The 71,801-nt window shown below is 45.3% G+C and overlaps 2 protein-coding genes across 5 annotated transcripts in view; both read right to left on the bottom strand.

Annotated features, from left to right (window-relative positions):
* The window catches only part of Galnt16 (polypeptide N-acetylgalactosaminyltransferase 16), an 81,053-nt gene extending 71,705 nt beyond the window's left edge, over positions 1-9,348 (bottom strand). Inside the window, exons 1-2 of one of the 2 annotated variants that reach the window (XM_006240288.5) lie at positions 8,960-9,348; positions 8,300-8,589 (exon numbers count right to left, since the gene is read on the bottom strand). In XM_006240288.5, the coding sequence (XP_006240350.1) occupies positions 8,300-8,476 (177 nt within the window). In that variant the 5' untranslated portion in view covers positions 8,477-8,589; positions 8,960-9,348. Of the gene's footprint in view, positions 1-8,299; positions 8,636-8,959 lie in introns of those variants that run through there. The other variant, NM_001100863.1, reaches the window with a different exon arrangement.
* A 19,206-nt stretch (positions 9,349-28,554) lies between these two features.
* On the bottom strand, positions 28,555-62,404 carry Exd2 (exonuclease 3'-5' domain containing 2). Of its 3 annotated transcripts, XM_039112511.2 has the most exons (10): positions 61,962-62,404; positions 55,023-55,132; positions 50,562-51,020; positions 47,047-47,303; positions 42,341-42,467; positions 36,297-36,628; positions 35,173-35,279; positions 34,820-34,955; positions 33,105-33,461; positions 28,555-29,886 (listed from the first exon to the last, which is right to left on the bottom strand). In XM_039112511.2, exons 3-10 carry the CDS (start codon positions 50,973-50,975, stop codon positions 29,670-29,672), a joined length of 1,947 nt encoding a protein of 648 aa, XP_038968439.1. In that variant the 5' UTR covers positions 50,976-51,020; positions 55,023-55,132; positions 61,962-62,404; the 3' UTR covers positions 28,555-29,669. The 3 variants fall into 3 exon arrangements, with proteins under 3 accessions (XP_038968439.1, XP_006240348.1, NP_001102185.1); XM_006240286.4 differs by lacking the exon at positions 55,023-55,132; NM_001108715.1 differs by lacking the exon at positions 55,023-55,132 and having other exon boundaries at positions 28,558-29,886; positions 62,041-62,133.
* Positions 62,405-71,801: the final 9,397 nt, after the last annotated feature.

Raw genomic sequence — 71,801 nt, 5'->3', positions numbered from 1 at the left:
CCTGACTTACCAAGCCTGCATGCTGAATATAATTTATCACTTCTCGGAGACTCAGTAATGTATCTCTGAGCCTGTCTTTACCAGGGCCCTCAGAGCCTAAGGACCTGGCCTCTCCCTCTGGCTGCTTTCCCCACAGGCCGTCCTAACCACAACTGCCCTAGCCAGGGACCCCAGGCATTATAACCTCCAGAGATGAGGCTTACACTTGGCTGTCTGGAACACTCTCTCCCTACATATCTTTCCATTCAGGCCTCTGCTCAAATGACAGCTTTCCAAAGAGACCCTTCTTGGCCCTGTTCGCCCCCTTTCTGCCCTCTTATACTGCTTAATTTCATTTTCACATATTTGCTGCTATCTAAAAAATTATGTTCATGTCTTTATTGTCTGCCCTACCCCAGGACCCAAGCTCCTCCAGAGCAGAGACTCTGCCTGTTTTCTTAATGCCTGTAACAATCTTGGAGCATAATAAGTGCTCAGCGAACAACTGAGGCGGTGAATAGGTGAAGCATCTGGCATTCAGACCAGTGAGTGCATTGAATAGCAGCAACTTTCTGGTTGGCCTCCTGCTGTTATCTGTCACTTTCCAGGATGTCTGCAGCTCCAGGGGATTCCAATGTCGATCCTCCTCTGCTCTGCTGTATTTGTAACCAAGGAGCAGCTCAAGATTGCCAAGACATGACCAACCTGCTGCTGACTGACTTAACTGATTTTTCCAAACAATGTTTCTTCCCGGGCTGTGGCCTCAGGGCAATTGAACGCCTGCCTTCTGCCATCAGTCGTCGGAGTACAGGTCTTTGTTGCTTCTGGTTGTGAGCTGTTCCAAGATCTAAGTCTACCTAGAGACACTTCTACAAGCCCATCCCAGACACACTCAGACACCTTCAACAGGAGTGGCTGTGTAGCCCTGGCAGTCAGTGGGAAGGCTGGACTCCTGTGATGTCAAGGTTGCCAGCATATGGCTTTCTGTAGGCCTTGTGCTCTGGCCTTATTCTCCCTCAGAAAAGCACTGTGAGGCCTGGCCTAGGGCTCCCTTGTTTTTGCAGCCTGAGCTGGGCGGGATGGCCTAGATCCTGACCTAGAGAGTAGACGTGACTCACTGGAGGCTGAGCCTCTGCTGTAGGGCTGGCCCCTGCAGTGGCTCCTGGACATTGACTCATTCCCTTTCTACACCCCCACCCCATACACCACCTTCTCAAAGACCAGGCTCAGTTTCTGTCCTGGACCAGTAGCCCCTGCAAGGCCCTCAAGGAGCCTGGGATGGCAGGTCCCACAACTGTGAGCACACCAAGACTTGTCACCCCTCTCTAAGCTCTCTGTAACAAGGTTTGTTTTTGACTTTTGGGGAGCCACATTGAAACAGCAGGAAGCGTCTTTTCCTGGAGCTGCCTTTCTTCCATGCCAAAGAGCCTTATGTATAGCATTAAACACACACACACACACACACACACACACACACACACACACACACACACATACACACACACACACATACACACACACACAGAGAGAGAGAGAGAGAGAGAGACACCAAGGTTCTTCTGTTCATCCACTTATCCAAAGGACCCCCAATCTCCTAACCATCCCTGGATATTCAGCAAAGTCCTTGGATGTGGCTGAAACCTGGAAGGTAAGGACACAGGCAGGCCTGGGCTGCAGCCCCTTCTATAAGCCAGGGTTCAGAGGGCGTTGCCAGCCCAACATAGCCCTAGAAAGTAAAGGCCAAGACATGCAATTTGCCAGTGGTACCCTGGTTGCATCAGGAAGCAGAAGTGGGTATCGAGAAACTCCGCCAGGCAAAAGCACCAAAGGATGCACTAACGTCTGAGGGCAGGACTTTTGCTGAAGCCCCACCCCCTGGCTATTCAGCATCTCCAGGGACCAGCAGACCTCCCAACCCCCGCCCCCATAACCCCCACCGGGCTGCTCTGAAGGAACAGACAGCAGCTGGAGGTTCCTTCATTCACCCTCCTCCTCCCAACCTCGATTGCTGGGCCAGCCCTGCCTCTCAGGGAGCCAGGTCTCCTGCTGTGCAATAATTGGACCCTATTTCACGAGAGTGAGTCTTTTTTTTCTCTCCCCTACCTGCTGCTATTGGAAGCATTTATCTGCTGACTTGAGCCTGTGGAGAGACACCCTGGCGGGCCTTGAACTATTCTAAAGCAGACTGGTTCTGCAAGGAAACCTTTCCTGCTGCTGCAAAGAAATCTCTCTCTTTCTCTGTAACGGCACCCAGTGGCTTGTTCTAGTCCCTGGACCCCAGTCTCCAAAGGGAGGTGGTTCTAGAACCACCTCTAGGTGGCAAGGAGACAAACTGTGAAGCAGAACTGAGCTTCAAATCCTGCATGTGAGCAAGTGCTCTCTCTCTCTCTCTCTCTCTCTCTCTCTCTCTCTCTCTCACACACACACACACACACACACACACACACACACACACACACACACACGCACCATCCTCCACACCCATGATTTCAATAGCTAGCCTCTATTTCCATCCGGGGGCTGATCTTCTCTCATCAGTCTATCAAAGAGCCCAAATTCAGTGGTGCTCAAATTTCTTATATAAATTAGGAAACTACACTGGGTATGCAATCCCAGCCCTCAGGGAGGCTGAAGCAAGAGGATTTCTGTGAGTTCCAGGTCAGCCTAGGCTACAGAAGAAGAGAATGTCTCAAAAATAAAACAAAATGGCCAAGCTTTTGGATGACTTATATTATGTCTGGTTTCTTTTTTTTTTGGTTCTTTTTTTTTCCGGAGCTGGGGACCGAACCCAGGGCCTTGCGCTTCCTAGGCAAGCGCTCTACCACTGAGCTAAATCCCCAACCTCTTATGTCTGGTTTCTTTTTCATATTTTTATTTTTGATTATATGCATCTGTGTGTGTCTCTGAGTGTGGGTTTGTGCAGTTTGGGTGTAGCGCCCACGGAGGTCAGAGAAGGTCTCTGGAGCTGGAGTCGGGGTCATAAGTAGTTGTGAGATGACCAACACAGGTGCTAGAAAGCGAACTTGGTTCCCCCGGAGGAGCAGTACATACTCCTAACCACTGAGCCACACCATCCCGCCCCCAGTTCGGTGTCCGGATTCTTACACAGGGACTACAAGGTAAATGTGAATAGTGCTTCTAGAGAATCATTTACAAAATACCGGGTGGACGTGGGGTGGTAAGACTGCGCATGCTCAGTACAGATGCAATCCCCACCCCCCACCCCCATCCCCCGGTATTTTGACTCGTGAGAGTGAATGCACAAGTGTGGAACCTGAAGAGAAGGGAGGCGGGAAAGCCAATCAGGATCTCGCTTGGGAAAAAACAGCTCAGCAGATCTAGAGTCTTAAACACCCACCCCATACTGGAGGCACTCACGGGTCGGACCATGGATAAGCCTTGGTTTTCTCCTGTGTTAATTTGCAAATAATGTCGATACACAGCTCCCAGGGCTTGTGTGAGGGAGGAAATGCTGATCTAAAGTTTGGGAAATACTTGTCCAGTGTCAGAAGTATCAAACGAGTGTGACCGCCATCAATGTAACACAGAGCAGGCAGCCACTACAGAGGCTGGACTAAGTGGCCTGAGATAGTTCTCCGGAGAGGCTGAGCACAGTATGAGACTGTCCAGAGCAAGCCCGATGTCTAAGTGAATCAAATTTAATGCCCCGGAGGTCATTAATTGACCCCACCTGAAAGCGGGTTGCCCCTGTTCGTTTCTGAAAGGCTTGAGTCTGTTCTCCTGTGACTTCGCTCTGCTGCTTATTGGGAGGTGTTCTGGGTTCCCTGAAGAAGCAGGCCAGGCACAAATCTCCAATCTTCTAACTATCCTCAGTTAGAGGCTCCTCTCTGACCTCAAGGTGGTTTCTTCCATTATAGCATGACAGCCCCCTGGGCGGCTTAGCCAGTCTTGCCCTGTGCCCCCTCCATGTCCACCTTAAATGGTATTTTTTTCCACCTCAGAGCTTCCTCTGTTTGCTGAACTGAAGACAACCACCACAGAAGGAAGCCAAGTCCCTCAGACCTCCCAGCATGGAGCAGGGGATTACTGGCTGGTGGGGGCTGCTGTTACAGCACAGAAATAAAGGGGTTGCTGGGAAAGTGAGCAACCCCTTAAGATGGATCCTGTGCCCCTGGGCCTCCCTGGCATCTCTGTGAGAACTCCCCTCAGCTTGGGTGCCTCTGAGCCCAGGAATAGACCCTCTCCCCCACCCCCAGCCCTGCCTGCGAATACTTTACATCTGAACATGTTGGGAAAGGGAATTGTGGGTATTCCTGTTTTTCTCTCCCTAACCTCTTTCTCACATGCGGCACCTCAACAAATTAAATACAAAATCATTTTCCATCATTTAGGCAAATCATATTCCCGCAGCTCCAAAATGCACACATAAATAAAACACAAATCCATTCAACTGCAATGGAACCTTAGTTCTCAGAGAACAGTCCTAGAAAAGGCGCTGTCAGTGTCCCCATCTATAGTGAAGTTCCCTGAAAGACCTAAAGGGTCACTACAAGACCCTATAGCTCTGGAGGTCAGATGTGCCTACACTGTGTCCTCACAGCACCTAAAGAACTCCCAAAGCTATTTTCTCCCTTCCAGAAATCTACCTGGCCAATTATTTAACCAAAGAGAACAAAGACTAACGAAGGTCTGCAGGAGGTCTCTTGTCCTTGGTTAGTCAGCTTCCTCTTCACTTTAGGATAAGAGCAGGCCAGGTGTGGACATGCTTATCCTAAAAGTCAGGGGGCTGAGGCAGGAAGATCTTGAGTTTAAGGCCAGCCTGGGCTTTTCTGTCTCAAAGAACAAATGAACAAAAAGAAAGGGAGAGATGGAGGGAGGGAGGGGGAGGGAGAGATGGAGGGAAAGGGGGAGGGAGGAAGAGAGAGAGGGAAGGGGGAGAGAGGGAGGAAGAGAGGGAGTAGAGAGAGAGGGAGGGGGAGGGAGAGAGGGAGAAAGGAGGGAGAGAGGGAGAAAGGAGGGAGAGAGGGAGAAAGGAGGGAGAGAGGGAGAGGGGAAGGGAGAGAGGGAGAAAGGGAGAGGTGGGAGAGAGGAGGGAGGGAAAGAGGGAGGAGGGAAGGAAAGAGGGAGGAGGGAGCAGTTCCAGTTCAGAAAATTCATGCCTAAACCTTTCATGTGTTTAGACAGGAAATGGTTATCTTAATTGAGTATGTCCCTACTGAAAACACCCAAAATAGTTTTGTTTTTTTTCAAATAATGTAAAGTGAAATTCCATGTAAGACTCTGGCCTCTTACTCATGCCTGGTAAGAGAATTAGCATATAGAAAACTTGAAACCAGAACCAACCAACCCCATACTCCAGCCCTGGTTACTGTGCACCCTGCATCAGCTGGCATCCTCTGCTAGAGCGATCAGTGTGGATTCAAGGGGGATATTTCCAAATACGCTGCCTTGCCCAGCAGTGCAGCAGCGAGGCAGTGAACGGAGTCAGCTTCTCCCTTGAATCCAGATTCCAAGACCAAATCTTCACATCAGAATCTGTGACACACAGGCTGAGAGTAGGGCAGACTCAGGGCCTCTCTGAGAAATTTGGCCATAGGGTTGCCATGCCGACACCCCACAATGCCAAACAAGCTCCCGGAGGTCCAGAAGCAACTTGGCTGGCTTTGAACAGGCCAGACAACAGGGCGAGGGCAGAGTGCCTCCAGGACCAGATGCTCACACGGACCCCTCCCTTTCTGGTTTGAGCTCTCTGGTTCCCTGGGGGAGTAACAATGATGCCTGTCTGAATTTGCTCAGCCTCTGACAGCAGGGCTGGCCACCTCATTCTCTAAGAATCTGAAATTATGGCCCAACTCAATGGAGATGTTTGGAAATGGCCGACAGTGAGGAGTTATCAAAACTTTTAGAGAGAAATCAACAGTGGTACCTGCCTCCTTTTATGCTGAACCAAGCATCCACCTCCTGAGGATGACCATGTTGCCTTACCTTTCTACTGAGGACAGGTTAGAGCTGTGGGTAAGTGATAAGGGGAACTGGAGCTGGAACTGTGCACTGCTCCTAGCGAGCAAAATCCCGCTGCACTCCTCTATCTAAGAGGTACCAATTGACTCTTGCCGCGTGCATCAATGTGGGAATGCAGAGAGCATCCAGCATGGACCCTGCATGCACAGCTTCTACACATCGGAGAGCAACGTGGAAGCAAATTACTCAGCACAGGAACTCGAGGCAAAGCAACATCAAGGGCAGCCTGCAGACAGGCCAGATACTGGCAGCAGAGCCATCCCAGGCTAAAGCCTAAGAACACAGGGTGATCTGGCTGTGTACCCAAGTGGTAAGGGAAGGTTCTGCCAGTCAGCTCCATCCAGCGAGACTCATCCTCGCTTTTCTTCCTGGCTCCCAGTTATCTCCCTAATCCCCCTGCACACCCTACACTGAGTTTCCAGTCTTGGCAGCTCTCCAGCAACCAGTCAACACCTGCAGGAATGGGGGTGGGGGGCAGGGAAGTGTTCATCAGGGCCACACGCCCATAACTTCTAAATCTCCTCCCTCAAAACTTGTGCTGTGTCCCACCAACAGTCCCCAGTACAACACACGCCCCATCCCGAGGCTCTCATCTGAGAGGCACAGGCGATAGGTGTCCCAACCAAAGTCAGGGTTCAGGCTTCCGGATCAGAGGCTATGGAAACCTGTCTGTGGTCTCTGCCATCTTCTCCCACCTACCCACCCACAGCACCCTCCTCTCCTAGATGAAGGGCACCCAGCAGGTCATCAGGATGGGGAGCCCGATCAGCTGGCCTCACCTCTATCATGCTGGCCTTAGGCTGTGGTCCCTGACACTGGGGCTGGACTGACCCGGGACTAAGAATAGAGCAGCAGAGACTTACAGCGTGGGAACTCACTGGAGTCTAGAACCACGAAGGTTTGTGCTGTTCTCCCTCTGACTTGTCAGTCCAAATAGCCCCAGTGCCATAGTGTACAGGGTTTTTTTTTTTTTTTTTTTCCTCCATTCTGTTCAGACATTGACAAGTGCTTTGGAAGCCATGTCCTAAGTACAGGACAACGGCCCTCCTAAGCACGTTTGTAGTGATGCACCACAACTTGGAATCTAGATTAAAACACAAACCTTAGGGCCTAAGGTCTTCTCTCTCCAGGCCCAGAAACTGATTACCATAGGTGAGTTTTTACTTCTTTACAAACAGGTGATGTGAGAGAATCTGGGCAGGATGGAGCTGTGAGAGGGCATCTAGAGAACCATCCTCATGCTCTTGGCTTTCACTACAAATACCCTGTATTCTACTGGATACAGGTGTCAGCACTCCTGACCTTGCACCTATGGGAGGAGGTCCTGTCCCTTCTTCCCTTAGGTTCAGATCTTTCTGGGCCAGAATCACACCATCTCGGAAGAATGCTCCCATCCTAGCGTTCTCTCAAAGGGTCCCCTAGTCTCTTTCCTCAACAGGTGCTGGGCCGGGCCACACGAAGCCCTCATCAGCTGACCAGGCGAAAGTGTAGACAGGACGCCCTCTACAGGCTCAGCTTGCCCCCTCCAGGGTCTACTGTGCATCTTAGTCCGCCCCCCAAGCCCTCGCCCCAGTTCTCCTGGAGCTCCTGGAGTGCTAACACCGCTTTTGTTTCTCCGACTCGCTCAGATGTCAGGAGGGTGATCTCATGAGAGAGAATTGCCCAGCCCAGACGCAGACACAGTCTTTTTCAACTGCAGACCCTAGTGTTGGAGGCGAAGAGCGCTTACGAGGCAAGCTTTTTCCCACCCCTGGGGAGCCAGAAAACACCTCTGGGGAAGGGAGGGATCAAGCCGAAGAAACTGGTCCAAGTTGATGTGATGGCGCTAAGCCAAGGGCAGCGCTCAGCGACCCTTCCCTACCCACGCCGCCGCCCGGCGTCCTTTACTCCAGAGGCTGGAGACCTGGTGCGCACCGCCACCTACGCGCTCTTGCTGAGCTCTGCTCCCACCAACCGCTCGCTGCACTCCAGGGCCAGCCGCCTTCTGGGGATGGCGAGAAGCCCGCAGCCCCCTAGTCCCCAATCCCGGCGGCGCGGGGCCGCGAGAGCCGCCACGTTCCTAGTCGCGCGCGCACGCCGGGCCCACCAAACTTGCAGCACTTTCTCCCTGCCCCCCACATGCTGTCACCCTCCCTGCATCCAAGCACCCTGGCCCCTCCGGGCCAGCACAGGTTGCCATAACAACGAGCAGGAATTCTCCAACATATACAAAGCCTGAACGGCGCTCGGGGCACGTAGCCCCCGGCCGGGCCCCGCGAACCTCCGCTAACAGCGAGGGGCAGGACGCGCGCCGAGGCTCCCCGGCCGGCCGCTCACCGGGTGCGCAGAGCGTACTCACAATGAGCGGAATGGTGCGGTCCTCGCGGAGCTGCTCCGGTCTGCCTCCGGCCCTCTGCGCGCCGCGGCCGCCGGAGGATGCTGCATGGGCTCGGTTGTCCTGCCATAAGTAGTAGAAAGTGCCCAGGATCCAGGCTACGGTCAGGATGGCGATGGCATTGGCGCGGATCTTCCTCATGGTGGGCGGACGGGCGCCCCGCGTGGGGCCCGGGGCCGGCGTGCTCTCAGAGCCGGGGCAGTGGAGCTTGCTGTCCCAGCCGTTTGTTATCGCTTACGCCCGGCTGCTCAGTCCTGCAGAGCAGAAAAAAGAGAGGTGGTGGTGGTGGTTGGGGGGGGGGGGGTGATAGGAAGAGACAGGAGCGCAGAAGATCCACACGGTCCTAATGCCCTTCAGCCCCGAGAGCGCGCGGCCCCGGGCGCTCATTCATTCGCGCGCCTAGCTGGCTCTGTGCTCCAGACGCCGCGGGCAAGCGGGGCCGCCGCGCACCGGCTAAAGAGCGCGCCTGCTGGGAAGTAGCGCGGGCCTTCCACCCGCATCCCGGGTCTCGGTGAGACAGACGCCGGGCGGAATGGCGATGGGCCAGAGCTGGTCTCTGCTCCCAACGCTCAGCTATCTCGCTGCCCCCGCGCGGCCCTGGTCTCTCTCTCCACCCACACCTACCCCACAGCCGAGCGGCCCTGAGTCACCAGCGAAGACGCGCGACCCCTGGCCTTGGCCTGAGTCGCGTAGCTGCAGTTCCGGGCGGAGCTGTGAACTGAGCTCTGGCACGGGGGTTCAAGGTGTGTTCAGAGAGTCCTGCGGAGGGGGCACGGCTGGCGAGCTGGCAGAGTCTTGACTTTAAACAGGAATCCTTCTCGGAGACCCAGGACTCCCATTCTCCCCGGCGGCCCGAGGGGGGTGGGGAGTTGGAAGCTGGTGCACTTGACACTCTGGGGAGCGAGGTGAAGCTGCGTTGCCATACAACCAATGCAAGCAAAGGGATGCGATCGCTGGACACCTTTCATTACCCCGGGGCTCCTAGCTTTCTCGTAGGTCCTATCCGCCCAGGCTTCCCGGTTCCCTGAACTGTCCTGAGGCATCATCACCCTTCCATCAGAATGAAGGGAGCCCACAGAGGCCAGGCCAAAGGGTTCGATTAGTGGGCAGAACCCCGTCTAAAAGCTTTCTGACACTTTTCCGACAAAGTGCAAAATGAGGTGGTGAGAGACAGGATAGACATCATTGAGATTCTGATTCTGCGGAGGCCCTGGAGTCGGAGAGAGGTGAGAAGCAGGTGTGAATAATTCAGGCTCCAGGCAGAAGACAGGGCGGGCTAGGGCCTGTCAGGCAAAGGAAGACACTCTGAGCTGGGAGATACCGAAGTAGGTGCTGCGGAGGAAGAAATCATGTATTGCAAACCGTTCTTCAGTAACGAACTATAGAAACTATTCCTGGAAGTCTAGTCTTGCAAAGTGGTCTTTCGGAAGGCTTCCCAGAGTCGGTGGATAGATCTGGAGAATGGGAGGGAAATCCTAAAAAGGCAGAGAAGAGCGAGGAAAGGACAGGGACAGCCAAGGTCCTGAAGATAACACCTTGTGAGGGCGTCCTGGATATCGGCAAAGACCTGGTGTGAGTTGAGACTGGCCAGACTGGGCAAGTCTGGATTTTGGAAGATCTTGAACTACCAGGACTAGAGAGGACAAGGTGGTGCTTTTTGGATGATGTCGGGTAGATTGGCTCTTCGGAAAATCCAAGACAGGTCAGGCTTGAGAATGAATCCATCTGGGGAATAAGGTAAATAATGAGATCATAGCAGCACGTTCTGCTTCCCACATCAGCATCAGCATCAGCATCAGCATCAGCATCAGCACCAGCACCAGCATCAGCATCAGCACCGGCTTTGGCATCGGCATCAGCATCGGCATCAGCATCAGCATCAGCATCAGCATCAGCATCAGCATCACCCGAAGACACACAAGTGAAATGGGATGGTGTTATTCTGTATTTTCAGAGCCCTAATACGAGCTTGAAATATTTCTACCGAAGTGAGGAAAACTCCCAGTGTTTTGTTTAGGAAAACAGAAAGAGGAAGAGGAAGATGAGGAGGAGGAGGAGGAAGAGGAGAAGCTGGCATTTAGCAGAGTTTCCACTAGTGTCACCACTTACTCCAGGACTCACAGGACAAGGGACAGAGAAGGCTGTCCCCGCACCAGTGCCACCACAGAGAAGCAGTGGTGGATAGCCTTTCTAGCACAGCCTGTCCTCACTTAGGTGGGCGCTTCCCTGGACTTGGAAGTAATGGTTTCACCTGACGGGAAGTTGACATAAATGTTGACTGTGTGTGCTTCACCATGAGCACTCTAGACAGGGAGGGGAGCTGCCACTTCAACTATAGCTTCTAATCTTCCTTCCAGGATCCAATCCAGAATGGCTCCGAAGGGAGCCCAGCCTTCCCTGGGGTTTCCTTGCTGGTGCTTGGAGTAGGTCCTGAGCAGCATGGAGTTAAAGCCACCCTGGGCGACTTGCACATTCCTAATAGTCCCTGAACTCTGAAAACACTGAGAGTGGTCATGATCACGATGGCCACAGGTTATTTGAGGCTTCCGGGTGGTATACTGTGTCAGTCCTCCATATATCCCCGCAGAGCTCCCACACTGAGATGGGATATGGTAATCCTCACCCCGGCAGATGAGGACCCTCAGCCTTCAGAAGGCCTGCACGTGCTAGTTCCCAGCGACCAGTACAGGACTGTTTGTGCAGGGGCCTCATTTCCACCCCCAGCTGTTTTCTCCTGGGTAAAAGGAGGGATGGGTCTACTCCTACAGAGCCATTCCCAGCTTCTAGAACCTTAGACATCTTGCCCCATTTGGCACTCTTCTTGGACATAGTTCACCTCTTCTGCAGAGGCCAAAGCCAGTACTCAGAATGAGCTGAGCAAAATGTCAGCTGAGCAAAATGTCACCGCTGAGGGTTCACAGGGACCTCAGGGTCTCTTCCACTGGGCATCTGGGTGGGGACTGGGATGAGTGGGTAACAGAGTGGGTCCGGATCAGCATAAGCCTTTGTTGCTGGGGCAGGACAGGTAAATTCAGTGCTTACTCTTACCTATGAGGTGGCTTCGGTCGATTCTCAGCCTCAGTTTTCTCATCTGTGCAGGGAGGGTGCCAACTGCTCACAGCATGGCTGGGAAAGCTTGGATGAAATGCCAAGGAGATAGAGAGGCTCACTCAGGGTTCTGCAGATCCATTCCCACAGGTACAGGTTCTTCTCACCTCAGAGGAGTGGGGCCTGAAAGGGGCCTCCCTAAAGTCTGTCCAAAGCACATGCAGAAGGGGCTTACCCCTACTGCCAAGAACAGACCCCAGAATGGCTTCTCCAGCCACATCTAACATTACGATGAGGACAGAGTGCCTTGCCCCACAGTTGAACGGCTGCCTCTTCCAGAGCTTCAGCTAAGCTGGCCTCTCTAGGCCCATTAGCTTTAAGAGGCAGGCCCTCTCAGAAGCCTCTTCTCCAGGCTGCTTTAGTGCGAAGATAGGTGAGAGAACCTGGTTCAAACCCTCCCTTCCCACTGCACCTGTCTACTCTGAGCAGGAAAGGAAGCTGGAAGCAGAGACCATACATGAGCACATAACACACACAGAATCTCATACATGAGCACATAACACACACATACATGAGCACATAACACACAGACTCTCATACATGAGCACATAACACACACAGAATCTCATACATGAGCACATAACACGCACATACATGAGCACATAACACACACATACATGAACACATAACACGCAGACTCTCATACATGAGCACATAACACACACATACATGAGCACATAACACACACAGAATCTCATACATGAGCACATAACACACACAGAATCTCATACATGAGCACATAACACACACAGAATCTCATACATGAGCACATAACACACACAGACTCTCGGAGTCCTTATCCCGTGAGAAGGCTGCATCATTCCCCCTCCACAGTGAGGAGATCGATCCATGGCAAGGTCAGCGGCCACTGTCAGAGAGCCACCCTCAACCGATTGTCTCGAAGGAAAAGGTGAATGCTGAGCTTCTGGAACCCATTGCAGATGGGAAGGCTCTTTGAAAGGATTCCAGTCTCATCCCTTCCTCCTGTTTGTCCTGAAGCAATGGCTTTTATTAGTTTCCACCATTGGAGTGTAACCCTCATGAAAACATGGTCACTCAATCTCATTTTTTCTCTGTGTGTGTCTGTGTGTGTACACGCACACATGCATGTATGCACATGCGTACACACACACACACGCACTCGAGCACACACACACACATACACATACACACACACACACACGCGCGCACACACACACACACACACACACACACACACACAATGCTTGCAACACCATGGTGCATGTGGAGACCAGAGGACAACCTTTCTGAGAGTCACTTCTCTCTGGTTTGAGGCAGGGTCTCTGAGTTTTGCTCCTGAACTGTTACATACTTCAGGCTAGCTGGCCTCCAGCTTCCTGGTGAATCTCCTGTCTCTGTTTCCCATCTCTCTGTAGAAGAACTGGGATTACACATCCTGCTTTTTGACTTGGATTCCAGGTTACTGGACTTGTTCAGCAAATTCTTTGACCAACTGAGTCATCTCCTTGGCCCTTCACTGATTTTTTTGTTTACTCGTTTCTTTTCCACACTTATTAATCTGGCAGAGGGTGGGACCCCGCACACGCCATGGTGCGCATGTGGAAGTCAGAAGGCAACATGCAGGAGTTGGTTCTCTTCCCACATGTGAGTTCTAAGAATGGAACTCCGATCGTCTGCTGTGGTGGCAAGCGTCCATACTCACTGAGCCATCTTGCCTCCTAGATTCTTATGTGTTCACCGTTTGCTCAGTGATTACAACAGAGCATATAGGAATGGCTCACAAAACATGCTTATTAAATGGTTGTCGGTGGAAAAAAGAAAATGGAGCAAAAGAGTGATGGACCTCTACTTCCCTAAGCCAAACACTTGAAGGATGAATATAGAACTAGAGTCCAGAGGGGGACTCATTGCAGAGACAGGGGCAAGCCAAGGTAATGAGTCCCCTAACTGCTTCTCTTGGGGCAGCTGGCTCTGTCCTCTAACCAAGAGTTAGAGGTTAAACTCTGCTGTCCCAGGATGAGGGGGTAAGAAAACGTTTAGGGTCTTGGAAATTGGTACCCGGAGAGTGGGACATTGCTGTGCAGACCTGAGCGTGTTGTTTTGGGGAGGATTGTGAAGAATTTTGGAACTTGGGACTAGAAATCCATTGTCTTTAGGGACTTAGAGGGTGAGTCTGTTGAGGGCAGTGCGGACGATGGAGGCCTGGCTTGTGAGGTTTCCAAGGGAAGCAAAGACCCTATGGGGACAGTTGCATGAAGAATCTATGGCTCTGGCCAACTGGAGCTGAAGAATTGGCTGTAGTGAGCAAGGGACCTGCACAGGGCTAAAGCAAAGCCTTTGCCTTCCTGGGACAATGGATGCTGCTTGGCTAGGGCTGACGAATCAGCTGTGGTTAGCAAGAGACCAGCATCCCTGGGGTGAGGTCTTTCTGAGATTATTACCTCAAGGTCGGCGCACACAGAAGCTGTGTTCCAAAAGTGGCCAAGGTTGTACTTCCTCCTGGCACCCAAACCCGGTAGTGTAAGAGTCTCCTAGGTGGTACTGGTTTTGAAGGCATAAAGGAGTCATGGACAGCAACTGAGGCTTGGCACTGTGAGGCCAGAGAGGCCACTGGTGAAGGTGCAGCCTCAGTGGCAGTGGAAACCCAGGACTGAAGGGGTCATGCAGGAAGGATGAGGTTTGGCACCATGAAGGGAGACCAAGAGGGGTTATTGGTCAAAGTGCAGCCTAGTTGCAGACCCCCAGCATTTTGGAGATGCCAGTGCTGTGCATGGGATGACCACCAAAAAGAGCAAGAGCTGTGTCAGGGAGAGGAGCCTAGAGGGCAAGCTGTATGTGCAGCAGACAGGAGAGTTGGAGAGGTGACCCAAACGCCTTGGAGGAGCCCAGGAGATCACGAGGAAATGACATTGGACATTGAATTATTTACACTGTTGGAGTGTGGTTTTGCTTTGTTCACATTTTGACTGTGCCCTGGTTCTTCCTCTTGAAGTTAGAAAATATTTTTTTTTACTTTAAGGAGCCTACAAAGTTGAGAAACTTTGGATTTTTAAAAGAGATTTTAGGTTTTCAAAAGAGACTTTGGAGTTTTACAGAGACTGAACTTTTAAAGTGTTTGAATTAGTAAAGACTGTAGTACGTTTGTAATATGGTTTCACATTTGTGATATTTACTAATCTGAGATCTTGGGGATGAACCAAGAAGAGGAAAGGTTAGGTCTTAAAAAGCATTGTGTGTCAAGTTGAAAAGGGACAATCGTGCTAATTAATTTGATGTCAACTTGACACAAGCTCGTCATTTGAGAGCAGGGAACCCTAACTGGAAAAAATGTTCTGTAAGATTGGGCTGTAGAGCATTTTATTAATTATGATTGATGGGGAGAGTCCTGCCCACTGTGGGTGATATCATCCCTGGGTCGGTAGTCCTGGGTTCTATAAGACGCAGACTGAGCAAGCCATGAGGAAGAAGCCAGTAAGCAGCATCCATCCATGACCTCTGCATCAGTTCCTGCCTCCAGGTTCCTGCCCTGTTGAGTTCCTGTCCTCACTCCCTTCAGTGATGAACATGGGAGTGTAAGCCAAATAAGCCCCTTCCTCCCCAAGTTGCTTTGGTCATGGCAATAGTAATCCAAATTAAGACAGGTCCTAATCAAAGTTAGAGGAAGAATGACCTCCATTCTGGCACCCAACTCACGGAACAATAAAATAATTGTGAAATGAGCCAGATGTTGCATTGGGATTAATTTGTCTGCAGAGGCTTTGAGCTAATAGAAATGTGTCAAATCTTCTTTAGTAACAGCAAAGAATGCATTAAAAAAAAGCACTCATAAAGCCAGTAGTCAGCAGAACCCAGTCTTTCTCAAAGCCCCCCGACATCCCTAACTGTGCCACCTTCTCCTTTGCCTCTTTTCCACAGCCTGTAGAGAGTTAAGTGGCCAAGATTCTCACAGGAGGCCACATGGCCCATCAGGATGCCTGGACACGAGCTTCCTGTAACACGTTTTGAGTTTCTAGTACAGTGCTGATCCTCTCAACCTATGTGTTAATATCTAGGTTTGGTAATGGAGTGACTTAAAGAATAGGGGTTAGTCACACGCCACCACTCTGTCTCCTAACAATGTCCCATAGCCTTTTGAGATAGTGTATACAGTGTCTACTTGCCTGTTAGGGTGGTATTTCTAGACTCTTCCTTTCTTTCTAGAGTACTTACCATGCCAGTCTGATCTAGTACTAGAGAAATCGAAAGTGAGTAAGATTTGGTTCTGGCCTCTGCGAGGTCCTAGAGTGAACAGTAGGAAAAGGCACACAATCCTAAGATGATACGGATCAGTAAGAGCACAGAGGAGCACCATCATCATCCTTAAGTCATTTGGGAGCTGAGCCTTGGAGGACAGACCCGCTGTGTCTGGGAGCACAGGAAGTGGTAAACATGAGTCTACCTTACCATGGGTAAGGACAGTGGTGGTGATGCAGTGGGCAGAGGGACAATCCTCTGTGCCCCAATAGGAAGTCCGTACTCAGGAAAGACAAACAAAAACAAGCCAGTGTGACATCATCAGCTCTGAGGTGTACGGAGGAGGCTGAAGACTACTGATGGAGGATCACAGCAACACTGTAGCCTTCCCAGCAATGTGTCCAGCCTGGATTACAGCAGTGACTGTGGTAGCACAGGACAGAAAGACGGAGATTCAAAGGATGTGTGGATGGGTCAGGGGTAAGAGAGAGGATTTCAGAATGACATAAATTTCCTGCCTAGTAGAGAGGTCCTCTGGCTTGAGGGGACCGTGAACTGAAATGAGTCCAGGAGGGAGGCCTGAGAAGTATGTCTAATTCAACTTGTGCTCTCTGGGGCTATCTAACCTCTGGAGAATTCATGAATCAGTCGGGTAGAGATAAAAGACTCAGAAGCACAAGAGGAAAATTCAGCACCTAGTGGTTATCATGTACCCAACACACAGGCATGAGCCGAGGTCACACATATCACGAAGTGAGCATCGGGTGCCTATCAGGAACCTAAGCATAGCAGAAGTCATGCACAGCACAAATGATGGCTTCCGGATCCCTGAGTGACCCCGGAGTCTGCCAAATGTCCTGACTCATGGTCCTGCATACAGGTTCTTAGGAAAGCTTATTTTTTATCAGGACCCTTAATCAGCTGGAATACAGGAATGGGCTGCTAGCCTTAGGCCTCACAAGCTGGCTCAGGGTCAAAGGAATCAGGCCCGAGACCAAAGAGAATGCAAGGGGAGAGGCCCACACTCCTGGCCTTTGTTTAGTCCAGTGTCTCACTTGTCTTTGTAAAGCTTAAAAGTGGAAATTAAGGGGATACTCGAGTTGGTATATACTTTGGAGCGCTCACCCAGCCAAGATCACCAAGGTATTCTGAAGTATAGTTCCTCTTCCCTTATAGGAAGATGATGTTAATGTGGGAGGTGTGTAACCCCAGACCCACACTGCCTGGGAATTTACCATTCAGAGAAATTGGGGGTTTCACAAGCCAGTGTTTACAGTTGTACATGTCCTCTTGCTGAAGCCACCTCCAAAGCCATCAAAAGGCTCATCAATCTGGTTTGGACGCTGAAATTGCTCAGTGTCTGGAGCTGATGCCAGAGCAAGAGACTTAAAAGCATCGTGCCATTTTATTAGCGTAGAAATAGTTATAAATCACGGGGCATTTCCTCGGGGTGGGCATGGAGCGCAGCAGCAGCAGCGGCAGCAGGTATTTCTAGTCGCGGCTTCTCACCTCCCTTGGCATCACCGCCTGGTGTCCGTTCTCAAGCTGTCCTCTCAGTCCAGATGGACACTTCTCCCTCATCCCCAACAGGACAATGCCTGCCTCTGCTTCCCACACTCACGCGCTGTAGTCCTTAGTGGAGGTGGAGGTACTGGTGCTCTGCAGTCCAGCAGGAGAAGCAGACAACAGTGGTAGCCGTTGTCTCTGTCCCCTCCACGTGCCTGTGTGTATGGATACGTGTGCAGGAATATATGCGGTCTGTTTTTCAACTAAAATTGGACTTCATACTTTTCCTTAAATAACTGATTTCTTTCCTGTAATTACTAGTTATCAGTGACACGTGATTGTCGACTAGGGGAAAAAATAATTGTGTGTCCAATTGTCTTTCCTTCCATCTTGAATCATTTACCTTTACAAAGACCACTACCTAAAAACGGAGGGAGCTGTGGCAACTGGGAAGTGGGATACCTGCCATCACCAACCCGATGATGACCCTGGAGAAGTAACATACTTGGGCCTCTTGCGTTTAAGATGGGACTTCGATGGTGGGTGTTACTACACACTGGTATCTCAACACCTGAGAAGCTGAGACAGGAGGACTGCTGTGACTCAGAAACTAGTCGTCCCCCACCCCCGACAACCCAAAAAATGGGAGGCTTGGAAAGATGGGTCACTAGTCAGTAGTATTGCTCTTGCAAGGGACCCAAGTTCAAATCCCAGCACCCACAACCATCTGTGGAGCACATTCGTACATAAAATAAGTATTTAAGAGAAGAGTAGTATTTTGTCTCAAGTGCACTTAAAATGGCCTTTCTAGGACTAGCATTTTTAAGATTTCATTTGCCTAATATTTAAGCCATTTCCTGTCCTGGAAAGAATTACTACACTAAATTAGAATGCAATTTTCTTTGTCCTTTGATTTCCCCCAACACACATATATCTGAATGATTTCTAATATTATACTTGATCAAGAATCTGGAACCTGAGGTGGGGGGATGGCTCGGTGGTTAAAGTGCTTGCCATGATGTCAAGAGGACTGGATTTCAGAGCTCCAGATTCTGCAGAAATGCCAGATAGGGCGTGGCACTTTGCCTTAATTCTAGCTTTGGAAAAGGGATATGGGATCCCTGGAGCAAGCCGGGGGGGGGGTCTGGGTTTGAGAGACTCTGCCTGGAAGAACAATGGAGGAATTGAGGAAGATTCCCATATCAACCTTGGACCTCCACATGCATGTGTAGAGATACCCATGTGAAACTGCACATATGTGTGTACATATGTGAACTTGTATATTTGTGTGCGCGCACACACACACACACACACACACACACACACACACACACACATACACAGAGAGAGAGAGAGAGAGAGAGATACTCATGAAAAAGAAAAAAAAAAGAACCTGAAATATTTCAGATTATACCAGACCTAGAAAGGAGATAATGAAAAAAAAAAAAAAACTCAAGAAATTGGAATGTTCAGGGATGGCTCCAAGGAGGGCGCCTGGGAACAGGCACGGGAGCGAGTCCTTCCCTGCATATCTTTTTGTGCCTTGTGCCTTTTGTTTCCCTCTCAGTTCCTGGAGAACAGGAGCCCAGTGATGGGACTGGATCCCTGCTGAACCATCCCCACTCTCCAGCCTGGGGTTGGTCTGGAGATGGATGGATTTGGTGGATGAACACTGCTTCTGGCTACTTGGCTGCAGTCATTTTGCAGGGCTACCATGCTGCACAGGGACTCTACTGAGGCGCTCTAGCAAGAGGCTGCTTCTCCACAGCTCCTGGACAAGCAGAGTCAGCAAAGGAGAGTACACCCAGCCTTAAATTCTCTGCCCCACTATTTCCCCTCGAAGGCATAGTGCCCTTTTTTGCTGTCTTCTGAAGATGTGTCATGAAGACATAAGTATAAAAGAAAAAGCTACAGGAGCTAGAGACGAATGGGGAGAAAGAGAAGGGCTCCTTTCCCTGGCCTCACCCTGCAGTGCAGGCCTCCATTGGCAGAGCCAGGTTGCTGCATCTCAGGCCAACTTCTGTGCCCACTCCCCCCACCCCCTGTGCTGCCTCCCCATCAGTTTTCCTAATTACCTCGTGTCCTTATCCAGTCTCCTCCTCCTGTCTCCTTTCCTGACTATAGCCTTGGATGGCACTGGCCATCCGGCCATCACATTTCTGTCCTTGTCTTCCTTTGTCCTACTCTGATTGCTTTGATGCCTCCTACTACTGCACTGGCATGTGGCCAAGAAACAGGCCATCACCGAGGACCATTTCCCAGTCTGGAGCTGTCACTGGTCCACAGCCGAGACCGTTCAAGGAGGGTAATTCCAGCCAATCACCTGCACTGTAAGTTAAAGATGTCAGCTTCCCTCTGTGAATTAGTTCTTACTAGGAACCTAGAGATCAAAGTTTAGACACCCCAAGTTACTTCTATGTCTTGTGAGTGACCTTATGAACATGCCAGCATCCATAGTCTGGAGTGCCCTGGCAGTCATGGGCTCACTGGTCCCAGTCCCTGCCACTGCAGCGAGTGGACTGTCAACTGCACACAAGCCTGGGAGGGCCGAGGCTGTGCCCCAGGAGGCTGTGGGAAGTGAGGGCAGGAGGACAAAAGCTGTGACAATCAGACAAGCAGCAGCAGACGGAGATGAGCGAGTGCCAGCGCAGACGCGGACCACACTGAGATGGAAAGATAGAGAAGAACAAGGGAAAAACAGCTTCAGGGAAAGACAAAGCAGAGAGCACAAACCCAATAAAAGTGAAACAAACACTAAAGCCAGACAGGCCTGGGGAGAAGCCATCCAGAGAGGCTGTTAGCATCAGTGGAGTCGGGTCAGCGAGGAGGGCGGCAGGCTTTGGAGTGGCGCTGGAGGCAAGAGCACTGGAGCAACATAAATCTCTTGGGAAGGGTCACTCACCTTCCAAGCTGTTGTGCTTATTGGCTACAGCAAGTGGAATCTATTTAAAACAGACCAGGCACTTTGCCTCATTCCGTTTCCCTGCCCAGAAAAGGCTGGAGCCAAAGGCTGAGGGAATCAGTCCAGCAGCCATCACAGGCTGAGTGGGAAGAGCCCACCCTATCTCCAATGACCCCTCCTTTCATCTCACTGCCACCCCTAAGCCACCACGCCACTCAACTGTTAGCATATTGAACACAGCCTCCAAGTCTCCAAAACTTCCTTAAAGCTTGTCAGAAGGCAGACGCTGCTCAAATGTGAGGGTTGTTGTAAGGACACCCTCACAAGAGCTGTCTGACAGTGGACATGTTTTAGAGGACTGGGGGACTGGGGTAGTCACTCAGAGGAGAGGAATTCAGGGAAGTGGGAAGACACCAGCGGTGCCACTGCCTCCCCTGGACTGCGTGTGAGTCTTTGGAAATGTGGGCTTGGAGCTGACCCCTAAGCACCTGCCACAGAGGGAGTGCAAAGGTTTGGAGGCAGAGAAGGCCACAGAAAGCCATAGCTGCTTCCTTTCCTCCTGAGGAAAGTGGGCTAAGAGACCCCCCTTCCATGAGTAGTGGCAATACTGCTCAATAAGGCTCTATGAGAGTTATGTGTGTAAACCTTATTGTATGAATCAGTTTCTTAGCCAGAGAAATTGACTTTTCAAAATAAGTTTGAGGTCAACCTTATGTTCAAAGAGAAGGATGGCTTGAGAAAGTAAAGTTATCCCCACTTGTGTTTATAATTTTTTTCTATGATTCTGGAGACAGGGTTTCTCTGTGTATCCCAGGCTGTTCTGAAACTCACTCTGTAGACCAGTCCGCCTGCCTCTGCCTTACAGGTGCTAGGATTAAAAGTATAGACAATCTAGTGTGTCTGTAAACCTTGAATCAGAATGTCTAGTTTTGAAGGCAAGGAGAGGATCTGTGGAGAGATTCACCCGTACCTTACTTTTAGGTGCGGGGCTAAGCGTCACTTAGCAGGAATACAACTCCTAAATGGATGCTGCAGGGGCTACTACTGAAGAGTTTGGAAAATTCAGTGGAAAATTTCAAACATATACAGAGTAGGAGGAGCTGGAGAGATGGCTCAGTGGTTAAGAGCATTGGCTGCTCTTCCAGAGGACGTGGGTTCCATTCCCAGCACCCGCATGGTGGCTCACAAGCTTCTGTTACTCCAGTTCAAAGGGGCCTGAAGCCCTCGTCTGCCCTCCGCAGGCACCAGGCATACACATGTGCAGGAAAACACCCATATGCATTATAAAAAGAATTCTCGTCTATGTGCACATAGCACATATTTGTAGTTAACTAACTTCTAAAATCAAACTTCACGGAATGTACTGTAGTCCCCAAGTGTGGAGAAATGCTTAAATCCCAACTACTGAATCCTCAGCAATTCTGACTCGGATTTACTGTTTGAGTTTCCTCAGCTTGCTGAATACATGACCTTCGAGTCCCTAAGAAAAGAAAAAGGTACTCCAGCCTTCCTGTCCCCTTTTAAAAGCCACACTAGGGATTGAACCCAGGGCCTCCAGCATGCTAGGCAAGGTCTCTGTCCCTGAGCTATGTTGCCAGTCTTTATTAATTTTTTTAGATTAAGAGAGGGTCTTAGTATGTGGCCATGGCTGGCTTGGAACTTGCTTAGTAGACTGTGGGATGGTCCTGATTTGCGTGGACTGTACTGCCTGATCGTCACAAATGCTGGGATTATAGACGTGCACCAGGTCATGTTTAAATTCTAGCCCAGGACAGTTAGTTATTTAGGCATACATACCTGTCAAAATTCGTCAAGCTATATCCTTCAAATGTATGCATTCTTCAAACATATATGAGGCAACCACACTGCACTTCAATAGGATATGAACAATAAACCCCAGTTCTGTGTACAAATGGGCTGAAACATCACCAGTGTGAGGTGTGCTGGGCAGTTCAGAGAAAGCTGCTGTTTTGAGAGAACAATGCTTTCTGGGCTTTTGCAAGACTTGTTCTTTGGAACCTGCCACCACAGCATGTGCTTTTGGTTAAGCATTCCACAGCTGACATGCAACTCTGTGTTAGATGCCGAGGGGATGAGGCAAAATCTTGGCCAAGGTCAAGCTTGGCTGATGGCTGGAGAGGGGGCGGCAGTTAAGTGCTCTGCATTTGTGTAACGTTTTAAAAAGAAAAGCTAACCCCAAGTCATCATCTGCTCATTTTCTGAGCCAACTTTGGTCCTGCTCACTTTATCTGAGAACTTGGAGGAAGCCATACATGCTACGGTGTGGGCTCACAGACCTCCAGGGCCAAACACTGCTGTCTTGGTTTGAGAGCCAGAGCCAGACCGAGGCTTTCAGTAGGTCTATGGGATACAGCAGAAGGTGCCAGCATTTTAGATGCAATGAGACTCTCTATAAGCAAGGGCAGAATAATGCGCTCAATGCTTTTTGGTAGAAACTCGAGGCTTCAATCTTTTTCTAGGTGATTGTGAAAAAGTTTCAAGTTGAGCATATTGGTACAAGTCTGTGTTTTGCAAATTAAAGCCAGCATACTCTTTGGGACTGGAATGAAGCACGGGATGGATTAGGAAATGCATTTTCTACAAAATTGGAAGGAATGACATTCACAGAGGAGTCTTTACACAGTTAATAATGCAAACATTACCTTTATCCATGTCTGTCCAGCTGGTGCCTAAGTAAGCACAAAGGTGAGCAGGACGAAGTCACTGGCATAGACAGAGACTCTTCCCAGGCTCCCTGTGAGCTATTCACATCTAGGGCTCATGGATGCCTCATGGGTTCTCAACAGTCAAACAACATTTAAAAAAAAATCAGAGACTATTTTACTTATTTGGTTTAATGTCCTCCTTTTAAAGTACTCAATTTGGTGGGTGGTGGCACATGCCTTTAATCCCTGCACTTGGGAGGCAGAGGTAGGTGGATCTGTGAGTTTGAGGCCAGCCTGGTCTAAGTTCTAAGACAGTCAGGGCTATACAAAGGAAATCTCTCTCAAAACAAACAAACAAACAAACAAACCATCTTAGGGTTTTACTGCTGTGAACAGACACCATGACCAACAGACACCATGATCAAGTCAACTCTTACAAGGACAACATTTAAGTGGGGATGGCTTACAGATTCAGAGGTTCAGTCCATTATTATCAAGGTGGGAGCATGGCAGTGTCCAGGCAAGCCTGGTGTAGGAGGAGCTGAGAGTTCTACCTCTTCATCTGAAGGCTGCTAGAAGACTGGCTCTCACATGGTTAGGAGGAGGGTCCCACAGTGACACACTTCCAACAAGGCCAAACCTACTCCAACAAGGCCATACCTCCTAATAGCTCCACTTCCTGGGCCAAGCATATTCAAACCACATAACTAAATAAATAGATAAAGTGAAAAAGTAAATAAATAAGTAAACAAACAAATTAATGTGCCCAATGCCTTTAATTATTTATTTATTATATATAAGTACACTGTGGCTGTCTTCAGACACACCAGAAGAGGGCATCAGATCCCATTACAGATGGTTGTGAGTCACCACGTAGTTGCTGGGAATTAAACTCAGGACCTCTTGGAGAGCAGTCAGTACTCTTAACCACTGAGCCACCTCTCCAGCCCCATCACACCTACCACCTTTAAAATCACATATGGCAAATCTCCAGCTCTCTCAGCCCCTTCATCTTACTGCTAAGTTCAAATCTCTTATTGTTGTGTTTTCTGTTTTTTGTTTTAAACTTTTTTTTTTCTTTTTTTTTTTTTCGGAGCTGGGGACCGAACCCAGGGCCTTGCGCTTGCTAGGCAAGTGCTCTACCACTGAGCTAAATCCCCAACCCTGTTTTAAACTTTTTAAAAAAATGTGTATCGGTGTTTTACCCACATGCATGTCTGTATAGCACTTGTGTGCTTAGTGCCCAGAGGCCAAAAGAGCACACTGGATTTCCTGGAACTGGAGTTCCTGTGTGAACTCCTGTGCAGATGATAGGAATAAAACCCAGGTCCTCTAGAAGAGCAGGCAGTGCTCTTAATTGCCGAGTCACCTCTCTAGACCCCTTCTTTTGTTTTTCTGAGACAGGGTGTCATTCTGGAGTCCAAGCTGACCTCAGACTTGTAGGGATTCTCCTGTCTCAGCCTCCCAAGTTCCAAACTACAGGCATGAACTACCTACTTCTGAATTATCTTATTTTAATTACTAGTATTTTCAATGTGAGGTTCTGGGCTGGGAAGGAACCTGGGCCTTATCCTGAGCTGCATCTCTAGCTCTGGTTTCTGATTCTTATCCAGGACTTAATACCCTGGTGATCCGACAAGTCAGAATCCCAACTGACCCCAACATGTTGCAGTCTGACACCGGAGACCTTAGAGAAGCAAAATATAGGAAATCACTCCAACTCAAAATTATCCTGAGTCATCCATTGTGTTTGTAATAATGCTGACTAGAAACTCAGCAGATTTTTAAAAAGGGAGATAGGGCTTATTTGGCTTATAATTCTAGGACATGGTCCATTATTGTAGGGATGTTAAATCAGGAACTGAAAGCAACTACTTGTATCTAAAGTCCCAGCAGGGAGTATGTGCAGGATGCTATTTTGCACTTGTCTTTCTTTTCTTCAATTTTTAGGAGTCCAGGATCGCAAAACCAGGGTGTGGCGCTGCCCTTAGTGGGCACTGTTCTTCCTACATTGATTGTCATAATCAAAACTATCCCCGCAACCCTGGCCAACCTGATCTAGACAACTCTCACTGAGATGCTTCCCAGGCTGTCTAGTTGACAATGACAACTATCACACTCACCACGTCACTTTTTATTTGAATTCTGACTAACAGGTGTCAAACTGATGTCACACCTACCCTTGGCCCCTTTCCACCTGTCTCTGATTCCCAGCCACGAGGAGAGTAGATCTTACAGAACCCTCTCTGCTTGAATGCTCTGCTTCACTGCAGGCCCAAAGCAAGGGTGATACTGAGGGAGGCAACAAGTTCCATTTTCAGCAAGGGAGAGAAAATTCCAGGATTAATAACAAGGAAATGAAATGTTTTAGGTGAGTCTGAAGGATAAGACTAACTCCTATCTATCAAAATACAGAGAGGCCTTGAAGGCAACATATACATTAGCAAAGCCACAACCTAAGTTGCAAAAACTGGGTTATATAAGCATTCCTTAGTCCCATATAAAGGAAGTCAGATCTTAATTATCTCCAAGACAATGATACATTTGGTCCAATTACCCACAGCATAAGAGGTCACCAATCAGAGACTGTCAAGGTAACAAGGAAATGTGATCAGTGCATTTCCCACTATCTTGAATGACATGTTGGTCTCAGCAGAGTCATTACTGCAGGAGACAGGAAAGGGTGCTGACTCTGCGGGTCACAGGCTGCCTGCCAGCCTAGCATGCACCATCGCTGTGCTCCATGATTGGGATGGGAAGACAGTCCAACAGCGGGGCTTGGTAAAGGTCAGAAGAGTAAGCTAGATCCAAAGTAAAAGCGTATGTGCTTTTATATATCATGTTGTGTTGTCTTAAGAATCACCCTCTATCCTCTGTTTGCTCATTTCTCTCAAGAAAAGTGGATTCTGACCTAAAAATTACTACTGTACATTTTTGAAGAAAAAAAAAAACTGGAGTAGGGGATAATTAATTTCGAATACATAATAATTAGTAATCTTTGGGGAAAAGCTCCCCACTTGCTCACTCCCATTCTTGGGGCGCTTCTCCTTAGTAAACCATGAGAAGGCTCAGTGGGTAAAGGAAGTTTAGCACCATGTCAGCTAGATCCCACAGTCTCAGGGCGGAGGGAGAGGACCTATTCTGAGGTTGTCATTGTCCTCAACAGAGCCACCCTGTTACACATGAACCCATACACACTCAAACACCCATACCCAAAAATGTAAAGCACATTTTTAATGAGACCTAAAAAATGAGACCTAGCGAAGAAAACTAAAAGATAAACAAATGAATGAAAAAACCTGGAAGCAAGGTAAGTCAGAACTCAACGATTAAAGAGGCCAAACAAGAAGCTAAACTGAAGGAGCCTCTGCCTGCTGGGCTCCTGAGAGCTGAGAACGGGGATTAAGCCGGCTTTATTTCAACAAAACGCACTTTGTCATCTGATCTGTCCGTGACCAGGGTAAGAATAAGTAACGTATGGCTGTGCTCTGTGGTGGCAGCAAATCCCTGCATGTGTGCTTCTTTCTCTTTACCATAGCACATTATTAAACACAGATCTATTTTCAAAAAGAATCCATCTATAACCTTATTTTAAAATTAAAAAGTTTTTAATTAAAAAAATTTACATTAAAAATTTTTAAATAAACTACTTACAAAAAAAATCACTGACTGCAGAGGCAGAGAAGGGCACAGAGTAATGAAGAATGGTAGACAAGAGGAAGCAAGGGGCCTAAAGCCACTAACACGAGAGCATGCAGGGTCTATTCCAATTCACAGAAGCTCAATCCATATCCAGGAGTTAAAGGGTTAAAAAGATGAATTCCCTGATGTGCCCTCCACTCCCAAGCTGACGTCACTTAGTACCCACTGCAACAGTGACCCCTCCCCCAGTCAGTTTCTAGGATTCTATCCTAAAGAAATCACAAGTACAGAGTCAGAAATATACAAGAAAGTTTATCTCCATAACTGGTAACGAAGGATTTGAAACAACTGTGCTTTTGAACAGAGTATGGGGCTGCACAACCAAAGGAGAGCTCCCGGAAACACATCACCATTCACTTTCACTGGTTTTCTGCTGTCTTGTTTTGTCTGAGACAAGGGTTCATGTAGCTCAAATAGTCTTAAACTCACCATGTAGCTGAAGAAAACCCTAAAGTTCTGGTCTTCCTGCCTCCACTCCCAAGGGCCAGGACTATAGCCATGAGCCAGCACGCTTTAGAACTTTATTCTCAAAGACTTAAAGACAGAGTAAATTACTTGTGATGTCATATTAGTGAACGGGAAAAAAATCAGGATGCATATAAACATCAGACACACACGAGCACGCACATACATATATGACAATTTTAACTTTATATTTAAGTTTAAATATTATACATCGTTTAAAATGCTGATTTTTTTTTTCTTTTGAGACAGGGTCTCTTTATGTACCTCTGGCTGTCCTGGAACTCACTATGTAAGCCAGGCTGGCCTTGAGCTCAGAGACCTACCTGCCCCTGCTTCCCTGTATGGGCTGCTGAGGTGCTGGGATGGTGGGAGCCACGGTGACTGTGCACTGCCACACCTGGCTGAATGAAGATTCTTAAACTCGTCACCAAAGTCTAGATCTGCTCCAGACAGAAGGCAGATGGACCTCTGTTATTTTTCCAACCTAGCATCAAATCCAACATCCTCCTGCTTTTTCATTCTGCATACAGAGACTACAGGAAAACATTACCCACACCCTTCTTTGTGTATTTTATATCAGAAAAATAGGTTTACTCTAAAATTTCTCATTGAAGACGGCAACTTAAATCTTAGGGAAAGGCTCAAAATAGACTCAAGAGTCAAGATAGACTCAAGACTACAGATTCCAACCCACACAGGAATGCTCTTCTGAAGAAGACACAGACCCTACGCTGCACAGACTGGCTTTCTCCTGATTTGCTGCTGGCTCTCTCACACTGGACCTTGTTGGGCGCCACTGGAGAGCGTACTCTTCACTTAGCAAACAGTGCACCTCACAGCAACCACTGACCTCCTCAGTATTCCTCTCTTCTTCGTATGCAAATCAGGAGGACTAGGAGAACACATCTCTCTGTTTTCAGAAAAAAGTTTTCTTATAAAGCTATGGAAGTGACTCAAAATTAGCTACAAATATTTTGAAACACAGGGCACAGGTTATATTCAATGACCACATATACAAAGTTGCTTATTTCTCAAGAAGGCATATAAAAACAAATCTGTGAGTGCCATCTTGTGGGGAGCCTGGCAACTACCATGACCCAGGGCCAAGCCAGCTCCCATTCCTCTCTGGGCTTTCTCACTGAGTTCCCACAGCCAGAAGACACAGGCTTCTACTTCGTTAAACATAAATTCCCCAAAAGGAGCTGGTCCTATTTGTTTATAAGGATGTCTAGTCATGATCAGAAACGCCTGAGAGGAGCTGGAGAGATGGTTCAGTGATTGAGAGCACTGACTGTTCTTCCGGAGGTCCTGAGTTCAATTCCCAGCAACCACACGGTGGCTCTCGGCCATCTGTAATGGCATCAGATGCCCTCTTCTGGTGTGTCTGAAGACAGTTACAGCAAACTTACATAAAAAGAAAATGCCTGAGAGGACAGGTGGAAAGGTAGGACAGACGGGCAGTGTGTAGCATGCACATGTCATGCGTTTGTGAACTGCAAACCCACCAGGCTTGTGGTGCGGTGTGTATGGTATGTCCATGCCTAGGTATCACAGTCCTGTCATGAGGCAGGGACTCTGAAGGATAAACAGCAATCCCACAAACACTGATTTTTATACCGTTGGTAAGAAAAGTTTCACATTTACAATTACTGAGCTTTGTGCTTTGAAGTTGTTTTATTTATCAATGTCAGATCAGTTATAACCAACTTGGGTACAATTCCAAAATAGAACTCTTGTTGGATTCTGGCCATAAAATTCTTTTCAAGCTTGTTAAGATCTTATAAAATAAGAAAGTTTTCCTAATAGTTTAGAAAAAATACTAATTGCTAATAAATTGATTTCATACTCAAAGTAGTAGTCTAACATTTTGAAAGGTGAAGCATTACCCTTTTAAACTTCTATTGTATCAGTTAATTTCAGTGTCTCAGGCTTTAGGGGAGGTGAAGTCCTCACTCTGAAACCTGGCCAAAGGGCTATGGGAGTGACTTAAATACTAAGGAGAGATCAGTACTGCAAACGCAATGGAACATGAACACTGAAGGGAGCGGGTGCGGAGAGATGATGGTCCTCAGAGCAGGACAAGAGACATGCAAGCAGAGGAGAGGCTGAACAATGTACCACAGCTCTCCTGGGAAAGGGTCAGTGCTTGTCAGCACAGCCAGCTGAGTACTCATTTCCAGAAAAGGACTTCCCCTGTGATGTTAAGGAGCCCATAGCAAGCTGGACTTTGGTCCTGTATGTGTTAAGTGGTAACATTTTCAAGCATGTAAAATAAATCCAAGTAATACAGTTGGAATGGGCCCCAAACAAATGCATATGGGAGAGCAAGGAAGATTAAAAGTGTGAGGCTGAGCTGGGAATATGACTGTGACTTGTGGGTCACTTCTTCAACTGTGGAGAAAGTTTTCTCTCAGGCCTGGAAAAACCAAGGCAGCAAAGAGAATTATAAACATCTTCCCAGGGCCCGACAAGTTATTTTAGAGAAGACTTCTCCCTCTTAACAGGACAAGCAGAGAGGGAGTGTGAAAATGAAGGCCAAGCTTCTTTTGCACAGAAAAATAGGAGAGAGAGGAGGAGAAAAGAATAGACTCCTCAACTAAAATTCAAAACCATAAGCTCCCCTTTAAACAACAGCCTTGCTCCATCAGAAGGACCTGGGGATCAGTGTAGGTTAGCATTCTGAGCTGAGTTACCAGGGCTTCGACCGTTAAGAACATTAACAGCAGGAGGCCCCTGCTTCCCGCCTGTCCTGATCTGCAGGAAGCAGTACTCATGACAGCTTGATGGGAAGGTCGTCCCCATACTTTCGGAGCAGCTTCTGATGGTTATGGTCCACTGACCACTGCTGGGGCAGGTGCTTAGGCTGCATGGAGTCCAGGAAGTGCTGACGCCAGCGGCTCTCCAGCTGCATGAGGGAGCGCAGCCCACCCTCCGTGTGCCGCTGTACCACCTTTAGCCCATGAGGAATATAACTTTCATTGTATATCCTGTCAAAACATGAAGTTGGAAAGGGTCTGAGAAAAACAAGCACTGGACACTCTCATAGGCAGATAAAGAGATTTACCCCAAAGGACACATTATTTTAAATGTTTTCAAAATATCTTTTTTAACCTCTATTTTTTTCTTAATATGTAGGATACAGACTCAAACTGGAGGCATTTGGGGGTTTTGAGTTATATTTATGGGAAGGCCACATACACTCATCCCTATAGGGACATCTTGCCTGGCTGATGATGAATTAGAAATATTGATCTTGTATTTGTTGGTGCAAGGCTACTCAGGGAACGACTTACTTCTCTGTAAGCCATTAACTATTAATCTTAAACCATATCAGTATTAAAATGAAGCTGTTTAATCAGTCCACCAGCCTGGTTTCTCAGAACACTGACAGACTTGGGTGTACACTTCAAGGTGATCACCCTGTAGAACCTTCTTCCTCACAGAAAGTATGTCAGAGCACACTAGCAAGGAGTGTGTCAGTTACAGTCAGAGTTCCTGTGGCTGCTCAGCTGTGCAAACAGTGTACAGCAGAAGACAAAGCCCCTGCCTGGTCCCTAGCTAGACAGGAAACCATGAAAACTGCTGGTACTATGTGAGCAGAGCCTCCCAGAAGCTCCCTCCACCTCCTTCAAGAGAGTGAAACCACCTTTCTCAAAAAAGTGCCTTTCCCAAGCTTCTACCCTCTGCCAGTATCTGTACTTCCAATCCTAAGCCCCCTCTAGCTCAGCAACTTTGGACTCTCCCAACGTCTGCAGGTGTTTCATAATTTACCACTGGCTTGTTTGTTTGTTTGCTTTTGCTTTTGTTTTTGTTTTTGAGACAAGGTCTCTCCAGGTAGCCCTGGCTGTCCAGGAGCTCATTATGTAAACCAGGCTGGACTTGAACTCATACAGATCCACCTGCCTCTGCCTCCCAAATGCCATCATACTCAACCCCACTATTTTCAATCTCTCCCTAAACAACCTGTCCTCAGTTTCAATCTATCCTCTAACCCAGTGCAGTGACCCCCTTATTAAAAAGGTCTGTGATTAGCTGGGCATCGTGGTGCACCCCAGTGATCCCAACACTCAGGAGGCAGAGGCAGGCGGACTTCTGACTTCAAGATCAGCCTTATTTAGAGTGAATTCCAGGACAGTCAGGGCTACACAGGGAAATCCTGTCTTGAAAAACCAAATAAATAATTAAATAAAATAATAAAATTTTCAAAAGAAAGGCCTGTCCTAAGAAGTTCATCTGGGGGCTGGAGAGATGGCTCAGTGGTTAAGAGCACTGACTTGGTGTTCCAGAGGTTCTGAGTTCAAATCCCAGCAACCACATGGTGGCTCATAACCATCTGTGTGCCTGAAGCCAGCTACAGTGTAGTTATATATAATAAATAAATACATCTTTAAAAAAAAGTTCATCTGGGGGTCCCGGAGATGGCTTAGATACGAACCCCAGCAGCATAAGCCAGCATCCTGCGCGGGCTCCCTGGTGGGCCTTCGTCAAAGCAAAGAACCAATTTCCAAAGTTGTTCTTTGACCTCCACACATGCTATGGTACCCAAGTCTACCCAGACACCAGCATTCATGGGTATATACAAACTAATAAACGAAACAAAATTCAAGAAGCTCATTTGGGAAATAGTCAAAGGCAGTCTTCTTAATGTAATGTGACCTTGACAAGTTACTTAACTTTAACCCCACAGTATTTAATTAAAACTTAGAAAATAACATTTATGTTATGGCTGTATAAAAATACATTTTTAAAAACTTTGAACAATTAAAAATACGAGATATGGGTTGGGGATTTAGCTCAGTGGTAGAGCACTTGCCTAGGAAGCGCAAGGCCCTGGGTTCGGTCCCCAGCTCCGATAAAAAGAAAAGAAAAAAAAATACGAGATATAAATAAAAAGTCATTAGGTTGCTATTAGATAAAAAGGCAATTTGTGTGGCCTATTATTTTGGTCTGAGCGCGTCAGTGTCTCTGTAAGGGTCTGTTCAGTAGACATTTGCTGTCTCTGAACTCAGTAGTATGAGTGAAATAAGCACATTTTGAACAAAGAGACAACTATTTGCTGCTATAAATAAAGTCTTTACATTTTCTCTTACTGGTAACAAAACACTGTAGGCATTCGGTCTCATTACCGGAGTTTATGGACCTCCTGTCCTACTGATTAGGTAATCCTCTAACCCGAAAGCTGCATAGTAACACACAGTTCTTATTGTTGGAGCCATGCACCTGCTCATGCCCCAGGACTGTACACTTCTTGTTTAGGAACACTGTCATATGCATTCAACTATGTACTCACACGGACGGAGGGAAATGAGAAAAGGAAGAAGAAAAAATTAAATAGGGGAGCTGTTTGCTCAAAATTCTATTCCATGGGTCCAGACAATCAGCGCAGTGAGAGAGACAGGAAACATGAATGAATGCAGTGGTCAAAAGTCTCACAACCCGAGGTGTGGGGTGAGAGACGTAAAGCCACACATACCCTACTTCGTGACACTTTGCTATTATTTTCACTTTATGTGCTGACTTTAGAATTCACCTCTACAAATAATCATCAGCCCCCAACTCCACTTAATTTGACATATGATCGTATACAGCCAACAAGAGATACTTCACAACTGGCAAATCTCCTTTAAAAAAACACTCCTGGGTCTGGCTCAGAAGTTAAGAGCACTGACTGCTCTTCCAGAGGTCCTGAGTTCAATTCCCAGCAACCACATGGTGGCTCACAACCATCTGTGATGAGATCTGGTGCCCTCTTGTGGCCTGAAGGCATATATGCAGGCAGAACTCTGTAGCTATAATAAAACAATCATTTTAAAAACCTCAGTTTCTTTAGGTATTGTGTATATAGGTGTGTGGTGTATGTGGCATGCGAGTGCATGCGCGTGTGCACAAGGATGCCATGACATGTGTGGAGGTTCGAGGCCAGCTTCTAGAACTTAGTTCTCTTGATCTGCCACGCAGGCCCTAGGGTCCAAGTGAGTTGTCAAGACTTGGCAGTAGGTATTTGCCTTAAGCTGCTGAGCCATCTCGCCATCGCTTACGAGAAGGAAGTTCTCAGATCGTTTGGTTCTACCCACAGAATTGGACAGACAGACACTGGTTGATATGCAGGTGGCTAAGCACTGTGACTGACAAGCATTCTCATGCAGCCGTGCAGGCTGCTGTTACTGGGCCACACCCCAGTCTTTCTCCGAACAGTAAGCTGTACCTGGTCTCCAGGCTGGCCGCCTCTTGGAGCATCTCCTCTGTAACAATGTCTGTGTTGTAAAACTCCCTGAGTGCATGCAGCAACTCTTCTTTCCGATGGGCAGGTAGGCTCTCCGCATTGAGCAGGGCTCTGGCTCCGGAACGCACCTGCCTACGCTCTAGGTCTTCCAGCAGGCGCAGGCCCTCCTCTGAGCCAATGGGGGCCTGGAACTCCTTGGCCAGCTGCTGCTTCAGATGGTTGTCATAGTAGTTAGAGATGGCATGGCAGGAGGTGCAGAGCAGCAGCACATCATGGGAGTTGTGGTCCTTCATCTCAATGGGGAAGTGCTTGCGGTACTCATGTGGAATTATGTTTTTCCTGCAATGAGCCCACCCCAAAGGCGATGCTCATTACCTTATGATACTGAGCATCTATGGAGCCAGCAAGTGAGACACTTGGGCAGCACAACTCAACAGAGGTCACATGAAGGCAGTTCCACCTACTACCTTTCAGGCCCACCTGCTTGCCTTATCTACCTGAGCATTAGAGTCCTCTCAAAGTAAGTACAGACTACATGCTGTAAGGCTTCAATGGCAGAGGCTGGTAACAACTACCATGTTCCTAGAAAGGAGACTCTAAGAGAAAGGAAATGATATTATACTGGCTTTGATACCTGCACAATAAATCTCAAAGAAGTCTGATGGGCTAAGCAAACCAATTTCCTTTATCTAAGGACTCATTACTCTGATATTACTTCCTGACTCACCAAGGTCTGTCATCATTTTCTAAGCAGAGCTATGTTCTCAGGAAAAACTCTCAGTGACAACAGTTGTCTCACCATGCAGAGAAAGGAGGGAGGGAAGTGAACCAGTAAAAGGAGCATGTGGCACACGCCTTTAATCCCAGTGCTGGAGAGGAAAAGGCAGGCAGACTTCCGCCTTCTTGGCCAGCCTGATCTATAGGGCGAGTTCCAAGACAGCTAGGGCTACACAGAGAAACACTGTCTCTAAAAATACCTAAGTAAAAATACCTAAGTAAATAGAAGAAGAGAAAAAATATTCTGTCTCAAGATGAGAAAAAGTGATCTTAAAGAGAAAAAGTGAAACTTAAAAAATTAAGTTTCAGGGGTTAGGGATTTAGCTCAGCGGTAGAGCGCTTGCCTAGTAAGCATAAGGCCCTGGGTTCAGTCCCCAGCTCCGAAAAAAAAAAAAAAGAGAAAAAAAATTAAGTTTCAAAAAAGAAAATAACAATAATACCAGAAAATAACAAAATAGAAAAAGAAGAAAAAAGAGAAATAACAAAGCACACCAAAACGGTGGAGGAAGCGAGGGAATGGGGAAGCCAGGAGGGAGGGAAGTTGAAAGGGGAGGAGGAGAGAGAATTACTGTACAGGGCCGAGGAGAAAGGTATGCAAACCCGGTGCTCAGCGTCACATTCACTGTGGGAACCCTAACGGAGAGGACAGCCTTGGGGAACTATAACCAACACTGAGGCTCAGAAAGCTCGAGGGCTTCAGGGAGGGAACCCGGGACACAGCTTCAAGGTCTGCTTTAAGAGGAACAGAGGCCACGAGAGATGGCAGACAGAATGTTGAAGCTGTCAGGAAAACTGTGGTGTTTGTAGAAATACGTCTCTCTGCCATTGTAGGAAAACTTGACCAAGGCATCTGGGGCTCAACATGTGACTACACAGCAACTGCCACAGGAGGCAGATTTCTTAGTCCAATAAATACTTACCGGATGTAGGTATCTGTCTTGCCACAGACAACACACAGGTTCTCTTTAACCATCAAGTAATAATCTCCCGGGGATTCAGGTCTTCCTGCAGGTTCAAACTGTAGCCTGACCACAAAGGGTTCTTTACTCACCAGCTCTTAGGAAAAAGAGAACACATCAGTGCTGGGTGCTCCCACCTCTGCTTCCAAGAAGCACTCTTAACCATTGTTCACTGTGTTCAAGCTGAGAACTCCAGGTTATGACTACCCAGTCCCGAACATCTCAAGGTCTCTGTCTTCCTGCAGTCACCCTCTTCCACACCCACTCACAAGAAGACCTTATTTATAAGCAAATATGACAGATGCGTCTCATACCTCCAATGCCTTTGTCCAGGTACCACTGAGCTTTCCTCCGGTCACAGGTGCACAAGGGCTGTCCATCAGGAGCTTGGAGAAAGCAGTTATCATAGAGAGGTGACTTTCTGCAGGGAAAAGAAATCTCATAAGGAAAGCTGTTGGTCACGCTTCCTAAGACCTTCCACACTCTTCTGAATGACTCAAATTATTCTCAACATCAGAATCAAATATACTACATGTAGAAAAAACAAACAGGCAAGAAACCACACTGGACTCTCCATCTGTATTGGCTGGAAAGCAGAGCTACAAACGAGCCTCTAATTCTTATGCTTATGGACCGAGACACTGGGAAGTGAGTTAGGAGGAATTCACAGAGTTCTGCTGTGAATGTAAACAGGAACAGAGCACTAATAAACTGCCAAATCGCTGAATTAAACAAACGCTAAATTAAAATGGTAAAAGTTCAATATAAAGAGATGAGGGCACGTGGGTTAATTCTGGCTCACATGCGATGTTTCCTTCAACTTAATCATCTAATTCTTAAAGGTGCCATGTTCCAGAGATCACACTTCCACTCAAAGCATCCTCCTTAAGAGGTGTCAGTCACATGGGAGATTCTCTACACAATAAAGTTGGTATGAGTCTGAAATCACTCTAAATTAACAAGGAATCTTAAGGTGCATTTCTCCGGGTAAGTATGAGGACTTCATGTTATTCATGTTCATAGCTGTCTCAAACAAATAAAATTTATATCCTCTTAAAATATTTTATTATAACTGTTTATTCTGGAGGAGAGGCACACACGTGCATTTGGAGATCAGAGGACGACTTTGGGAGTCAGTTCTGTCCTTCTGCCACGTGGGTCCTGAAGACTTAGTTAACCAGGTGGTTAGGTTTGGTAGCAAGTGCATCTACCTGGTGAGCCTGGCCCAAGGTTGCACTAGGGACGGTGACAAAGCATGAGTAAAGTCTCTTCATCTCTATTCCAACTGACAAATGGAAAAGGGGAAAGGAAGAACACAAAGAGAAGCACAGTGCTAATGTTACTAAAGGCAGGGGACATTAGCCCTGGGGTCTCTGCTGGGAAACCTCAGGGTAAAGCTGGGCCCTAACTCTTCAACATCAGGGAACATACGGGTTACCTGGCAGAATAGCCCACCCCCAGGGGCTTCCTCTTATGCTTCCTGGGGTCTCTCCCTTGGTTGCTGCCTGGCACCATTCCATCAGTCCTAGCCTTCCTATTTCTTGGCTTCTGCTGCGATTCCAGTGCTTCCCCATTAATCTCTTCACCCAGCCGGGCAAGTCCTTTGCTTCGGAATGGGATGTCTACCATATCCCTGCATTTCTCCAAGACTTTTTGCCAGTTGATTTGGCCATTGTTTTCCTCTTCATAGGAATTTCTAGAGAAAGGGTATCCAAGAAGATGGAGAAAGAGAGCCACTGAAATCTGTGCATCCCTGGCAGCATAAGTTACCTAAAGAGAAAAGCCAGAGGTCAGTGGGATACAGAAGACAAGCAGACAGGGTACCTTCAGAGTCAATTACAGATGTCTCGGAATACCACTCAGGCTAGCACTGCTCAGCAGCATACAACCCTGGATTCAGCCAAACGGTGGTGGTAGTCTTTAATCCCAGCACTCGGGAGGCAGAGGCAGGCAGATCTCTGAGTTCAAGGCCAGACTGGTCTACAGAGTGAGTTCCAGGACAGCCAGACTACATAGAGAAACCCTCACTCCAGAAAAAACAAACAAACAAAACATCTGGTTTCAAACCCCCACCCCCCACTCTCTCTCATATTTTTGCCTTTAATCCCAGCACTTGGGAAATTGAGTCAGGAGGACTACCAGACTGCATTGAGTTTAAGGCCACCATTAACTCAGGATGTGAGGTTCTATCTCTAATATAAAACTAAATAAAAATAAAAGTCTATCGTGGCAGTTGGATGAATGGTTCAGTCAGTAAAGTGCATGCTTTGCAAGCAAGAAGACATGAGCTCGATCCCAGAAACCATGTAAAACAGCTGGGCCTGGTGACACTCACCGGCAACCCCAGAACTGGGAAAACAGATGAGTCCCCAGAGCTGCTAATCCTATGCAGGATTAGTAGAATGCCATGTCCAACTTTGTCCTTTTTGAGACAGGATCTAGCTATATAGGTTGGGATGGCCTTGAGCTAGAGACATTCCTGACTCCAGTTCCCATCGATAATATTAGAGGCATGTGTTCATGCTTGCCATTTTAGATAGGTGAATTTTATTATATAAAAAATAATCTTTATATATAGTCTTTATTATATAAAATTAGTCTGTAAGATTTATTTATTTTTATTTATATGAGTACACTGTAGCTGTTTTCAGACACACCAGAAGAGGGCATCAGATCCCATTACAGTTGGTTGTGAGCCACCATGTGGTTGCTGGGAATTGAACTCAGGACCTCTGGAAGAGCAGTCAGTGCTCTTAACCACTAAGCTATCTCTCCAGCCCTAGAAATTAAAGTTGAGATCTAGAGTTAGACATGGTATCTGTGAAGGTCAATGATGAGTTGGAAATGATGGAAAAAAATAAGAACAAAAACAAAACAAAACCACTTTCAAACACTTACTAACTTGCCAGCATAACAGGGCCAGGAAACTACCTCTTCTGGCCTCAAAATAGTAAAAATTTAAATCACAAGGGCTGGGGAGATGGCTCAGCGATTAAGAGCACTGGCAGCTCTTTCAAAGGATCCAAGTTCAATTCCCTGCATACAGATGGCAGCTCCCAGCTGTCTGTAACTCCAGTTCTACGGAACTGACACCCTCACACAGACATACATGCAGGCAAAACACCAGTGCACACAAAATAAAAATAAATGTATCTTTTCAAAAAATTTAAATCACATAATAGCTAAACTGAAGGCCTACATATAGCTATACAAAATACAAAATATTAAAGAATTACTCCTAAGGGTAAGACTGAAGGATTCATTTCTGGAGAAACCAAGCAGCAGAGGGAATAGATGCTGAAAGCTTCCAAGAAAGTGTCTGAAGGTCTAGGAAGATATCTTGATGTTGATAAATGCAAGATATGAAGGATTTATCTTTTTGTAAACTTAAAAGATTCTTATAAGTTTCAGGGAATACACTTGAGTCCACCAGGTCAAATGGACTCAAGATCAGTACAGTTAATTAACAGCCTGTTTCCCTCCCTACCTGCCTGTTCCTGAGGGTAGGATCTATTTCCCTTTCTCTGATCCTGGGAGCCCCCTCACCCCTCCTCCAACTACCAAGACCACGGGCCCAAGAGTTTCAAACTGTATACCCAAGAAAAAGTTTTTCTCCTAAACTCCTTAGCTTTACTTTTATCTTCTGCCCCTAACACCTAGGTGTTCCCTCAGAACCTGCATCCAGGAAAGCTGTGAAACGGTTACTCACAGGTGCTCTGGCCCAGCCTCAGAGACTGCTTGAACTGGGCCTGCACACTCCTACCCCAAGATGGTCCGAAACCTGGACAGCAGCGAAACAACCAGTTCTTCCTGGACTTAGCTGACATCCCACCTTTTTGCCCACACTCCATAAACGGTGCCCCAGTGTTAGCAGGAAGCATACATAGACGATTATGTTGCTCCTTATTCATTTATAATCAACAAAAGGCTGGGGTGTTTGATTTAGGACCCAGGACAAAGGACTGAGGTGCATATTTTACATATTAAAGCAGACCTAGCCTCCAAGTTCTCCCAGCATCCCTCAGTCCCTACCTGGCATACTCTGCCCACAACCCTGAACTTTACAGCCAAGGGAATAGACTGCCCTTCCCCGAGAGGCTCCTCCCTATGGAATTCAGACATTTTGGTCTCTCTCTCCTTCTCTTCTCTCTCTCTCTCTCTCTACTTTCACCCTTTCTCCCCCTCCCCCAACCCCACCCAAAGCCCTCACCTCTCTGTCTTCCCATGGTGACTCCCCTGGTCTCAATCCTTGGGGCCAGTGAACTTGCCAGAGAGCAGCTTCCCAATAAACCTGCACTTAATATACTCCAATCTGGCTTGAATTGGCTCATTTCACTGGTGGTGGAGAAATAATCTATCAGATACACAATTACTGACACCTGACTAACCACAGCTACTGAAAAGGAGCCCACCAGCCCCCAAGTCCTGCTGTAACTGCTGTGTACTCAACCACTGGTTTTGTTTGTTTGTTCATTTTTGTTTTTCCAAAACAGAGTCTCTCTGTGTAGCCCTGGCTGCCCTGGAACATACTTTAAACATCATGAGTAAATACTATTCTCTGATCTTTTTTCAAGATTTATGTATTATATTTTATGTGTATAAGTATTTGCCTGCATGTGTGTGTGTGTGTGTGTGTGTGTGTGTGTGTGTGTGTGTGTGTGTGATTGGTGCCCATGGATCTCCTGGAATACTTCCAGGTGGTTGTGAGTCAATATTTAAAACTGGGAATGGAATTTGGGTCCTTTGGAGAGCAGCAGTACCCATAACTGCTGAGCCATCTCTCCAGGCTCCTGTTCCCTGAAATCTTACCAGTTATGCTTATAGTTAGAAAAAAAAGCATTGTTAAATATTTTGTTACATTTGTTTATTTGCATGTATGTATGGCTGCATGTGCCACCGTATGTGTACAGATGTTAGAGAAGAACCTGCTGGAGTCATTCTCTCGTTTTACCAAGTGGATCCTAGGGACTGAACTAAGGTTTTCAGGCTTAGCTATTAGTCACCGTGCCATCTTGTTGGCCCCAATTAAGAATTATTGCAGGGCAGTGGTGTCTTTAATCCTAGCACTCTAGAGGCAGAGGCAGGCAGATCGCTATGAGCTGGAGGCCAGCCTGGTCGTGTTCCCTGACAACTGATACAACAGAGTCAGGTCTTAGTCCTTAGAGAGCTCTCCCTAATTGGTCCCCACTTTTCCTCCCAACTCTGGGGCCGGATGGCTCAGAGGTTAAGAGCACTGACTGCTCTTCCAGAGGTCCTGAGTTCAATTCCCAGCAACCACATGGTGGCTCACAAACATCTGTAATGGGATCTGATGCCCTCTTCTGGTGTGTCTGAAGATAGCTACAGTGTAGTCATATATATATATATATACATACATACATACACATACACACACACACACACACACACACACACACACACACACACACAAAATAAATAAATCTTAAAAAAAAAAGCTGAGAAGCTGGCACATGTGTGAAACATATGGAAGGCCAAGTCAAGAGGATCACATGTTTATAGCATGTACCTTTTTACTTGTTGAGTAATGTGCCACTGCGTGCCTACATTTTATTTACTCATCAGATGATACAGCTTATCAGATTATTTATTTATTTACTTCTTGCTTACTTATTTATTTTAGAGATAGGGTTTCTCTCTGTAGCCTTGCTGTTCTGGAACTCAACCTGCAGACCAGGCTGGCCTCAAACTCAGGGCTCTGACTGCCTCTGCTGGGATTAAAGACAGACTTCATCACACCTGGTTTTTATGTCTGTCTGTCTGACACTCTCTCTCTCTCTCTCTCTCTCTCTCTCTCTCTCTCTTGTTTGTCTGTCTTTTTTGTGTGTGTGATATTGAAAACTGAGTCCAGGCCCTGAGCATGTTTTGAAAGATACATCTTTCACCTTATGTCTCCTTAAATATGAATGGAAAACTAAGGTTTAAACATCTGGACAAATCCCTCACATGAAGGCCAAGGCCAAGTATTAATGAGAAGGAACTCTGAGGAAGAAGAGGTGATGCAGGGAATGGAAGGGAAGCAGAAACCCTTCCCACTCTGTGAAGAGGCTGCATCCTAAGCAGAGACAAAGGCTGGGTCAACAGCGTGTACTCAGGGCTGCAGGTAAAGCCAGCTCTGCGGCTTGGCTACCTGAGTTCCAACCAGACCTGTGTAAAAAGCCAGGTGCAGCAGCACGAATCTGTACGTCCAGACTCCTACCCCAAGACAGACAGAGATAGGACAGCATGAGACTATCTCAAGAAAAAGAAAGTTAAAGGATCAATTTGGGGAATCCAGTAATCCAAAAAGAAGTTCTTTAGACCAAAAAAAAAAAAAAAGGGAGAGTAGTAAATGTCATAGAAAATAATCTGAGGATTCTTTTCTGAACTGGAAGAGAAGAACATCCAGACAGAAAGGGGTCCATTCAGGAAGAGAAGAACATCCAGACAGAAAGGGGTCCACTAAATCCTGCTACTGTGCATAAAACATGGCCTCTATCCATGTTTCTCACTGAGGATTTCAAACAAGGAAGGAAAGAGAATTTCCAGAAAGAACAGTCACACACTCAAATGTTAGAAGCTAGAATACAAGGACCTTCAAAATTTTGCAAGAAAATGGCTTCTGCCCTAAACTGCTAATAGGCAAATCACTAGCTAAGAGAGGGAGGTCACTTGTCCTTTCAGACATGCAGGACAACAAGAGGACAAAGCCACGGGATTTAGCCATGGGATTCAGTAGAGAAGAGAAGTGGGGGGAGCCACAGACAGACAGACAGACAGACAGACAGACAGAAGAACTGCAGTGGGCAACAGGTCTGGAGAGCCAACATTCTTGAGCAGAACAGGGCAGCAAAGAGCTGCAGGAAAACAGCAGAGGGCCACAGAGGGACAGAAGGAAAGAACCATAGGAAACTGGGCAAGTATTTTTAGTCTTTCAACATATCTGAGAAAGCCAAGAGAGGGATTAAGTCAACAGTATACAGAAAACTAAGAAAACAGAAATACAAATCATACATCCTGGGAAAATAAAGTATTGTTCTTGATGAAAGTGGATTGTCTATTTATACTGGGGACACAGGGTAGGAACAAATTGTTTGGGACCCAGAAACTAGAAGATCCCTAAGTCACAACTTCTGTATAAGAATTCAAAACATAAGAAAGAATGATACACACACATAATCTGAAAGTACAATGGTAATTACCAACAAGAAATTTAAAAGGTCACCTCTGAGTAGAGGAGCAAAAGAAGGAATGGGGTGGCAAAGGCAGAGAACTGCTTACTGCTTCTTATGGTGAGATTTATAGCACTTTAAAAAATGTTCATGCATTTGTATTTCTGGAAAAAACACATCATAGGAACTCTAATGTCATTTAAGCAGCATGAACATTACTGTCTTGAGTGTCACTTGACAGTAAGTCTGCTTTAAGGCCTCTCTGCCTGGTGCTTGCATTGAAGACTAGAACCAACTCTCTGATCACAAGTACCTGGTCTTCAGTAAGATTCTCAGCATCCCAGTTGCTGCAACGAAGTAGAAGGGACTTGTCAAGTGGGAAGTTCAAAAGAGTCTCAGCAAGTGATTTCAGGCTAAGCCCATTACAGAGTACACTGTTTCTACAAGAAATAAATAAAACCATGTATCAAAACCGGGCAAATGGCATGCATAGGAAAAAATTTTAAATGACCAATAAACACAAATAAACATGAGATATCTATCAGAATGTAGTGTTTTGTTTTGTTTTTAAAAGAAGTACATCTGGTATCAATAGAGCATAAAATTAATTAGCCTCATACAAAATGTGTAAACTAGACATTTTTATGATCATTATGAAAAAGTTTAGTAACGAGTAACTATCAAAAACTCAAATACAAAAGTTCTCTTTCCAGGAGTTTACCCAAAGGACAAAGACTTCAGTGCTGCTCACTGCAGCACTACTACTAGCAAGGAGGACCGTCACAGACTAAATGTCCTTCCATGATGCGCATGCCTAACTTTCTTATGTATGAAAAAAATAACAAGGCTGTTTTCATTGGTGAGGTAAGAGTATAAAAACAAGCAATTGTTTCTGTTGTTCAAAACTTCCTGATTGAAACTGCTGCAGGATTCTGGAGAGATGGCTGAGGACCCAGACTTGGTTCCCAGCACTCACGGGGCAGTTCATAGCCACCTGCAATTCCAGTCCAGGAAGTCTGATACCGTCTCTGGCCTTCTCAGGCTCTACACGCATGCGGAGTACTTACACAGGTACAGGGAAACACTCACACACATAAAATAAACATAAAAAAATCCTTTTAAAATTTTTGTGTGGTAACAAAAAGGCTTGATCTCAGATTAGAGACTAACCAAGAGATTTATATGAAATTCAGAAAACATGAGTGGGCCAGGGAGATGGCACTGGGCAAAGGGCACCTCCCACCAACCCTGATATCCTGAGTTTAATCCCCAATCCCCATAACTGCATTAGGGTGTTAATGGACAAGTCGCTGTTCTCAGACACACCAGAAGAGGGCATTGGATCCCATTACAGATGGTTGTGAGCCACCATGTGGTTGCTGGGAACTGAACTCAGGACCTCTGGAAGAGAAAGCAGTATGTGTTCTTAACTACTGGGCCATCTCTCTTCATGCCCCTGGGCCACACACTCTCTTACACACAGAGAAACTAAATTTTAAGGAAACAGAATCAAATTCACATACATGCAGAAAACGTTAAGAGTGAGTGTGGTGGTACATGCTTGTATTTCCCGGACCAAGATTACACTCAGCTACATGGAGTCCGAGACCAGCAGGGATATGTAAGACCTTAGTGATTAATTCACTTAAAATATTTAAATCTTTGGACATGTATGTATGTATATTCATTTGAATGCAGATGAAAGTATAAAGACCTGGGCTAGAGAGATGGCTTAGAAATCTAAGTGAGAGAACACTGGCCTAGCATGCACGAGGCTCTGGATTCAATCCTTGGTACCCAGATAATAACAAGAAAAATCAGTACATAGAGCAGACAACATATGACAATGGTCCAGGGTGAGCATCTGGAAGTCACAGAACAGCAGGCTGGCAGGCAGGGGCTCCTATCAGTGTTGCAGCAGTTTCCTCAGGGACTGCAGGAGCCAAGACCACAGCGAGGAGAACAGGAAACCTTGCCTTGCCACTGTTGACAAGCAGTCAACCGTCACACCTTGTCACCCAAGTCCAAAAAACACAAAAAAACCCAGGCACACTTGAATAAAACATATAGGTCTTGATTAAATCCATGGAAGTTAAAGATATGGGGGGAGATTACAAACTTTATTTAGTTTGTATTAAAAACCACAAAAGTAGAGCCTGGAGTGTAGCTCAGTGGTGAAGCACATACTTAGACAGTATGTACAAAGGGGCTGGGGAACATCAATAATGGTTAATAATTTCTTAATTATAAAAAGTTCATTTAAAATGAAGGGTCTTGGGCTGGAAATACAGTTTAATGATATAGTACTTTCCTAATTAATTCAAGTACTGAAGCTCAATTCTCAGTCTGGAAAACATTAAAAAAAAAGAAAATCCGAATAAAAGTAAAGGTCTGGCACAAGTTTTGTTGTTGTTCTGGAGGATGATCCAACGGTAGAGTACTTGATAGGTAAGCGTAAGGAGCTCCACCTCCCAGAGGCCAGGTGAGGCAGAACACACCTCAACCTCAGTGCTGAGAGGCAGAGACAAAAGCGTGAGGGCCAGCCAGACTCGTCACATCTGAGAGCTCAAAAACAAAGTGGAGGGCTGGGAGGGTGGTGCATGCCTTCAATCCCAGCACCCAGGGGCAAGGACAGGCATGCAGGTCTTGAATTCAAGGCCAGCTTGGTCTACACAGTGAGTTCCAGGCCAGCTATGGCTATATGCTAAGGCCCTGCCTACATAACCACAAAATGAAAGGAAAAACAACTGGAGACACCTCACAGTGACCTCTGGCCTTCACACATGGATGTGTGTGTGCACCTGAACACACGCACAATTTCATTTTTATCTCTAACCACAACTTGTGTACTTACCATTTCATGATAATATTCATCTTTGGCCTAGTTCTTTTGGGGGGTATTTTTGAGACAGGGGTCCATGATCTATCCCAGGCTAGCCTCAAATTTGTGGCCCTCCTGCCTCAGCATCTTGAGTGCCAATTTTATAAGAGTTAACCCTAACACACCCAGCCCATCTTTAGCCAAATCAACACTCAGTTATTCTCCATTTTCTCAGAGACTCAATGCACTTTCAATTTACATACATTCATTTATCTCCAAATGCATAGAAAGATACCAGAAAATCAATCAAATGATTATGCTAAAATTATAGTGATATGATTACAAGTTGGTTAACATTAAAATTTATATAGTGCCATATATAACACACAGTATTTCTCAGTTCTTCATATTGTTTAACCATTTAATCCTTATACCAACCCTATAAGGTAAGAGTATTATCTCTATTGATAATTAACAGTGAGATTTAGTCCCTCACACACAGGTCACACAAGTCACACAGCTATAACTGACAGCACTGACAATGCAGACTGCTGGGTGCTCCTGACTCAGCTTCTTATCCACTATACACAGAAGAATGCAGAGGGGCCTACTGAATGGAGCTTTTGGCCCATGTGGTGTGGCGTATGCCTTTAATCCCAGCACTCCAGAGGCTGAGGAAGATAGATCTGTGAATTAGTAGCCAGCCTGGTCTACAACCTGGTGAGCTCCAGTGTTGTTACCCAGAGAAACCCTGTCTCAAAAACAAATCAACCAACAAGGAAAAAAGAAGTAATGGAGCTTTCTTCTTTAATTCAAACTTTGAAGAGTTTTAATTTTTACAATAATATTTTCATATAATACTAGGAAAAAATATTCTTCACTAAAAAAGTGAAAAAGGTAGCAAACCAAAATAAAAATTCACTTATGTTCAAAAATTCAGACAGGTGCATGTTTAGCCTTCTCTGAGATTATGACACTCTCCCACCTTATAGCCACTGTCATTTAAGACAGACAAGCGGCTGCTTCAGTTCTTGTCAGTATAAATGAGGGCTGTGGTTTCTGGAGAGATGACCCAACAGTTAACAGCACTTGATGCTCTTGCAGAGACTACACTGAGTTCCCAACTCCCACACAGTCACTCACACCACTCTGAAATGCCAGTTCCAGGGAATCCATGTCCTCTTCTGGCCTCCAGAAACACACATGCAGGCAAAACACACAAACACATAAAAGGAAATAAGTAAATAACAGATAAATGAGAGCTGTGTGTGTGCCTGAGGAATTCCATGTTATCCTCAGAAAGATGAGGTGAATGGGTCCCCAGAAGGAAAAGCTAAGATGGGAGCCTCTTTCTCCAAGTCAAGATCAAGGCTGACCATTATTTGGGCCTAACTCAGGGTTTGCAAACTCAAATGCTGACTAGAAGTTAGGTTTACCAAGGAGTAGTGAAGACTTTGGAAGTTAAATTGAGTACGCACAGGTCTGGAGAGATGACTCAGCAGTTAAGAGCACTGACTGCTCTTCCAGAGGACCTAGGTTCAATTCCCAGCACCTACTGGCAGTTCACAACTATATGTAACTCCAAAGATCTGACACACTCGCGCAGACATACATACTGGCAAAACACCAATATACATAAAATAAAAATAATTAAATTATCTTTTTAAAAATTGAGTATGCAGGGTTGGGGATTTAGCTCAGTGGTAGAGCGCTTGCCTAACAAGCTCAAGGCCCTGAGTTCGGTCCCCAGCTCCGAAAAAAAGAAAGAAAAAAAAATTTATGCACATCAAAAAGGAAAAGACCAAACCTGGCCTACTGTTGCCACCTACAACTCTGGATTCTGAGGTCAGGTCATGTAATTTCTGAAAAGTCACACAAAAGTAGATTCTTTTATCTAGTCTTCTGGATTTAAAACAGATTTTCTATGGGAAAAAAATAAACAAAGCTCCCAGTTCTTAGCTAGTGGGTCACTGGTTTATAACCTCCTTTACAGGAGATTATAGAGTTTCATCAAAAAAAGAAATTTTAGCCACTAAACTTTCTCAGACATTGGTATGTCTCCTCACACATTCGATATGCATTTCCAAAGCCTTTAGGTTTCTAATGAATTCTAAATGCTCATTATTGATTGCTAGTTAACTACAGGTCACGAACAATGCTTGCCCCCACAGGAATCCTGGCATGCATACAAAGCGTACCCCTGCTTCATGGCTAGGTAGCGGAGGTCCAGACATCCCCTAACAATGAGGCCATAATCCTGTAGAAGTTTGTTGGCATCTTCTGAGCATCCCACTCCTACTTTCAAGATAGTGCCATCTGCCAATATGTCCAAAAGTGTTCTGGGTAGTGTTTTGCCTCCATATATCAGCCTGGGCAAGCGAACCAATGCACAGAAGCCACTTGGGGAAGCCATCTGTAGGAGTGACAAAGGACTGGCTTTGCCTTCCAAATTCACCTGTAAAAGAACAAGACAGAGCATAACACAGCAGCATGACAAAAGGAAACTCTGGCTAAAACAAAAAAACCAGCAGCAACAATAACAATAAAGCAATATAAGAGATACATCCTTAGCTTACCAAAGGAGCAGCAGAATGGATTTGAAGTTAAATGCAGTGAGAGCCTGTTCTAAGAGATATGGGGCCTTATAAAGCGGCAGTCTGAATAAGCTTCACAGGGCCAACTCCAGGTCCTGAAATTATAGGCAGTCTACACATAGTGACCGGCTGAGTCAGGAGCCCTGGGACACACACTTTCAGTCAGAGGAAACATGCTGGGTTTAAAAGGCTAAGGAAAAAGGCTAAGAGCAGAGTGCCAACTGGCACCATAACCGGATGCATGCTCTATGGCATATGCTAGTACTTGCTCTCATATGCCTTATCCATAAGCACTGCCTCAAGAGGCAAGTTTCAAAAGGAAGTAGAGGCTGGGCATGGCCTGTGCTTTTAATCCCGGCAGGGATATGGGGTAACCTATGAGTTTAAGGCCAGCCTGATCTACATATTGAGCCAAAGCTATATAAGTGGGGCCCTGTTTCAAAAGCAAACAAATATCAGTGAAGAGCACAGCTCAGCCAGTATAACAGATCCTGGTCGGACAAAGTCACAAATGGAGTTCATCAAAAAAGGTAGGACCTTTACATCTTCAGAGAAGAAAATCACCATGCATATTATCTATATACTTATATCAATCTTTAATCTTTTGGGGCCATAGATAAGTTTGAGAAATGCAGAAAGAATGTTATCCCAGAAAAATATACATACAAAATTTGTTTCTCTTTTAAGGGATTCCTTTTAAGGGTTTAAGGATTCTGAAAGCAATCTGCAGAACAGATGAAACCCAATACATTCCTTCTCATTTTTCAGGAAAAGAAAATTTCAGTCTATCAGTGAAACACTACCAAATATGAAGGGATAACAGCATTATAACTTAAACTACCTAGTGTCTATAACAGTAGTTCTAAAAGGAGAGCGATTTCACCCCCGAAGGGAAACATCAATCTGGAGAAATCTCTGGTCATCACAGTGGAAGGAGGAGGAGAGAGAATGCAGGAATCTGGCAGGTAGAATGCAGATGCTGTTGGGCATCCAACAGCACACACCCTTCAAGCTACTCACAGCACAGAGTCATCTGCCAACAGCGTCAGAAGTAGGGGAGGTTGAGGAAGTCTGCCTGATCTAACCTGTATTTGAGGCTCACACAATACCTACAGAATTATGGATGGCATGGTTCTTAAGGTCTAGAGGACTTAGAACCTTTCAGGAGGAGGAGACATACAGACCAAGCTCTCACACACAGAAAATGACATGATAAATACCTTCAGTGTCCTAAGTTCTTAGAGAAGAAATATATTATACTTGAGAAAATCAAGGTTACCAAGAGAAAATAGTCAACACCACAAAGAATTGCTACTAAAAACAAAATGTAAGAGACTTTGCCCTTAAATTCTACCTTTCTATTCAGCACAGCACAGCACAGTTAAATTTGGTGATTTAATTCACCAAAGACTTAGAATTTCTTTTTAGACACTCGTTTACCTAGTGAGCCATTTGTGTATATCCTCAGGAGAAAGCTGGTGCCATGTGTGGTAACACACCTTTGATTCCCAACACTTGGGAGGTGTAGGCAGACCGATGTCTTGAGTGTGAGGACAACCTGATCTATATAGCAAGTGCCAAGCCAACTGGAACTATGTAATAAAAAACTGTGTGTGTGTGTGTGTGTCTGTCTTTCTCACCACAAAAGAAAATAAATAGCATGAAATATCTTAAAAGAACATTTCAAAATGATAAAGAAAGAAGTTCTCCTATCCAGACAGCTTTCTGAATCCCAAGCTGAATCTATACTCAACTTAGCACATCTTCAGAGTTATGAAAAAAATCAAGTTCCCTACAAAGGATCAATAAAACAGAGAGGCAATTACCTTCAACAGCAACAACGGAGACCAGGAAACAGTGAGATACAGTCTTGACAATGACAAAGCTAAAATGCTACACTCAGAGAAAATGGTTTTACAAGACTCTGAAAAAAGACATTTTTAGAACAATGAGTATTTTATTATCAATAAGCATCAGAAATAATTTCTAAAAAATTTGGCATAAGGGTTAGGCCAACTCCATGCATGTAGAAATAAATGGTCGTATGCCTTCTCCTGCAAGGTTCTAAGTCCTTAAGGCCAGGGCCACCAGGCCTTCCCTATCTGCAAAGTTGTCCTCTGACCTGCACATGAACTGGCATGAATATATACGCACACACATACACACACTCACTCACATGTACATATGTGTATATATGAACACACAAACCACAAAAACACAAACTTAAGAAAAACAAACTTCAAAAACAGAAAAAAAAAGAAGAGATAGGGATATAGCTCAGCTGTAGATCACTTGACTAGCATGTGTGAACCCCCAGGTCTGACCCACAGTGTGGCATACAAGGACATGGTGGCACGCACATATCCATAAATCATCTTTTTTTAAAAAAAGTATTAACAAAGCAGTGGGGTAGTAAACACCTCTGAACCTAGTACTTAGGAGGTAAAGGTTACTCTCATCTACATATCAAGTTCAAGGCCAGCCTAGAATCTGCCTTCAAAAACAAACTAAAAACAAAAACTAAAATAGGTAGGTAGTATGGTGGTAGGTTTTGTTTGTTTGTTTGTTTGTTTGTTTGTTAGTTTTTTAAGACTGAGTCTTACTTTATATTTATAGCCCAGGTCAGCCTCAATTCACAATGTAGCCCAGCACAGCCTTGAACTTGCTCTGATCCTCGGGCCTTGGCATCCCAGGGTGCTGAGATCACAGGTGTGCACCACCACACCTAGCTAGTAGCTGGTATTTGGTGAACACTTGCTGTAAGTTAAAACTGTTCTTTAAGGCTTTATAGTGATTACTACTTGAATACTTAGATTCTGTCACTAGAAGTAGGTCCCTTACATTCCTATTACAAATAAGTAAGAAGGCTTGGAAAAACTAATGAATTAGCTTGCCCAGTTCAGTAAAAGTGAAACTCATAAAGGCCCACTGACTCCAGATAACAACGTTAAGGTCACCCCTATCTGGAGGACATCAGCATCACCTGCTAAGGTATACTTACAAACAAGTTGAGAACAACGGAATTCTCTGAGCTCAGTCTAATCTCAAACAACCCTGGCCCAAATCAGGAAAACTAATGAGATTCTTTTTCAGCTTTTAACTCATGCCTTTTAACTCACCCATTCACAGTCAATTCCAAGTACTGGAAAATCTTCCAACTCTCTTTTAAGAAAGGGCTGGATTTGATTCCACTCTGCCTCCTGAGAAACTGTCACCACCTCTGCCTGGAGTATCCTCTCCTCCCATGAAGCTCTGGGTGTTCTCAGGGCACCAAAGGGTAACTGGTCATCTTCTGGAGGGGGCCACTCCCTCGCACCGGGCACTTGCTGCTTCTGCTGCTCCTGCTGTGGCGGCTGCTGTTGCTGCTGTGGCTGCGGCTGCTGCTGCTGCTGTGGTTGTGGCTGCAGCTGTGGCTGCATCACTCTGCTTGTCTTACTCCATTTACGCTGGATGCCTTTCCACAGGACAAATCCCCCCATGGCCACACCCAAAAGGGTGGTCACTGTCAAAGCCAGTAAATTCTGTCTAGACATCTTTAGCCTTTCACTGTTTAGGAATGCATTTCACTGACCCACAATCTGCAAAACAAATGTCAAAAATATATTTATAAATAGAATACAAATTTAGACACAGACACCTTTCCCCCTAAAAGTCCAAATCTCTGTGCCCACAAACTTAAAAACAAACAAACTGATTTTGACACAAAACAGTTAAGATTTAAATTTTCCCATTTTTATACTTTTGCTTTTTATTTTATTTTTATTTTTTTTAATTTTTTAAATTTTTTTTAAATTTTTTTTTGGAGCCGGGGACCGAACCCAGGGCCTTGCGCTTGCTAGGCAAGCACTCTACCATTGAGCTAAATCCCCAACCCTTATTTTATTTTTTGAGACAGGGTCTCATGCAGTCCAGGCTGACTTTGAACTTATTATATAATGAGGGATGACCCTGAAATCCAGCTCCTCCTGTCTCTACCTTGAAGTACTGAAATGACCAGTGTGTAGCACCACATCTACCACACCTTTATACTTTGTTATTCCAGTTCTAGTCTCATTCTTGCTTCCACAAATTCACCTACACTGTCAACTGCCTAGGATTCTCTTAATGATCCAAAGTAGAATCAGAGTGAAGGCCAGCAAGACCGCCCGGCAGGTGAAAGCACTTGTTGACAAGACGAACCTGAGTTCAATCCCTGGACCTATGTGGTGAAGGGAGAATTCCAAAAGTTGTGCTGGTGTGCGTGTCCCCCCGTCTCTGTCTCTCTCATTGTAGGTGCGCGCACACAGACACACAGACACAGACACACACACACACACACACACACACACACACACACACACACACACACACAGGGACTTGATTTTAAAAATTTTATGGACTGGGTTATAGGTCAGTGGTTGATGGCTTGCCCAGCATATTCAAAGTCTTAGGTACAACCTAAAATAAAAAGGTAGTGACACGCATCTGTAATCCCAGCATTTGGGAGGCAGAAAAGGGAAGAGTAGGAATTGTCTCCAAAGAGTGGGAGAGCACAAGGCTGGAGACAGCTCAGTGGTAAGAGTGTTTGTTAGTCTTGTAGAAGACCAGAGTTTAATTCCCAGCACCCAAGTTTGTACTTAAGACTGATACAGAGTCCAAGTTCCTGTGAGTCTCATTAAAAGGAAATCCAGAGGCATGCAGCTTAACTAAGACCCATTCAGAATTGGGGAATCTGTTAGAAGCAAGTAGTCAATCACTGAAGTGATACACACAGCCCATGTGTTTCTAATACAGAGAACAAAGAGAAGAATATCTAGGGAAGACCAGAGCCTAGAATTAGAACAAACAACAAACAAAACTCTAAAGTCAGTAAGAAGACTTTGTAGAAGCTAGGCACACACCTGTTATCTCAGCATTTATAAGTCTGAGAAAGGACAGCAAGTTTGAAGCCTGGGTTACCTACCAAATTCTAGACTAGCCAGGTCCACAGACACGGACCTATCTCAGGAAAAAAAAAAAAAAAAAGAAAAAAGAAAAAGAACGAAAAGAAAAAAGAAGTTGGTAAAGGAGCCGAGGTCTCCCAAATTATCTTTCCATACCCCAGATGACCCAAGGACTCCCACATGATCCCATCTTCCACAGGTCACACCATCTCCCAAGAGTGCCACACTGGGGAACACTCCTTTACCACATAGGCCTTTGGGAGACACCACATTCAAATTACAGTAACTATTTTCTAAAAATGTTCAAACTAAAACACAAATTCGACATAAACCTCATTTTTTAAAACCTTTTTAAAAAACAAGTAATAAATTGGCAGTTGGGTGGTGGTGGTACACACCTTTAGTTCCAGTACTTGGAGGCAGAGGCAGATGGATCTCTGTAAGTTCTAGGTCAGTCTGGTCTACAGAGTAAGTTCCAGGACAGCCAAGGCTACACAGAGAAATCAGATCTGAAAAAAAAAAAAAAAAAAGAAAGAAAAGGAAAGAAATTAGCTACCCAGACATCCCTAACAGACCCTGAAGAATTGGAGAAAATATTTGCAAGACATGTATCTGTTAAGGTCATGCGTTTAGAATTTAAACTCTTACAACTCAATAATTAGAAGACAAACCAATTAAAAAACCTCATTTGACACTATGAATAGAGATCTGAAAGACAGCTGAGCAATGGACAAATAGCACATGAAAAATTCTTCAACATCATTAGCTATTAGGAAAAATGCAACTCAAAACCACAATGACATAATGCTTCAAAACCACTACCATAGCTCTCAAAAAGGCAGAGAAAAAGAACTGGCAGTATTGTGGAGAAATGAGAAACTCACACACTGTCAATGGGAATGCCAAACGGCCCAGATGCTTTGGGAAAGAGCCTGGCAGGTCTCAACAGTTAAGCATACAGACTCCACAGGGCTCGCAGTTCCACTACAGCCACACATGGAAGGGAATGAAAACACATCCACAGAAAGTGCACAGCGGTGCTGTCTGTAACAGCTCCAAGGTGGAAATAACCACAAAGCCTAGTAACTGGTAAGACACATAAAACAGCTTAGCTACAGGTTGTGCGTTAAGCTGTCTAAAAAGGTACGTTGAAGTTCTAGACCCCAGAACCTGTGCCTATGCCCTTATTAGGAAATAGGGTCTTCCATGTGTCAAATAGGCCTTAATCCAGTGTGACTGGTATCCTACAGCAAAAGAAAGACAAGAGTCAAAAATGACAGACACATGGGGAGGACGCCAGGAGAAGATGGAGACAAAGACTTAAGCCATGCAAACAAAGGAAAACCACAGGTCTTCATCACTAGAAGCTAGAAGGTAAGGGACGACTCTCCCATCACCAACTCCCCACCAAGAGGACAGTATAGCCCTCCTAGTACCTTAATCCTTAATTATGCAGCACCTCTAATTTCCTGAGCTGTGGAGAATGGATTTCCATTATTTTAATCCATCCAGTCTGTGGTATGTTAACACAGCCTTAGGGATGGAGAGATGCTCGGGATAAGAGCACTTGTTGCTCCTTCAGAGGACCTGAGTTTGATTCCCATCACCCCTATCAGGTGGTTCACAACTGCTTGGACCTCCAGCTCCAGAAGGTACAGGAATCCAATACCCTCTTCTCTGATTTTTGGGAGTGCACACATGAAACACACAAACACGACTTAAACGTTTTTAAAGAAAGAAATACACTATAAAGTCATTATCAAGACTCGGCCATACAGTCCTGATACATGTTCTACTAGGCTCAAACCTTGGAAACATGTTAAAGAAAACAAGCCAGTCACAAGGACAAGACAAAGAGATGAGGAGTTGCCTACAAATGGGGCATACAGAACTTGGGGACTGGGGAATGACTTCTAAATAGATCAGGTTTGGGGGGCGTAATAAAAGTGTTCTAAAACTAAAATGTGGTGAGGGTGGCATAATTCTATGACTATATAAATATCAATTTGTATACAATGGGTAACAAATTGCATGACGTACGAATTATGCTGTAATAAAGCTATTAAAATACTATTTTGACAAATCGGTTCTAAAATTAATTCTGAAAAAGAGACTAAAAATAGCCCACTTAAAAAATCTGGCCATGGAGATGGAGAGGTGACTCAGCAGCAACAGTGCTTCCTGCTCTTCCAGAGCCTGAGCTGTTTCCAGACCTGTGTCAGGCAGCACACACTCACATGCACACACACTCACATACACACACACACACACTCACACACACACTCACATACACACACTCATACACACACATACACACTCACACACACATACACACACTCACACACACACACTCACATACACACACTCATACACACATACACACTCACACACACACATACACACACACTCACATACACACACTCACATACACACACTCACACACACACTCACACGCACACACACACTCACACACACATACATACACACACTCATGCACACACACACACTCATGCACACACACACACTCATGCACACACACACACACACGCACACACGCACACACACTCACACATGCAAACATTTTGAAAAGTAAAAGAACATGTGAGCAAATGAAGTAGGCCTTTCAATAATATAAGATAATCATAGAATTTACCTTACCAGATATCAAAAAGTATTAACATCAAGTTTGACAGGGATGTTGTAGTATTAGTTCAGCAAATAGAAAACAGGCCAGAGAATAACAGAGTCCAGAAAGAGATTTTGTGTGTCTATAAAAAATTAATTAATAAATGATAAATATGAAGTTTCAGATTAGTGGTTCAAAAATAGTCCAAATACTTACAGAAACACTGTTTAGAAAGCAGTAACATACACTACACACCAATTCTAGAGAAAGTAAAGAAACCTGATGCTGTAGTCTGCAATCCCAGCACTCAGGCAAGGTAGGAGAACCGAGAGTTCAAGGCTTGCCTGGCATACACAATGAGACACTATCTTTATATTAAAAAAAAAAAAAAGTCAGACATGCTGATTCACACCTTTAATATAAGCACTTGGGAGAGGCAGAGGCAGAGGCAGAGGCAGAGGCAGAGGCAGGTGGATCTCTTGAGTTCAAGGCCTCCCTGGTCTACAGGGAGAGCTCCAGGATAGCCAGGACTAAACAAAGAAATCTGTCTCAAAACAAAAACAAAAAAATTTCAAAAGAATTTCTCTCAGCACATCATAGCCCTTGCACTCACAGGATGAGAACAGAAATAGATAAAATGACGCAAATTTATTATCAATATATGAAACTGTCTAGTAGTAAAAACATTCAACTTTAAAACATCCTTAAAAATAAACAGGGCACAGCTCAGCAGTTAAGAGAACTCACTGCTCTTCCAGAGGATCTGAGTTCAAATCCCAGCAATCACATGGTGGCTCACAACCATCTGTAGCCTCTTCTGGTGTGTCTGAAGACAGCCACAGTGTACTTATATAAATAAAGTAAATAAATAAATTTAAAATAACTTAAATAAAATAATATAAATAAACTACAGGGGAAAGAGCTTTCTTTGTCTTAAAGAGTACACGGAATGCTTCATCCTCAGCACCGCAGACATTTAGGGCTGGCAGAACCGTGCAGGGGAAGGCCATCCAGGGCACTGTAGAATGCTCAACAGCACAATCCCTGGCACCTCCTCACTGAGGCCAAGGGCAGCGCCACTTGAGTTAACCTAAATTCTTTGGATGTTGCCCAGTGGTCTCTGGGGGGAAACATTTCCCAGCTGAGATCTACTAGGGTAGAGCCCAACAGCCACACCGAAAATACAGCAAAGACCAATAAAGGAAAATAAAATGTAAAACTTTGTTTCTATGACTATTCAACTGGTTAAAGGATAAACCTTAACTTTAAAAATCAGTGAGTTGAGGGTAAATATTTAAAACACACATATCTGGGGGCTAGAGAGTTGGCTCGGTAGTTAAGACTCCTTGTTGCTCTTCCAGAGGACCTGAGTGCAGTTTCTAACCCCATGCCTAGTGGCTCATAGTCACCTGTAACTCCAGCTCTAGGGGTTCCATCCCCTCTCTGTCCTCTCCAAGAATCTGCACTTATATACAGACACATACAATTAAAAACAAAATAAATTTAAAAATAAAGCCAGATATAGTAGTGTAAACCTTTAATTCCACTACTCTGGAGGCAGAGGCAGACATATTTCTGTGAATTCAACACTACATAGCAGGTTCCAGACCAACCAGAGCTACATAGTGAGAACTGTCTCAAAAATAAGTTAAGGCCCTAGAGAGATGGCTCAGCAGCTAAGAGCTTGCACCGCTCCTGCAGAAAGAAGACCTAAGTTTGGTTCCCGGCATGCATGACTGGCAACTCACAGTCTCCTGTAAATCCAGCTCGAGAGCATCCTATGTCTCTGGGTTCCTTGTATACCTGCACTCGTGCAAATACCCACACATGAACACACAAATACATGGTTAAAAATAAAACAAATCCTCTCAAAATATAAGAACTTAAAGTAAACCAAGATGTACGCGGCTACAACCTGTAATCACAGCCCTGTCAGTAAAGCCAGGAGGATGGTGAGTTTAAGGCCAGCCTCAGCTGAGATCGTGTGAAAAATAAATATTGAAAATATATATATATAAGATTCAAATTCAGATTCTATAAAACACCACTACAAGTCAATAATTAAAGATCAGTCTAATGCAAAGTAGTATTTCTCAATAAAAAAACACAAATGGCCAACTATGAAAAGATGTTCAATCCCACTAGTGATTGAGACTATAAAGCAAAACGGAATTAAGAAATCATTTTTCATCCTTCAGACTGACAAAGAACAGTGACACCAGCATGGGTGTGATGCATGCCTTTGACCCCAGCACTTAGGAGGCAGAAGCAGGTGGATCTCTGTGAGTTCAAGGCCTACCTGGTCTATAGCATGAGTTCCAGGACAGACAGGGCTATACAGAGAAACCCTGTCTTGAAAAAAACAAAAACACATGAACAACAACAAAAACAAAAAAACAAAAGCCTAGGAGAAGCAGGTATTCTGACACAGGATTTGAAGGCAGTTCCATATCCACAGCCTCCTATCCAGCAATTTTACCTACAGAGACCCAGCTCCAAAAATGTCCACATGGGCACACAGAGACAAGTAGAAGGATGCTTTGGGCACCTGGTAAGCAAGGGTAGAAAACAAGAAACCTACTGAATTTCACATGTTATAGAATGTCAGCATGATGTGGAGTTGAAAGAACAAGGAGAAAGAGTAGGCTTGACTCTGCAGATGGGCAAAATCATTTTAGTACCCATTTTTAAAAATAAATCAAGTTACAGAGTATGTACAATATGTCATATTTATAAAAGTACACATTTGTAAGTCTAATAGGATTTTTTTCACTTTTTTATTAGTTCTTAGAGAAGTTTATATAATGTGCTTTAATGCTACTCACCCCCCCCCCAACTTCATCTCTTCCCAGATCCAACCCCCCCTTCATATAAACTCTTACAAACAGATAAATGGAGGCTGGGCATGGTGACATATTTCTATATTTCCAGCGCTCAGGAAGCAGAGGCAGAGATCTCTGAAGTTGAAGGCCAGCCTGGTCTACACAGTGAGTGCCAAGGCAGCAGGAGAGACACAGAGGAGATCCTGTCTCAAAAACCACCAAGAAAAACAACAATATGTACACAGCATCTGAGGAGGCCGGATGAGGACTGGAGTTACAGATGACCACATGGGTGCTAGGAATTCAGTGTGGATCCTCCAGAAAAGCAGAGCTCTCTCACTAGCCTGCCACCTGAGGATCCCACTATGCAGCACCAGCTGCCCTGGAACTGAGAGACCCACATGCTTCTGCCTCCCCATTGCTGGGATTGAAGGTATGCGCTGCCAATTCCAGCAATAAATGTGTGGTTTTGAATTTAAAAAAAAATTAGAAGCATTTTTTCCCAGAACTTGGGAGGTAGAAGCAGGTAGATCTCTGAGTTCGAGGTTCCAGGACAGCTAAAGCTGTTACACAAAACACCCTATTCAAAAAAATAAACAAACAACAACAACAACAAAAGAATTTAAAACAGGACTGGAAAAAAAAATCACTCAGCACTTAAGAAACTTGCTGCCTGGGTTGGAGAGATGGTTCAGTGGTTAAGAGAACTGGCAGCTCTTCCAAAAGAATCCTGGTTCGATTTCCAGCACCTATAACTCCAATTCCAAGGGATCCAATACACCCTCTTCTGGCTTTTTATATATATGTATGTATGTGTGTGTATGTGTGTGTGTGTGTGTGTGTGTGTGTGTGTGTGTGTGTCTTGCTGTCTTTCAAAGGATCCAAGTTCAATTTCTATCATTTACACTGGGCACCTTACAACAGCATGTAACTCCAGCTCCTGGAGATCATGTGGTCTCTTCTGTCCTCTGAGCTTGGGTGCTTGGACATGTATGTTTTCTCTCTCTCTCTCTCTCTCTCTCTCTCTCTCTCTCTCTCTCTCTGTCTCTCTCTCTGTCTCTCTCTCTGTCTCTCTTTCTCGTGCATGCCCACACACCAAGGTATATATGCAAAAGAATAAAAAACAACAACAACAACAAAACAGAAACAAACACACACCAGCTAGGCATGGTGGTTCAGGCCTTTTCCCAGGAGGCAGAGACATTGTAAGTTCCATGCCATCCAGGACTATATAGTGAGACCTTGTCTCAAAAACAAAAGAAAGCAAAATAAAACAAAACAAAAAACCCATGAGCTGGAGAGATGTCTCAGAGGTTAAAAGCACTGACTGCTCTTCCAGAAGTCCTGAGTTCAATTCCCAACAACCACATGGTGGTTCACAACCATCTGTAATGGGATTGGATGCCATCTTCTGGTGTGTCTGAAGATAGCTACTGTGTACTTATATATAATAAGTAAATCTTAAAAAAAACAACAAAAAACTTTTTTTAAAAGTAAAGATACAGATGGTAAGAGAGTATTCAAAGAGGTTGTTTTGTTTACATATTTTACATAATTTTTTAAGACCCTGTATATGGACTACAATTAAAATAAGTATTTTTAAAGTATGTTTTGAAAACAACTTAAACTTGACCAAATTTAATAATTTCTCTATATTAAACTTTTTTACTATATCTTTTAATTTAGATAATTATCAAAATGTTTTAGTAGCTATCTCTTTTATCATTACAATACAAATGAATATGCAGTAGATACGTATGAAAATATAATAAAATCCATTATTGTATATAATTCATTCCGTTAGCACTTGCATATGGCATGTATTCACTTATACACAGATATTATTTGTCAATGATCACCGAGCTACAATCCATAGAACCACTAAGATTAGGTATAGAGTTGAGAAGTTAAGGGGGACAGGTAGAGCTTTCTAGGAAAAGAAAACAGAATAGTTATAATGGATGAGGTGGGGACTGGGACAGGAGAATCAAGTGGGAAGAGGGAGGGAATATGGAAGATACATCTAAAATTAAGGGCCATTTGAGGGATAGTATGGAAACCTAATACAGTAGAGGCTTCCTAAAATAAAGATGATTAAATATAATGGGGGACCCAAATAATGGGGGAGACAGAGTCCTAGCCAGATTCTTGTCATCTGAAGCTTCCAGTACTAGGACTGGGTTACACACCTAATTGAATGTTGGCCAAAGACGTCTCACCCTCCCCCCTACCCCAACAACTAAGTCTGTGGCCAAGACTATGGGTTGTTCTCCACAAACCAACAACCAAACCCCACTGCTGAACCCACTGAACCTGGAGAAACAAGCTAGCACCTATATAGAGCCCTCACTCCCACGGTCTGGTGTCTTTGGTACGAAGGAAGGTACTCTGCATGCTACCAAAAGAGAAACACCAAGCCAGCCACAACTCCTCATCTACATCAATGTCCTGCCTCCAGAATATGCCAGGGCACCGGCCAAACTCTGAGGTGACTTAAAGCCTCCTCTATGAGATGGAACCTATTCCCAACATTGCTTGTGGTGACCAAGAGCCAGAAACTAGGTAACCCACGGACCTGGGTAAAAACATGTACTACTGTTTGTAAAGGAGGAGGCAATAAAATGGCTCTTAATGGACATACTGCTATATTCATACATCAGGGCCTTGTTCAGCCAGCACCAGAGCTCTCTCCTGTAGCAGAATATCAACAGAGACCCACAGCCAGACCTTGGAACACTCAGGTGTAAATGTGGTGTCTCCATCAAATCCTTCCCCTCGGGGGCTTAGGGACACTCTCCCCACCCCCCTAGAGGAGGTGGACACAGTGTAAGAGTCAGAGGGATGAGGGACACTGAAAAACAAGGCCTTCTAAATGAACTGAACAAAACTCCTATGAACTCAAGAGACTGAGGCTTCAAGCACAGGGCCTGCGCAGGTGTTCAACAGGTCCTCTGCTATGTTGCATCTTCCATTTAGTGTTTTAGGGGATTCCTTAGTATTCAAACAAGTAGGTCTCTGACTCTTATGCCTTCCCTTGTTGTCTTTGTCCTCTGTCTTGTCCAATTTTGATTTGATGATTTTGTTTTATCTTTTATTTTATTTTGCTCTATTTTATTATAATCCCTTAGAAGCCTGTTTGCTTTCTAATGAGACAGAAAGGGAGTAAATTCGGATGGGAAGGGAGGTGGGGAAGAATTGAAAGGAGTAGAGGAAGTGGATACCACAGTCAGAATATATTATGTGAGGAGAAAAAGACGTATTTTCAATAAATCAATAGCACCAGCTGCTTTTCCAGAGGACGCAAATTCAGCTCCTGGCACTCCCATCAGACAGCTCATAACTCTGGCTCCAGATAACGCACACACATAAACAAAAACAAATCTTGACGGGTGTGGCGGTACACGTTTTTAATCCCAGCTCTTAGCAGAGGCTAACAGATCTCTTGAGTTCCAGGCAAGAAAGGGATACATAGTGAGAGGCCCTCCCACTACTCCCGTCTAAAAAAAAAGTTACTAAAAACAAAACAGTTTTTGTGTTTCCAAGGAAGGGTTACATAAGAGAATTCGCGTCCAATCGTGTATCAAAAGCTTATAAAAACTTGAGTTGTTTGAATTTTGATGAACAGATGTCCATTTTTAATAAATAAGATTTAAAGTTCTAGTTTGATTTGCCTTGTGGCTGTGAAAAGCCAAAGCCAGAGACGGTTCCCAGCAAATCGCTGGGCAGCAAGCGGTGTGTCCCCGCAGGCACCCGGGTGGGGCGGGTCCCCGAAACCCGGAGGAACCGAGGCGGGGGCTGCTTTTTAACTGACTAGGTCAGGAAGCCTTGAAGGGCTGGTGGGTGGAAGCTCCTGACGAGAAGACCGGCGCCTGGAAAGGGGCGGCCCGGGAAGGCTTGGGGACCAATGGCGGGGCGAGTTCTCCTCGAACCCGAGGGCTCAACCGCCCACACCGAGTGAGGGGCCAGGAGGCCGCGCCTCAGGGCGGGAAGAGGGGCAGTGCCAACAACGCCTGGGCACCACAGCAGCCCAACAGTCGCCCACGCGCAAAGTGGTACCTTCAGCATCACGACCCTCTCGAGCCACGCTGGAAACCCCTCTGCCCGGCAAACAATCCCGGAGAAGACTTTGCTAACCCAAGCTTCACTTACCTGCGGCCTCCAGCCTCCACCGAACACCTGCGGCACCCCACGCTGACAAGCTGGAACCCCCGCGGCGGCCAGGACGCACCCACCCGGATGCATAAAAGCCGTAGCCACTTCCGGCCCAGTGGCTGGCCAGGAGGATATAACCCCCGTGGTGTGTGCCTGTGGGCCGCGCCATTTTGTACGGAAGCCGCTAGGACAGCCGTTACCTCCCCAGGTTCTCGGTTAAAAGATGGGTTGAAATTATGAAGACTTAATGACTTCGGAAAAGTGCTGTTTTCTGAGATGGCGCTTGGTCTTCTGGTTTTGGCTTTGAAGGAAGAAGCCTACTGAACTTTCACTCACAAATGCAACATAAGACATATCATTTTCTCTTTTAACCCGGATAGCGTTTCTCTATTACATTAATTTTCTTATATTCGAGCGAGAAAATAAAGAAACTGTTTATAGAATGCGCTCTTCATTATATATTATGGCCATTAATAACTTACCCTCCCCCCCTTCCCCTTTCTTTCCTCTGTCTCCCTCCTCCTTCTTCCCCCTCCCTCCCTATCCCCCACACTCCCGGTTGCCTCCATTATATGTCTGTGCACTAACTGCATGCCTAAAGATGCCAGAAGAGGGCGTTGAGCCCCTGGAACCGAAATTATAAAAGGTTGCAAGTTATGTGGAGATTGGTAATTGAACTTGGGTTCTCTGGAAGAGCAAGTCAGTGCTCTTAACTGCGAAGTCATTTCTCTTGGCCCCTATATCCTCATTTATAACAAACCACAGGATTGTCTGTATATGAAACCATTCATATCGGATTGATTTTTTTAAAGGGGGTTAAAGCAGGCTGTTGTGTAGCACGATCTGGCCCCAAACTCTCAATATATACCTTATATATAATATAAGGGTGACCTTGGATTCCTGATCTTCCAGCTTCCATCTCCCAAGTGCTAGGATTATAGGCAGGCTTGGGCCACCACACCCAGTTTATGCAGTGGTGGAGATAGACCTCAGGCTACAATGATAAATTTGAGGCAAGTCTGGGTTACATGAGACCCTATCTCAAGAAGAAGGAGGAAGAGGAGTTTTTTCTATAAATTTCTGTCCAGTCAAGAAGCTTAGAAGCAGGGGCTGGAGAGATGGCTCAGTGGTGAAGAGCACCGACTGCTCTTCCTGAGGTCCTGAGTTCAAATCCCAGCAACCACATGGTGGCTCACAACCATCTGTAATGGGATCTGATGCCTTCTTCTGGTGTGTCTGAAGATAGCTACAGTGTACTCATATATAATAAATAATAAATAAATAAAATATTAAAAAAAAAGAAGCTTAGAAGCTAGTTGGAGACATCCAGAAGCACGTGAGCACACACACACAACATTAGAAGTGAGAGGATATCTTCTTATGAAAATATAGAAATTTGGGGGAAATGCCTATAATAATTTTAGAACTCCATGAATACCTCTTAGACATGGTGCTATTCTCACACACCACACAAAAGGATAAGTCACTGAACAATCAGGTTAAATCTGAAATCTCTTGGTTTTGGAGGAAGTCACGAGGGCATTGACCTGAAGATGACAGGAGACAAGAAATTCTAAGGCCTTATACAAAGTAAGTGGCACATGCCTATAACCCCAGCACTTGGGAGGGGGAAGCCTGAAGACCAGAAGTTCAAGGCCGTGGACCATGCAAGTGGTGAGTTTGAGACTAGTGTGGCTGACATTAGAGACTTGGTTTAAAAGAAAGAAAGAAAGAGAGGGAGGGAGGGAGGGAGGGAGGGAAGAAAGGAAGGAATACAGACTTGGGAAATCAGAAAAGAATCAGCAAGGGTCTAAAGTTCTTGGAAGGAGAGTATATCTGTAGAAGAGAGTTGTTAGGAAAAGAGAAAAGTTTATGGTTCTAGTGGATTCTTTGGAAGAGTTGAAATAGATCAAGAATTCTGAAAGCAGCTTTGCAAGAAGGCTGCACAAGGCTAGTTCTGGATCTGCTGGAGCTGAAGGGCAAAGAATGGACAGACGACATGTAGGCTACAGAGATGTAGCACCACACAAGAGAGTTGAGGGTGACAGACTGAAGCTGGGTGGCGAGGGCACAAGCCTGTAATTCCAGCTCTTGGGAGATGGAGGCAAGGAGACCAAGGTCAGCAGCCAGCCTCAGCTCTGTGAGAGAGGTCCTGTTTAAACACACTCACAGAGGGGGAGAGCGGTGGGGGAGGGGAGGGAGAGGACAAATATTGTGGTATATACCCATAATCCCAGCACTGGGGAGACTGAAGCAGGAGTATTGCTACAAATTCAAGGCCACTCTGATTTATATATCAAGTTCCAGATGAGCCAGGGTTACATAAGCAAGACTTTATCCCAAACCATGCCCCTACAAAGTACATTAAATATGTAAAACTTTAAGGTGGGGTGGCTAAAGCTCATAAGTTTATGAAACTCCAGTCCTCAAATCTTTCTCTGGCTACCAAGCTGCACTCCAGTGATTTTTGTCTCAACCTCTCACAGTACTGGGGTTGTCCATGCAGCCACACAGTGGCTAGGAATTTACATTCAAAACTTTGTGTTTTCACGACAAGTACTGTTAACCCACTGGGCCAGCCAGGAGGTCATTATGAAGAGGGTGCAGCTGCTGCTGGATTAACAAAGAAACTAGCTTTCTCTATAGTTGATATGGTTTCCTCTGGCTTGTCTTTAAATGGAAGTCTCAGTAAAATGGAGGGATGCTAACTCATTGCCCAAATCCTGACCATGCTGCTGGTTGCTGCAGACCTTGTGATTCAGAGTTCTGCCCTCACACATGATCTGGGTAGCTGTCTGATGTAAACTCAGCCTTTCAAAGAACAGGAGATCAAACCACTGACCGTCTGAAAGCTAGAAAACAAGAGGATAATGAGAACCAATTTAGCAGACTTGTCATCTATACAGGGGACAGGCACAAGCAAGCTTGAGCTGGGAATGGTGGCACATGCCATCAATACCAGCACTTAGAAGGCTCAGGCAGGAGGATCAGAAAGTCCCAGATCAGCCAGAAGTAAGACTCTGTTTCAAAGGAGAATAAAAACAAAAGTCAGCCAGCCAGCAGTGGCACACACCTTTAATCTCAACACACTGGAAGAAGAGGAAGGTGGAGCTCTGAATTCTAGGCCAGTCAAATCCACGCAGCGAGTTCCAGTACAACCAGGGCTACACAGAGAAACCGAGTTGAACTGGAAACTTCTAGTTCTTTGGAGAGTTAATTTTGCCAAATGGTGTTTGCTGGAGTACACAGGTGAAAGGATGTCTTGCTAATGCAAACACGTCAGAGACTTTTCCTGAAGCAGACACAGGTGAAAGGATGTTTGGATATAGCAGACAGGTGAAAGGACTCCTGATGGAGGAGTATAAATCTTACCCCTCAGACTGTGGTAGATGAGCTTTGGTTTGCTCCACCTCGCCATTCTTCAGTAAAGACACCGCATGTATTGGTTCGCCTTACATAGCGCTGTTGAGATCAACCTGTGATAAAGCTGCCATGGAGAGAAGCTCGACCAAGAACTGCTCGTGAGGGTCCTGCAGCAGCTTGTCACTTCTGGGGCTTGACCTCAGGTCGGTGGCCAGCCTGGTGGTTTCTTCAGGATTGAAGTACAGCTGCCTGGTGTCTGCTTCCTGAAACGACTGGACTATGGCTGCTGGTTTGAGCCTGTTTTCTGCCTGCCTAGAGGACTGGTCTGCAGCTGCTGAGTCCTGTTTGGTGTTTGCTCTGGGACCGAACAGCTGCCCAAGGAGATGGAACTCGATCCAGAGAAAGACTGCTGAGCAGGTCCACTTCCCCACATCCTAATAACTTTTCTCTTCTACTGCATCTGCTCTGTGGTGGGCTAGAGGAGAGCTTAAGAGGAGGTTTCAAAACATTTATGCCTACAAGTGACACCCAAAGTGCCTTAGGCATAATGAGTAACTCTGCTTCTAATGTGGTAGAGGGAACTGTAGATTCTAGGTGTTAGCAATGTAACTGAAGGAAATTGGTAAAATGGCAGCTACAGTTGCGGGTAGTATCCTACTCTATTTTCCTGGAGGGGGATTTTTGGTTTTGCTTTGTATGTTCACATACCATTCAGAAAGTTCGGAGAGAAGGCGGAAAACTCGGAAGGTTCACTCAATTCTCTTCTGCTAGAAAGGACTGCAGACTTGGCTATGCATGTAGAGTTTTTGACTAGAAGTCGAAATGCTTGGAAGGCAAAAAGTCAGGGCGAGAACAAGGTTCAGGCTTGGTGAATGAGACTGGGAATGTACCCCATGATGAAAAGGGGACAGAAATAGACTGGAAGGGAAAGTGTTGCCCTGCCCTGCTCCCCGTGCTTTCACTACCAGGTGCCCAAATGCCTCAGGGAGACAAGGGGCTGGGAAGAGCAGGGGCAGCACAGGCACAAAGGGCTAGTGTGTGAGTGAGTACATTACCACAGGCTTTGCTTGGGCCTACAGAGGCTCCATCCTTCCCAGTGTTTCTGCAGCATGTGCCTGCTACTGATGCTATTCCTGTCTATAATGAACTGATCAGGTGACTTAAAGAAATTCGAGATTTAAAGCATTTTAAACAATCTATTTTTTTGTATCAATTAGACCCTTCCCATGTCAAAAAAAATCTAGAAACTAGGCCACAGCAGAAGGTGATCCCACAAGATGTGAAGGGGTTGGTGTCAGCTGGTCAACAATTACAATGGTTGTCGAGGCAGAGGCACGAAGCTACAGAACCAGCCCTTGTAATTAACAAGTGGAATAACTGTTACTAAAGACCAGCTGCTTGGTGATGGGCATTATGCTGTCTTATGGGAATAAATCAGATCTGACGGGGTAGTTGAACAATGGTGTGTTGCTGCTTTAAGAGCTTGGGATTTGGTTGCAGAACATGGGGGGAAATCTACCAATTTTACAAAGTAGTATTCTGGAGAATCTTAGAGAATTCTTAAAGAGGTTGAGTTCAGCTATGAAATAGAACCATATCAGACCCTGAAACCAGACAGTCGTTGATACAAATATTGGCCTTTAGGGATGCAAACACAGAATGTAAGAGTGCAGTTAGACCATTGAAAGCATGTAGAGCCCCTATAGATGAATGGATAAGGGAAACCACTGGCATTGGTTCTCAGGAGTATAATGCCGATATCATAGGGCAAATGGTGGCTAGAGATATCAGGAATCAAAATGCTTGATGTTTTAATTGCGGTCAATTTGGTCATTTCCAAAGAAACTGTAAGGTTAAAAGATTCAGAGTTCAAAATAAGAGGTGTGTTGATTCTAGAGAATATAGAGCTGAGAGAGAGAGAGAGAGAGAGAGAGAGAGAGAGAGAGAGAGAGAGAGAACGAGAACATGAATAGAGAGAGATAGGAGATGGAGAAAGATCTACATGGATCTGGTTCATCTTCATCTTCTTGGCATCTCTCTGTCTCTTTGAGGAGAAAAAAGACAGTCATGTCTTCCAATAAAGAGATACAACTGGAAAGGACTTCCAAAAGGAATGTTAAATAGTCCAGCTTTGTCATATTTTTGTGTAACAACCATTTGCAATTATTCGTAAGTAATTTCCTCGATCTCTCATTTACCGTTCTATGGATAGCATTCTGTTGGCTGATTCTGATAATCATGGGTTAGAGATTATGGTAACACAAAAAATTCTACCATGCTGGGGATTAGAGTGCTCCAGAAAAAAAATAAAGGGAAGATTCACTAGTTATCTGGGTTATAAAGTCCAACAAACAATTTAACCACAAAAGATACAGATCTGTAGGGACCAGTTGGGTACACCTCGTGATTTTACCCAGATGCTCCTGATTTTCCTCAGATGCTGGATGAATAATTTTCTGCATCAGGGCCTTCCTATGTGCATGGTCATAAGGAATGCAGGTAAACGATGCATACACTCTCCACCATTCACAGAACACATGAAAGTTTGCTCATTGACTCCTCTTCATCATCGGAGCCGGGCTGCTCCTTCCACACTTTCACTGGGCAATGATGTGGACTGCAAGTGTGAAAGCAGAGGAGACAGAGTGTCTGCCCGGCTCAGCTATGACTCTCACCCCAGAGTCTGATGGCAAGTGCTCGTCCACAGCTGGGTGGATGACACTGTGGTCCCTTCAAATTTAAGCTTGGCATCTTCAGATCCAGGAGAGCCACCACAATTTCATTTGTCTGTGTGAAAGGGAGTCACAGGGCAAGAGCTTTCAGCCACCTCAAACGCTGTTTTAGAATGTGTTCGAGGTCTGTAACTTCGAAAGAATTCCTATCGTCAGGGGAAGATTTCTTTCTATTTCTTTCCTTTTTTTCCTGTAGAATGTTTTTGGCATTAAAGCCTAAATTGAGGATGTGGCAACCAAAGTTTTTCTTCCTAAAGCTGCTCATGATTCTTGATACGCTTACAGAAAACAGCACTGGGCCACAGCTAGCCAGACCTGTGGTGAGGAAAACAACAAACCCCGAGGACCACACAGCCATTAGTGGAAGCTGATCCAAGGTGGCACTAAGCTTATGGCTAGGCTGCCTGTTGGTGACATCTACGGGAACTGCCCTCAATATTCTTAATGTTGGTGAAAATGGAACAACAGCACCCGAGAGAGGTTATTGAAAAAACTGAGGAACAAGGCCAACCAATGTAAGGATGTGTAGACATGAGAAGGGAACCTGGTAATTGTATTATGGGATGTGGTTATGCTTATGCATCTACAGAGATTGAAAAATACGGCTACCAACAGAAGCTTTTAACGTTTAGATCTGATTAGGGAAAACCTCTTGTGAGCTGAGACAGTGTCTCCACAAAGCAAACAGCCCAGGTGACTCACAGACTGTGTCAGTTTCTGATTCTCCTAACTGTGCATGCAAACCAACTTCAAAAGGGCTAGCACAGAAACTAGACAGACAGATTGGGCAACAAATGCTTCAGCTACCTTTTCTCAAACTAACCATTGTTTTTCTCCCTGGGGCCCATACAGGAATTCTTCACCCCGTTTCAGCAGGAAGCAGTTTTCTGAGGATCGTCGCCCTATTCCCTTAAAGTGTGGTACATAGGTTTGGTCATTTGATGTGTTCTAATTGTTATCTAGGATGGAAGGTTATTATTGGTTATGATCAGACCTTGATAGACATTTAAAGTCATTTTGTTGGAATAGTTGTGTATTAGAACTTTAAAGTATTTTGTTTCCTTATGTTTTTAGAATTTTCAGATTTTTGTTTTATCATTACATATTGATAGCAACTTAAGTTTTTTTCAATAGAAAATTTAAATTGGGGTTGGGGATTTAGCTCAGTGGTAGAGCGCTTGCCTAGGAAGCGCAAGGCCCTGGGTTCGATCCCCAGCTCCGAAAAAAAAGAACCAAAAAAAAAAAAAAAAAAGAGGGAAAGTATATGTGTGTGTGTGTGTGGTGTGTGTATATATATGTGTGTGTATGTGTGTGGTGTGTATCTGTGTGTGTGGTATGTGTATGTGTGGTGTGTATCTGTGTATGTGTATGTGTGTGCGTGTGGTGTGTGGTATATGTGTATATGTGTGTGTGGTGTGTGGTATATGTGTATATGTGTGTGTGGTGTGTGTGTGTATGTGTGTATGTGGTGTGTGGTGTATGTGTGTATGGTGTGTATGTGTAAAAAAATAGATTTAAATTGTTTTGAAGTGTTGTGTATTGATAGAAAGGTAAGGTTTTGTTAATTATTTGAGTAGAGTCTACATAATGGCATTTTTTGAAAATGTGATGGTTCTTACAATAATTGCCATTGTGTGTAGATTGCTAATGATAGGGAAAAGGACAATTTTTAAAGAAAAGGGGGGTATGAAGTGGAAACTTCTAGTTCTTTAAAACGTATATTTTACCAAACGATTTGCTCAGGCATAGAGATGAAAGGACGTCTTCCTAACGCAAACATGTGAAAGACTTTTCCTGAAGCAGACACAGGTGAAAGGCTGTTTGGATATAGCAGACAGTGAAAGGACTCTTGATGAAGGAGTATCAATCTGACCCCACAGACTGTGGGAGATGAGCACTGAGCTTTGGTTTGCTCCACCTCGCCATCCTTCAGTAAAGACACTGCATGTATTGGTTCTCCTTACATAGCGTGGTTGAGCTCAACCTGTGATAAAGCTGCCATGGAGAGAAGCTCACCCAAGAACTGCTCGTGAGGTTCCCTCAGTAGCTTGTCACCTCTGTGCCCTGACCTCAGGTCAGTGGCCAGCCTGGTGGTTTCTTCAGGATTGAAGTACAGCTGCCTGGTGTCTATTTGCTGACAGTAGTGTACTGTGCCTACTGGTTCGAGCCTGTTTTCTGCCTGCCTAGAGGACTGGTCTGCACCTGCTGAGTCCCGTTTGGTGTTTGCTCTGGGACCGAACAGCTGCCCAAGGAGATGGAGCTCAATCCAGAGAAAGACTGCTGAGCAGGTCCACTTCCCCACATCCTAATAACTTTTCTCTTCCACTACCTCTGCTCTGTGGTGGGCTAGAGGAGAGCTTAAGAGGAGGTTTCAAAACACTTACGCCTACCGGTGACACCCAAAGTGCCTTAGGCATAATGAGTAATTCTGCTTCTAATGTGGTAGAGGGAACTGTAGATTATGAGGGGTGAGCAATGTTACTGAAGGAAATTGGTAAATTGCAGCTACAGTTGCGGTAGTTTCCACTCTATGTTCATGGAGGGGGATTTTTGGTTTTGCTTTGTATGTTCACATGCTATTCTAAAGTTTGGAGAGAAGGCAGAAAACTCAGAAGTTTCACTCTATTCTCTTCTGCTAGAAAGGATTGCAGACTTGCTTATGCACATAGAGATTTTGACTAGAAGTTGAAATGCTCGGAAAGCAAAAAGTCAGGGCAAGAACAATGTTTAGACTTGGTAAATGAGACTGGGAATGTACCCCATGATGAAAAGGAGAAAGAAATAGAGTGGAAGGGAAAGTGCCGCCCTGCCCTGCTCCCCATGCTTTCACTACCAGGTGCCCAAATGCCTCGGTGAGACAAGGGGCTGGGAAGAGCAGGAGGCAGCACAGGTACAAACTGGTAATGTATAAGTGAGTGCATTATCACAGGCTTTGCTTGGGCCTCCCGAGGCACCTTCATCCTTCCCAGTGTCTCTGCAGCATGTGCCTGCTACTGATGCTATTCCTGCCACTGAGCTGACCTGGTGACTGATAGAAATGCTAGATTTAAAGCATTTTGAAGAATCTGTTGTTTTGTATCATTTACATTCTTCCTATATTAATGAAACACTAAATAACTAGGCCAGAGCATGAGGTGATCCCACAAGATGGGAAGGGGTTGGTGTCAGCTGGTCAACAATTACTGTGGTTGTGGTGGTGAAGGCATGAAACTACAGAACCCGCCCTTGTAATTTCGCAAGTGGAATAACTTATTAAAGAACAGCTGCTTGGTGAAGGATGTTATGCTGACTTACAGGACCAAATCAGATCTGAGGGTGTAATTGAACAATGTTTTGTTGCAACTTTAAGAGCTTGGGGTCTGGTTGCAGAACCTGAGGAGGAAAATCTACCTCTTTACTAAAATAGGATTCTGGAGAATTCCTTTAGAGAATTCTTACAGAGGTTAAGTTCAGCTGTTTATAGAACCCTATCAGACTCAGAAACTAGACAGCCATTGATAGAAACATTGGCTTTTGGGGATGTAAACACAGAATGTAAGAGAGTAATTAGACCATTGAAAGCATGTAGAGCCCTATAGATGAATGCATAAGGGAGACCACTGGTATAGTTTCTCAGGAGTATAATGCAAATATCACAGGGCAAATGGTGGCTAGAGCTATCAGCAATCAAAATGCTTGATGTTTTAACTGTAGACGATTTGGTCATTTCCCAAGAAATTGTAAGGCCAAAGAGTTCAAAATG

The sequence above is a fragment of the Rattus norvegicus genome, chromosome 6, assembly GCF_036323735.1.
Source record: "Rattus norvegicus strain BN/NHsdMcwi chromosome 6, GRCr8, whole genome shotgun sequence".
In the NCBI taxonomy this organism is placed as follows: domain Eukaryota; kingdom Metazoa; phylum Chordata; class Mammalia; order Rodentia; family Muridae; genus Rattus; species Rattus norvegicus.
This window is presented reverse-complemented; position numbering and strand designations above follow the sequence as displayed.

Coding starts and splice junctions, on each gene's coding strand:
- Exd2 (XM_039112511.2), bottom strand. CDS start 50,975: ATGTCTAGACAGAATTTACTGGCTTTGACAGTGACCACCCTTTTGGGT. Junction 36,629..42,340: donor AGAATCTTACTGAAGACCAG/GTACTTGTGATC, acceptor TTTTCTCTTTAG/GTAACTTATGCTGCCAGGGA. Junction 29,887..33,104: donor GCGGCCAGCCTGGAGACCAG/GTACAGCTTACT, acceptor ATGTTTTGACAG/GATATACAATGAAAGTTATA.